A 72,089-nucleotide genomic window follows, 5' to 3' on the forward strand; every position below is an offset into this window, starting at 1 on the left:
GACGCTTGATGATGATGCTGATATGACAGCTAGACGGCCATTAAACAAGAAGGGAGAGCTAAATGACACAAAACAGAGATCTCGTCCAAAACATCTGCAAATGAAGGAAGATTGTACAAGATAGGAGATGGATTTTCAAGAGTTCCTACAAATTGTCACTCATTACCCTGTCTTCAGGCGCACCTGAACTACAGCAATTTGAACACAGTCCAAGTCTATATTTTAATATAGAATAGTTAACCTTTTATTAACTTTCTCTGATCATTTGTGTTAAGACTAATCGCATGCTCTTTTCAGCCTCTGCTGAGACTTTAAACGTGAACAGAACAAAAATACAGATAAGAGAGATTCTTTTGCGGTGTGTTTTTCCTGGGTGTGAACCAGAGGACGTGAAGGATCCCCTGTCTCTTTATTGCTCTAGGGCAGGGGGCGGGCAAATATAAAGCGAACATAAAATATGAGCTGGCCGGTTTTCAAAATAAACGTTTTTTTTAAAATAAAATGGCTTTCGGACTCGGATAATACATAAAATGGAAATTGTTGTGTCCTTTCTAAATGTTAAAATGGCTTCAATCCAGATTGACACCAAATGAGTGTAACTCTTCTCTAATGCAGTTGTTAGTGCTACATCTCACACTTATTTATGTATATTGTAAAACTGTAATGAAAAGAAAATACACCAAAGGCTGTCAGTGTCTCTCTCTTTAATATCAAGCATCGCTATAACTCAGTTACTCAGGTAAGTCCTATACGCAAGGACTATATATCTTACAAAAATGTACACAAATTTGATTAAATCGATCATATAACTGAATTACAAACGCTGTTCGTTTCAATACAACATGTTAATTAGATGCAAACGGTTCTTACGAATGTAAAACCTTTGCATATGCTAACTTAGACCAAAGGGAAATACCTGGCCCAAACAAAAACGTTAATTAGCTAAACGCATATAAGGCAGCCCGATTTAAAAAGCTAACTATAGCTAGCATGTTATCCACAGTCACAAGTTGTTGGATCAACAAAGCAAACTCGTTTTGGGCATTTCATCATAAACGACAACATTCTCATAAACAACCAGATTTCACAGAGAGACTGAACAATGTGTGTGTCACTGACAGTGACCGTCCTTCCTCACAAAAAATGTAATATTAACTGTTAAAGGCTAAACTAAATCAGTTCCAAAACATCGTTATTTCGGGTGTGGCCCGGTGCCAGTTGATCCATGGAACGGTACCAGGCCGCGCACTGGCAGTTGGGGACCTCTGCCCTAGAGAACAAACCTCTGACAGACCCTAGACCCTAGGGATTGTCTCAAAGAGGGCGAGTGCCATTTCATTTGTTTGGGAAAGAGCTTCCTCTGACCTCAGCTGAACTATGCAAGAATAAAATCTAATTCCAACCAACATGGCTGACTCAAGGGTGTCTTCATTTCCCATCTCCAATCTGCCTTGCGGCAGCTCTGGAGCACCGTTGGGACTGACACACCTCACTGAGGAAAATTACACTACACCAGGAAATACGGCAGTGCCATTGTCATCATTAATTTCTTCTTGCCTTCGAAAAAAAATGTTATTGAATGTGGTTTTCAAACCCTTACTGGGCACAGCGGCCGCTTTCGGCTGACAGTCTAAACAGGTAAAGATGGCCTTCGTTAGGCACACGTTTTTCTATTTTTAAGTCCTAAACTAGCTAGAATTCTCAGGATTTTAGAGAAATGTATCTGTACATTAGAATTTAAGCAATGGCTATTACGGACGCTTTCGGCCATTTTGCCTGTTTAGACTAATAGCTGAAAGCTGTTAATATGAGCATGTCATATAATATAGCTAATAATGATAATATAGTTAATATAGCATGTCAATATGAGCAACCTTGTTCAACTGTAAACACACAAAAGAAACAGGTAGGTTCATTCCCCATCTACCAATCCCAATCTCAATATTGATCCATATAGAAGGCACACCGGATTATAAGGCGCACTATCAGCTTTTTAAAAAAATGAGGGCTTTTAGGTGCGCCTTATAGTGCGTAAAATACTGTACTTTGTAAAAATGAAGGCCGGCAGAAGATATTGACTTTTTTTGGCAGATTCCAATATTTAGAAGAATCAAACTCCAATAATAATTGAAGCCTATTTTCGTTTAAATCAGAGGTTCTCAAACTGGGTTCGCAGACCCCTGGGGTTATTTTATATTAAATCGTGAAAGTACTCATGATTCTTCAATAAAGCAATCAATTCAAGTAGTTCAATATGCTTTTTAAAATGTAATAATTTTTGAAATTTGTCAAAATGTGTTTTGTGTCTACAATTGCTTGCTAACGAGGCAATGAAGCCAGAAAATGCTAAAGCAGCTTTTTATTTTTAATACTGTTTTTGAAAAAATAATTGGGGGAAATTGACCCAGTTTGTTATAAGCAGGCATGCTATTTGCAATTTTTATTTTCTATTTGCATGCATGTTGTGGAACATGCGTTCCATGAATAATATTATTTAAAACGTGATGTTTCTTCCATCCATTTTAGAGACGCAGAATGAAACAAATAATACCCAAAAACAGAAAGACACATAAATTCCTTTTGAACTGTTTCATTTGAGGATTGGATGATTTAACAATTGAATTGTGGGATCTAAAATGTCCTCCAATTGTGGAATGACCCATAATTTGAGTTTTACAACAGAGGAGGAAAATTGGCCACTGGCAATCTGCAATTTTTGAAGTAATTGCATTTATTGCTGATGTAGGTTGCTGTTCAAAAGGGGGAAGCAACCATCTTAAGAAAAAAAATCTGTCATGTTTTGCTCTTTTTAAGAGAGCTGATATCACCTGAGCAATTCAGCGTGCACGCCCACAAACGTAAAAACAAATCAAACGTTAAGATGTATAGAAAATATTATATAACCAGTAGTGCCTGGCCTAGTGTGAATTTTAAAATCATTCAGTAGATTGACATCCACATTTATAAAAGTTTATAGTTACCTTTCGATGCCAGCAATGCATTATTATAGTCTGAATGATACACCTCAAGTCAATTTAACATATTTTTGACACCAAGTTACTGCCATTATTTGTCAATATCAAACCCGACATTTCAAAAGTTCCTTGACATAAAGGTGTCGCAAGACAGCAGCAGAGCATTATTTTTAGATTAAATTCAATCTCAGTTTCTTGAAACCAAAGCAGCACAATTCGAATAAACGGTTTAAAGAAGTATCCAAATATTGGGTAACAACAAGTACTTAACTTATTAAACATTTACATTGTTTGTCCAAAATTAGGCACATACGTTTGTATTTAAAAGTTCCTAAAACTTGAATGAATCGTGTACTATGCAATATAGAGCTTGGTTTACCACGTTCCTCTGGTTTTACTTCTTTTCACATCATTAGAAGTTCATTTTACCGCTGGTGTCGTGAAATTTGCAACAAAATGATAGCATCTGAGTTTATTTATTCAATTACAGGGGCAGCAAATGTTTGTTTTGACGATTAAAATGGAATTCTCTGATCTGAAATCAGCCAACCTGATTGAGCTCACCTGTTCATTTACTCGTGGGGTAACACTGCCCCCAAGCGACGAAAAGTGAGATGGCCTAAACCATGACGTCAGACTAAACCGTCCACAATTAAAACACATGCGCTCAAAATGTTAACGTCATTTGTGCTTTATTGACAAAAACAAAATTGATTCTACAGTTGGTTGCGAGAGCAGCGTTTCATTTCCACAGTGCAAAAAGTAAATGTATTTTTGGTGGCAAAAGGGTCTGGATAACTTTGTAATCCACGTCCAACAAAAAGCACACAAGTCGCAATCAAAAATCAGCCTAAAAATATAAGTGGATGAAGACGGCAAGCCATATTGCGCATGCATACCCATTCCGCAGCCATTTTGGAAAGGTATCTGTGGTACGATTTTGGAAACAAAACTTAATTTTATTAATTTTAAGAAGTAGCGAACTAAAAAAAAATAGTATTAAAAACATTGCATATTCTTCTAACTCTGCGTTTATTTCAATATAAGTTTTTTTTTCACTTTAATTTGTTCCTTGAGCAGTTACCATCTTTTCATTTATCGCTGATTTTTACTTTGTAGTTATTTTAAATTAATGTTAAGCTTCCTGTTTGAGTGTGCAGTTGGTGTGCTTCAAAAGGCATTTAACCCTTTAATTACCCCACCAAGGGGGGAAATAATGGATTTCTCCTTGCCCTGGGATGAGTTACAAGCAGAATTTTTATTTTTATTTTACCCCCAAAGCGTATATTGACTTCGAAATTTCATTTAAAGGTTAATGTTTGACAGTGCTTCTCAATTATATTTTGAGAGAACTTTTCACGACGCCACCATTCGACATGAATATAAATAAGATTATCTCTAAATATTGTAATGCTAAACCTGTATCCTTCTTAACATAAACAAAAGAAAAAATCAATATAAATCAACTTTATTTATTATCCTCAAGATTTTTTGTGTTTATATGGTTTACAGCTTAGTCTAAAACAGAAAAAAAAAAGATAACCAAGTGCATCGAAGTGCCTGAAACTAAAAAGAAAAAAAATTAAATAAATAAAATGATGAGAGTTCTTATTTTATTACAATGACACTCCACATGACAAAAACTAATCTTTTTCCTTGGGGTCATTCGCACCCCCCCAGAGGGGCCCGCACTGATGTATGACATTTCATACAAATATCATAAAAAGTAGATAAAAATGTGTAGACTGCCAATTTAGGAAGAAGTGCAACAAAAATATCTCAGGCACTGGATCGTGCCACAAAATAATGAATATGTTAATTTCAACAAGGAAAATATTGTGTCAAGCTAGATAAATACCGCAAATTGTAAATGTTACATTTTGGGTGCGCAAACTCTGCACAGACCCAAAACTCATGAAAACGTCACAAAATACAACTATGATTTTGCATAGTGTTGTCACACATTCGGATCCCAGAAGTAGCATCTGTTGTTGTTCACCTAGAGCAGTGTTTCTCAATTATTTTTTGCAAAGGCCCCCGAGAAAATAGAACCCCACCCCCCACACACTCAATGCGGTGACTATAAATAAGATAATCTTCTACCAGAATTGTATTTGTTCAACTTAAATTGTATCCTTTTAAGAAAAAAAGCCTTTTCAACCAAGCCTGAAAATAAAACATCAATCCTTGTTCAAACTAGAAACATTTTTGACCGCTTGATGCTGAAAAAAAAATAGACGAGGAACATGAACAATATCTTAAATATTTTATCCCGAATAAAAAATATATATATAAAACATTGTGCTGATTTTGTTTTCTAATCCTTGCACTTTGACAATAAGCGCCACAGCACCACCTGGCGGCGTAGATGGGCAGTTACACTGCACCGCGCAAACACTAAGTCCGTCCCTAGCTTCATGCTTCCAGATTCTTCTTGCGCTTTTTATTGGGCCAGAAGGTGAAACTCCTCAGGAGATTCCTCGGTCGACTTCAAGGAAACTTTTTGTGAGGTGCATTTGCATTTTCTTCTTACGAGGTGGCTGTGTAGATGATCAGCTTGCATCAAGCTAGGAGACGCTTCTTCATCAGGGGATTCAAAAGAACTATCACCAGTAAAAGTGCGACCTGATAATCAAGATCCTTTATTTATTGCGGTCATCAACACTGCCCCTCGGGTTTGCTTTGAGTCTTGAGGATTTTCTGGTATCATGGTTGTAAATTGTGAAATTTTGAGTTGATTTTTTTTTTAACCAAAATTAATCATTTTAAATCAGAGAGCTTTTGTTTTAGATTATTCATAAACTAGGATGGATGAAGATTTATCATTTCAACAGTTTCATCCAGAATGCCCCATTGGGTTGATTTTATGGCAGATAAGCAGTTTCAATTTAATTTTTCTAATGTTGCTGCACATATAATACATTGACAAATCAACTATTTGGTCCAGCACCGTTTTAAGGAATGATTAGAAAAGAATCATTTTTTTTTTTTTGTTCATTAAGGCCTCTATCAGAGATACCACATATAAACAGTCCTATTAAATTTTTGGAAAAAAAAAAAGATGCTTTCGAGTTGATGGGGTGAAAGTGATCAAGCATTTAATGCCACAGTGCCACCTGGTGGATTTTTTTAGCTTTACATTGTGAGAGAGGGCCAACAAAGTTTGATTCAAGTTAGACACTCTTCTTAAAATACAGAGACTCAAATGTGTTAAACAATTTAGACAAGGGGGCAGTTCACGGGTTAAAAAAAAATGTCAACATCAATAAGGAAAATGGTGAAAATAGTAAACTCATGCTCTTCTACTTAGATTGAATTTTAATTGAAATTCGCGTTCTTGTGGCCCGTAGTTTGTTCGAGTGGGGTTGCTGCAAATCAACATGAGGGCAAATTTGGAGTCGCCGTGACAGTGCACTTTGTGAGTGCGGTTGTTGGACAACGACTTCATCGAAGTCATAAAAGAAAGAGGCAGCCGACCAGAAGTCCTGCGCGGCTGCATCTGGCCGCTAGGAGGACATAAGAAGATAACGCCTACGTAAAAGTATTTGGTGCCATTTCATTTTCAAACATATCAGGCGGAAACGGCTCAAAAACCTAAATTAAACACTCCCGAGGAAGATGATTACAAAATTTCTGTACGAAGACGAAGGGGGAGGCGGCAACCCACCGCAACGACGGCGCTAGGCCAGTCAAGTGAGAGTGCGCATAAGTTCCGAGCGCGATGGCTCAAAAAATGTAGTCACGCGTCATCTTGAGGGACGGCATGGCCTCGTTGACGTTCTGGTCCAGCCGGTGGTACTCGACCATGTTGCGGGAGCACAGGCTCTCCTTCCAGCGGCGGCTCTGAGCCAGCAGGAGGATCTGACAACAAGGACATCACCACGATTAAGAACCAAATATTGTTAAATAAACTTTTGAAACAAACCTAATTGTTTTTGTAGTTGTGATTGTATTTTATATAACAAACACAAAAAATAAATTAGACAAACATTTCTGGAGAAACAGAGTGGCAAGGCTAACATAAGTGATTGAATGGGGTGAACATTTAGAATTTGCAATGGAAATGGTATGAACCTGTTTTGAACTACATGTCATTGAGAATGAATGAGTATTTTTTGTGGGAGGTTCATTTGGGAAAATAATGAATGTTTGGTAAATCAGAATTTTTGGCATGCAGATTGAAAGAAATAAGCATTTTTATACAGTGTTACCTACATTCGAACGCGTCTTGTTACAGAAAATTTAGCTTACGAAACACCTCGGTGGAAAAATATTGTCTGTGGTATTTTTTTCGTAAGAGAAATCTCCACATACAAAAGGCGACAATGTTGGCATATAATATGAGACACAAGACACCAGCGCTCGCGCCAACATGACTGTAATGTAATATCTTATCACAACTACCGTATGTTAGTGTGTGATACATTTCTATCATTTATTAATATGCCGGCTTGCCCACAAACGAGACATTTTTTGTAAATTTAAACCCAGCAATACTTTGTTTTACCTGTAGTGTATGTGACATATGAAATTTAGACAAATAATAATGAAACCGTCTTTAGGGCAGGCAGTTATAAATGAGAATCAACATTCATTTCAGTGTCATGTAAAGTATGATAATACCACCCAGTGGACATGATTGCTAATTGCGCTCTTGTCCCCTGCATTCCTCAGATGTGGGATAATAAACATGGTGGTTTATGATATCTTAAGGTTAAACCCCTTAACTGGCTTTGTTTCCATGTTACACTTATATTACTATGTTGTGTTTCGATTGAAGTGTAACTGTAGAGTCACAGACCTGGCGTTAACTTCAAGTGTAAGTGCTAAAACTGAGAAAAGAATTACGGTGAGTGCAGACAGGAGTAGTCCAGCACCTGACGAATGACAGACCAGTAAAAAAAGGCAAATGTCGCCCTCTAGTTGTGGCGGAAGGTTGGGCAAAAACACACTGACAGACTGACGAACCGTCAATTACAATTTCGTCTGGCTTGAGAAAATGACAGACCGACAATAACGGAAAGGGGGAGGGGCTCTGACGAATGTGGGACCAGCAAAACAATGTAAGTTGGCCAACTCTGGGTATTATAATGGCAAAACTGTAGAAGTGTCATAAACGTGTCATGCTGAAGCCGCGGTTGAAATGAATGATAAACAACCTTGGGGGAAATTCTGCCCCTGCCAATGAATGGGGAATTTTGGGCTGAAAAATACAGCTTTTTGGGAAACTCAAATATTTGAAATGAGAAAAACACTAGCCCTCACGGCTTGAACTTCTGAAATATGGTACGGTACAGTAAAACGTCAGTGAAATTCTTTTGTTTTGTAGCGCCCCGAATCAGTGATTGAACGTATGGTAATTTCACAACTGACAATCAGCGCATCGTCCTGTGTTTTCTGTTGCACTTCTGGTAGAACAAGCTAAAAGGACAAAACAGATCCAGTAGTTAAATAAAGCAAAAATAAAGTGACAACATGCTTTGTGTGTCCGTGCATATGGACTTTGCAAGTTGCCCTGTTTTCATCCAACCTTGGGAGTTTGTGACGCAAGGTGCTATGTGCCATAGCTACTACTGTGTCATTACGCAAGTTGCGGCACTACGTTATACGTCCCGGCTGATATCGAATAAACAATCATTAGCAAAAAACTGCAAACAATACCAAAGCAATCACACTGATTTTCGATGCCCATCTTAACCTGACATCATTAAAGGCTGGTGTAATCTTGCCAAGGACCAACGAACTGTTATTAAAAGGCGAGCCACAGACATGTATTCACACGGCTTGTGCCGTGGACAATAGTCATTCGTCAATGTCTCCCATCCCCGACTTATCAAACCAGTTTGACACTCATGACCATAGCGCAGTGGCATCCGCGCATGAGGCGCCGATGGTGTAATATCGAGCGCTTGATAGGCCCTCATGTGTGCAGATTTTAAGATATGATTCTATAAATACCAATCATGATTTGATGTAAATGCAACGCAGAGGGAAGATGCCACTGACCTTCCTTTTGTTGTGGTAGGTGATGTAGATGATGGCCACCAGGAAAGCGAGGATGACCAGGTGGAAGAAGAAGTGAGAGTCCTCATCTTCAGCGTTGTAGACACCTGGCATCTTGTAGTTGACATCCTGCTTGACGCCGGGCGTCTCCAGTCGAATAACCATCTGGTCCTGGTTCTTAGCCTCATCCTCGTTGGTGTCCAAAGGATACATGGCCTCGGCGTATACGCCCTGGTCGTCGTCTTCATCGCCATCGTAGTCGTCGTCTGGGTCAAGATGAGCTTCCATATCTTTGTCAGCGGGCTGCAGCTGGTCTGCTTCTAATTCCTGCATGCCGGTCGTGGTCTGCACCTCGGAGGGTTTTAGGTCGAAAATGGTGGTCTCCTCCGCAGGGGGGTCGGTGGGTTTGGGGGCTTTGTCGGCAGTGGGCACCAACACTGCAGGCCTTTTAGAAACGGCAGGTGGCATCGTTGCGTTTGCCGCCTGGAGCACGGTACCTTTTGTATCATCTGCCGTTTGCTCGGTATCCGAGGAACCGATGATCACCGCTGAGTTGTCATCTTTCTGCTCTGCCTTGGGTTGACCAGTTTTTGGCTGGCTGCCATCAGAGATATTGGGTTGGATGGGGTTGATCTCTGGCACCTCAGTTTGAACCGGTGGCGTGCTAGGAATCTTGGGAAGGCTGGATGGTACAGTTTCGTTTTGCGTCGACACCACTTTTTTATCTGTCTGAGTAGTGCTTTTGCTAAGTGTGGTCTGGGGAGGACTCTGTGTCAAGTTTATTATGGCGGCCTCACCTACAAACATAAAGATAAAAAATAACTACCATGTAATAACGCCTGACTGATACTAGTGCAGGTATTCACGTTTTGAATACTCACTGATAAAGTAACTGTAGTTTTGATATTTAAAATTTCAATTTAGCACAATGACAAAACATGTGAACACCTTTTTTCATAACACATAAAAAATGTTGCAAATGTGTCAAACTGCCGCACTGTTGAGCCAGCTATTGCAGAGGTGGACCTACTTGAATTTGTTTTTAACCTTAAGTTTTGGTTGCTGGTATCGCCAGCCTCCAAAAGATATACCTCATATCTTAAAATAAAGCCGCTATGGGCTGAATACTGTTGCCTGATATCAGCACATTTATCCCCAAAGTTTGTTTTAAGTGAACTCATTCACTGCCAGACATTTCAGAGAAATTTGACATTTTCAAAGCCCACGCAAAAGTGTTCAATGACCACACCGAATCTACCAAATGAAAGCATCTCTCTTCAGGCTTGTTCTGCAGTAAAAAACGGTATGTTTACAACATCCATGCATTTCTCCCAGGGGACATTCTGTGTTGATCTCATATCTTGAAAATTTCTGTGGGATTTCCTCCCACATTCACAAAAACATACATGGTAGATAGGTATGCTGGACACTTCAAATTCCCTTTAGTAGGTGTGTTTTGGAGTGTGATTGGTTGATGGTCTATGTGTGCCCTTCGATTGGATGGCAACCATTTCTCGGTGTACACCGCATATTGCTCAAAGACAGATGTGTTAAGGCTGCAGCACACTTGGAACCGTAGTGAGGATAAGAAAATGGATGAATCGACCGATTGACAGTGTTGCGCCATCACCATCAAAATAAAAATCCGCTTGGTTAAACTCAACGGGAGATATGGTATGGATTTACCGCAAATTTTAGTAGTTTTGATCGGTTGTGCAATTCTTGCTTAAGTACTTATAAAATCGTTATAATGTCTGATACAATTCATGATCATGGTGGTGGGGGCTACACATTTTTCATGTACTGTATATGTTTATGATCACAAACGTCCATTCAGAACAAATAGTGTGTGACTGCTACCACGGTTTTAGCTTGTAAATGAATATCATTCCATTAAGAGGTGTTGCCCAGCAGAAAAGTATTCACTGTGGATTTGAAGTAAAAAGGATCTATTCATACACAGACAGCATATAAACAGTCAGTGAAATGGAGGGCTTTGCGGGATGATGAAACCTCATGACTGCACGCATTCACAAGCTTAGAATACACACATAGCACAATTATACACGGTTTGGGGCTACTGCAAAAGCACATTTTCTTTTCCTTGGAGATAATATCAGCAGACCCTTTCAAAAGTTAAAAATTTACAAACCTTTCAACAGCTTGATTAAAATTACATAAACATTATCATATTAGTGACAATGAGGATGTCAACAACGATAACAATGTTTTCTAAAAGATTCAACAAGTTTAATAGACCGTGGAAAATAACTAACAAGCGGTTTATAATTGTTTAGAATTTATTTGTTTCTGAGTTAATGCTTGTTTTTTGTGCTTACTTTTTTCACGCTCAACTTCTTATTTAAAAACATTTTCTGCTTGTTTTATACTTTTCAGGCGTTTACGTTTCTCACATATATTTTCATTTACATGTTTTATAATTTCACTTGTTTTGAATATTTGTTTTGATGTAAACTCTATTGATGTCAGTAAATGAAGACATTTTCCAAATCTATGTTGTTGAGGAAATAAAAGTCTGAAATAATGGGAATAGTAACACTGGTTAATAGTAATCTGGTTAATTTGATTCGAACAGTTAAACGAAAGGTTAACAAAATGGGAAAGTCTTTCTAGTGAGATTCTATTGCAATGTATTTGACTAGAGAAAAGCAGAACAGTGACAATAATTAAAATGAGTGAGGGGAAAAAACAAAAACAAAATCCGCCCCGTAGCAGTGGAATAAATAAACTTTTCATAAATTACGTCGAGCGAGAAGATCTCGCGACGTCACGTCCATACAGGAGACGGTTGAGGTCTAATTGTTAACACATCGCCCTAGAATTGTATTTTATTTTTTTTTTACAAAGTAACAATTATTAGCAAATCACCCGACCGTGAGCAATCAATCACCTCAGCTAACTAGCTCGTCGCGCTAGCAGCGCTCAGCTAGCAACGTAACATTACGTGATGTTCAGTTCAACTTGGAAAAAAAAAGCCGTCACATGACGAAAATTCAATTTTACCTTTCGAAGTGGAATTTGTCGTCGGGGCTGAAAAGACGCCGCCGAAAAGCAGTAGCTGAAAGGAGACACCAAGCAAACAGAGAGAGTAACTCTTCCTGCTTCTTTCTATCGTCGCCATGTTGGTTTATGGCTGAGGGCGTGAGAAGAGACAGGGGCGTGTCTTAGGTTATGTCGCGATAATACGCATATCTCACGTCATTGTGTGTGCCAAATAATGATTAGAAAATACTGTATTTGATTTACAAGAATAGAATACTTGAGATCTTGATTGAGATACCACCCTATGTGCTACGTCATTATAGTGATATAGTGTCATTAAAGTAATTTTTGCTGTTATTATGAAACTCACTAGATACAGCCACATTAATAGATAACATATTTACTAATCAAATTGAACATAGATTAGAATGTGGACACCTCACAAATGATGTAAATCAATTTTACAAAATTATAATGATGCAAAATTTAAGTAAATAAACTATACATCACAATTAAGAAAAAGAACACAATGTGCCGTCGCTGCCCATAAACTGGAACAACAAAAGCAAAACTGGTGTGACATATATTCAAAAGAAAAGCCGAACCTTGCATGCCAATTATTTTTGTCAACTGTAATTTCACTATACAATAAACATTGTCCAATAAGAGCCATTATTAGGAAGATTTTAAAAAAAAAATCCATTGATGACAGCAAATGCACATAAAAAGAAAAACTTGTTGAATAAAAATTTTCTAAAACCTAGAACCAAAGATCCATCCATTTTCGCATATCCACATTTGGGTTGCAGCAAATCTCAGCTGTCTATGGGAACCCTGAACAAATTGCCAGCCAGCCAATCACAAGGCACACAGTGACAAACAACCATTCACCTTCTCAAACACATCTAAGGGTAATTTGGAATTTGTGCCACCCCTAGAACCAAAGCATATCAGCTAAATTATAAGAAATATAGAATTAAACTTAGTGAATACAAAAATAGCTAAGAGAAGATTATTGTGAACTTCTACAACAGAACAGGAGTATGCCGTAAACGAAAAATAACTTTTAAACTTTGCCAAAAAAGTATAAAATAAAACGTCCACAGACTGTTTTAACATTGATGTGACATTAACAAAAGATTTTCCTGAAAATGTATTGCAACTCAACACATATATATGTAACCAGTCCTTTAAAACTGGCATTTTATCGTCAGAAATGAAAACCACAAAAGTCATTTTGAGCTGATAAACATCTAGTGACAAATTGCAGGCCAATGCCATTGCTTGCACAAATCTAATATATTCTAGAAAAACTGTTTTCTCAAAGACTTTATGAAGAAACATAATCTCTCAAGCGATAATAAAAATTGTGCCCATAAACCCATGAAAAGATTTATACAAATTAGCTGCTCCAAATATGCAGAACCGACCAACCCATTATTTATCAAATTAATTATTCTCAAATTCTAAATCTTAATCTTATCCAAAATGGCTCAATGAATGTATAAAGCATACATTTGTAACGGTATTCAGAAGCTGTTCAAAATCAGAAAGGGCTGCTGTCATAATTTAAGGGACATAAGTGACTAAAAAAATCTAAAATAAAAACAAACATGAAGCAAAAATGATATTACATTTATTTCACATCACAGATCACAGATAGATAGATAGATAGATAGATAGATAGATAGATAGATAGATAGATAGATAGATAGATAGATAGATAGATAGATAGATAGATACTTTATTCATCCCTTGCAGAAAATTAAGAACAATCAATAACAGATGTTTCCACGGGAATAAACAACTTGGTAAAATGTTCTCATATATGTGTATAAGTGCAGGGCTGCTAACATGCCCCCACATAAGAGGGGCATCTCTTGTTTTTGTTTTAAGATATGAATAGCTAACTTCTGTGTTGACACCAAATGAGTTAAAGATAGGAAACAAGAAGTAGGACTTTTGTACTTCTACTTCCTTTGAACATGTAAACTGGGGACTAAACTGTAATAATTGATTTTTTATTTTTGGTTTGCTTTTTCATTCTATTATGCTCTTACAGTAAATCTTCCACTGGTTAAACGTTCAATAGAATCTAGACCTTCTACCCGCAAAAAAGAATTTATATGAAGAAAACAGTGCCTATTTCAAATAGACATTCTGACAATCAAATGGCACAGAAAGCCAAAGGGGGTCTAATTTACATAAACCCTCATTCCTATAGCACATTTAATCCTTTTACCATCTTTTTTTATTTTTCTCTTTGTTATTCTATTTTTGTTTTTTTTTAAGATGTTTAGCTGGATCTAGATTTTTTTTAGATTTCCTATTTTGTTGCATAGCCACGGTAAAAGCAGGAAACACACACTTGCTGGTTGGAGATGTTTTATTTATTCAGCAAACGATAATACTGTCAGGAAGACAATGAAGCATCCACGACAGACTACCACTTCCTGTTTTGCTCCAGTATCTTTCATCCGCAAGTGTCCAGTTTGATCAAGCAGGTCTTATGAAAATGTCACAGGTGGATTTATGCTACAAGGTCATAAAATATTTTTTTGTTACGCTATATGTGACAGGACAAGACAAAAAAATGTACACACTGGGGGGTAGTATGTATGGGTGTGCTCATACATCTTGTTCTCATGAGTGAATAATTTTATTCTATCTGCACAGCTAAATAATGGACACACACACGACTGAAAACTGAGATGTGCTTCAAGGCTACTCGATCCCTTGCAAGCCACAAGCTTCAAATGTCCTGTTTTTGTTCTCAGTCGTTTCAAAATGTGAACTATTCCCTTAAACGCATTCCTTCAAATGAGGGAGGCAGTCACCTCTCTGGGCTGGGGGCCCATCGGCTTGCCACCGGCTGTGAGACATCTAGAGGTAGAGACATAGGAGGGGTTGGGGTCGTGGGGGTTAAATTATTTTTCATTTCAATTGGGCTATGCTGGAAGCGGACTGGAAGGGGCGTTGACCAAGGCTGCACGCCGACTCTATGCCTGGAACTCCAAGCCGAGGCCCAGCTTGTGGCCGCCGGCGTTGATGTTCTTGCCATCCAGGAGTGCGGACAGTGTCAGTTTGATGCCTGAAGGAGAATGCACAAACTCAGGACGATGGCATTCGTCACTATGACCGCAATAAATCGGGAACACAGTTTCACACAGTTTCACACTCGGGAACACACAGTTTCAAAACAGTTCCAGGTTCCCATGACATGAAAAGAAATGAGAGGGGGGCAGTTTTGTTCTGCGGACCAAAACGACAGTCATCACATTCAGCAGCTACCATAATATTCATATCTTAAGGCATCATTGTATTTTCTTTTTTAATTTTCTGCAAATTATATTGAATGTTTAAGTGTGTTATGTATGTGAACAAAAGGGGAACTCACCTGGCTTGAGAGTCTGAGTGTATCCTAAGCCAATGAGGCTGGAATTATTCACCTTGGCCTGCCAAAGATGACAAATGCATTAATCAAGTATGTCAAAGAAGTAACACATTTCTCTGTGTACAAGTCGAGTTTTTTTTCTTTCATTTTCAAGCCCCATATTGGGAGGGGGGTCGACTTATACCTGCATAACTCAAAAACAGACCAATTTTCCCCACATATCTGTGTTTGAATCAAATTAATTAATTAATGCCTGCATGTTTAGTCCCAACATATTTATAGAAAATGGATGTATGGATGGATGTTAGTTAAAAAAATCGAAATCAATACTTTAACAGCATCTTTTTTTACATCCTTTTGTTTGATGGTTTATTTTCGTGAACATAACACATTCTACATAATCCATATACAATCATAAATACATAAATAAAATCACATATGCTGTGTACTGTATATAAAATTTACACATCACAAATTTAACCAAAATAGTATACATTCTCTTATTAAATTTAGACATATATATTTCTTTAATAGTATATTGTTTTAACTCTTTTTGAGCACAGCCATTAATTCACATCTTTTCACTTCTGTTCGATAGTTGTTCCATAAATTGACACCTCGAACAGATACCCACATTTGCTTGCTGGTGGCTAGCAGAAAATAAAAAAAATTAAAAAATAAAACCCACAGATAATCCGCACTGGACGAAAACCCGCAGGGCTCATAACATGAGGAAAAAGTCGCGGTTTATAGTCCAAAAAATACGGTATCTAATTTGATATACATACTATATCAAATTTTAGAGCGTTTGCAGTTTCAAATGCACTTTCGTCAAGCACCACCCTTATTGCCTCTTATTCCTCTAAATGGAAGGAGCTATTTGGCGTGTCAGATAGTGATAAACTCTATAGGACAAGTTTGCCTTAAAGGACCCTGTAATCTTAAAAAAATTCTGCTTTGAGCCAAAGTGACATCCGGTGGCATTCCTGCCATGACTTCAAGCTTTTTAAGTGAAAATTTCATTGCCTTCTATTTGTGCAGGTGTAAAGACAATGAAGTTATCTAGCTATCTTCTTGAGAATTTTTTTTCGAGTCTACTTGCTAAGTGAAACTGGCTTCAGGGGTTGAATTAAGAAAAGAAGAAAAAAAAAGAAAATGAAGAAAAAAGAAGAAAAAAAAAGGAAGAAAAAAAGGAAGAAAAAAAAAAGAAAAATCAATGAGGTGTGGTACTTAGGTCACTCACGGAGAAGGACGCGTCAGGATCAATCTGATACTTGGCGGCAATGCCAAAGCGAGTGTTGCTGTTGCCGGCGGTCCAGGCCAAATTGACGGCTGTCTCCAGCTGCTCGTTCACCTTCTGGTAGATGGAGCCGCCGAACTCTGTGCCATCATTTCTTTACGGGTGCGAGAAAAAACAAACAAACAGAATTCAAAATCAAAATCCTGAGTGCAATATTGCTTGGTGGCAGGCAGTTATACAACGTCGATACACTACATTTGATCACATCCAGACGCAAAGCTTGGCTGTGAGTTTAGAAGAGGAGGGGCGGAGAGACTCCCTGCCTACTTGGCCATAACCTTCCCCAACTCCACATACTGTGTGAGCAGCATTAAGTGCTTCGCACTTCCAATCAAGGGGCTTTTGCACGGGTGACTAGCCTGAGCTCACCTACAGCATGTTAAATCCCATCCCCCAAGTAAAAATAACTCTGGTACAAGGCACAGTAACTTAAAACTACTCCCATGTCTGACTGAAATAAACAGCATTAAAGTACCATCAAGTCAAATGTTAAATATTGAGGCGGCAATGCTGTGATTTCTTCACAGTGTTGAACTTTTTGGAGTCCTGTTTTTGCGGGTTTTGAGCTGAAAACCAAAATTTTGTACTGATTATAAACTATGAAAGTTTGACTCTTTGAATGGAACGTTAGCAATAACTGAACTTTTCTAAGACATTCTATGTCTTGGAAAAGGGCCTGTTATATGAAGGTTTATGGCTGTTCAAGCTTACACGTTGGTATGCAGCTGGAACTCGTCCGTCTTGTAGCCAACGGCAAAGTTGCTCTGGGTGATGCGATTGCGGCCGGCCTCGAAGGTCATCTGGTAGCCGGCCAGCCAGCCCTCGAAGCCCACCACGCCGGCACCGTGCACGGCTGTGCCATTGATGTCGTAGTTGATGTCGCAGCCCAGGTTGATGTGCTCGCACTTGTAGCCTGTCTTCAGCTTCCCACCCTTTTTGCTGCAAGGAGTAGAGTTTAAAATTAATATAAAAGCAAAAAAAAAAAAAAAAAAAAAAAAAACTGAAATGCATTAAATATATTAAAATATTATGCCAAATAAACACAATCCTAATTTTTTTTTTTTTTGCTGAAACCTACCCGGTGTTTGGTGAGAAGGAGGAGTCCAACGTCAGCTTCAGACCCTTGGCCAACTGCATCACAAAAATAACAAAAACAAAACATAAGCTCATCTGGACACAACAACAAACCTCAGGTCCAGACTGCCCATCACCCCCTCTGCACCGACCTGGTCCTCTGTGGTGATTTCAACACCCAACGTATTGTCGGTATTCCACTTCTCCGTGAAGGTCAGGCCGTGCTCGACCCACTTGTACTTGGTCTCCAGAGAGCCGGCCACTTTGCTGGTTTCTGTATTGGCCGAACCCGTGCTAGTGAATTCCTGCACATTAGGAAACATTTGATAATCTCAATTTGTCAACTAATGGAATTGGCACCCTGCCTTTGAACATTTAAGTTCACTCATCTTATGCTGGCGGCGCAAGATAATCTAATCAGGAGTACCGAGGTCTTACCAGTCCATTCTCAGACTTTGTTTTTAAATCCAGCTTGATGAGCCCGAAGCCTATGGAAAAGACAATAAGTTAATATCACTCTCTGCTTCAAACTCAGTGCATTATTTTGCGCCAGACCCTTGCTGCTCACCGTATCCCTTGGTGAAAACATCCCGGGCAGACTTTCCCAGGTCAGCGTAGGTTGGAGGTACGGCCATAATCTGCAACCAAAGCGTGGGACGACTTGTAAGAACAGCACACGATACATTGATTTTGTAGTCATTTCAAAAAGATTTTGCAGCATAGTACCAACAAACAGTTGCGGGTTCAATTCATTTAAGCCCAACCAGTGTGCTGCCTCTCAGGGACTCAAAACATGCCATTAGAAACAAGAGCTACAACGATCAAATATTATTTTATATTAATTGGATAAAAAAAAATGCTTTAACATGATTTAACACAAAATTGTACATACATGTGCAGCCATTTCGGTCCACTTGGGGTCACTATAATCAAGTTCTACTCAACTTTAAATGTTGCCTGCATCTGGTGTGTGTCATGGGAGTCAGTAACAGATCAATTTTCCAGTTTTCAAAATGCTTTCTTTTCACTGAGCCAGAATCCCAACAAAATAACGATTTAGGGTGCAAATGTGAATATAAAAAGCAAGCTGGGCTCAATTTTCAGCTTCAGATGAGATTTTTTCTGATACTGAATAGTTTAACAAAATGCATACAGCTCCTGTTACTGCAATGTATAGCCTATTTGTTAGTTGTTGTTTTTTTCCAGTACAGTATTTACAAACCGTATTTGTCCTATTAATATAAATAACTTACCTGCCATTCCTTGTAAAACCAAAATATCACCACAGGTGATTTGAAAATATTTGGAGCACACTGTAAAATGGTAGGATACAATAAATTTGCGTAGGTCTTACTATTCCCGTGTCCCAATCTTAAACACCTATTGACTGTTCTGGATGGCCGCCATCACACCAGTGCATTTCTCAATTAAATTTGAAGATACATGGGTCTACTGTAATTCTGAGCCGTAACCTTTCTGCATCACCTTTTCAAATCAAAAGTTGTCAAATGGTGCTTTCTTAACATAAAATTTATGTAACCATGGAAAAATCTGCATGACTTCAGATTTCTGCAACATGTCTAGTTTGCGCAAACTCTTTCACCATTAGATTTTAAGAGTTACAACAGCACTACTGTTGTCCCACTTCAACGTGATAAGAATAGTGTGCATTTTGATAGTGGGTATTTGGACAATGTGGCGAATAGTTCCCCATGAATATTAACATTGGATAAGGGGAAGCTTACTGTTCAAACCTCTGCCTGTCACGTTTGAACATCTTCAGTCAACAGCTGCACCCTTTCCCTTCAGTTATTGCCGAACCGACATGGATGAAATCAACTTTGGACTTCCTCATACAATAATGCATTTGATCTCCGTCTAATTTGTCGGACCAAATTCCAAGTGTGTCAAAAGACCTTGAGGGGCAATGACAATCTGTTGTAATAGGGGGAAAAAAAATCCAAAGGACCTCAGTGGAAGACAGATGCAAGCAACGGATCCAAATAGCCCAAAGCATCTCAAATGTTATTTGACATTTTTCTACTACTATTACTACCTTCAAAACGTGTATCTAGTATCGAAAGTGTTGTTGATTTAAGTATGACAAGACAAATGACCCACACAAAGGTGATGACTTATTCTATTAGCATAAACTACTAGCCTCCTAGGTGGACAAAGGGAAAACGCCCCCTAACCTTGACTTTATTATAACAGATATTTATGAAATAGATGTTTGATAACAAGATACAAGGTGATGTCCCAAACGAAGTATGCTTGTTGTTTCTATGTAGCGGGATACGTGCGACCTGAAAATGACAAACGAATGTCAAGCTATACTCGGGCCTAGCCTCGTAGCACCATTTACCTCTACGGCTTACAATGCTAAAGCTAGCAGTTAAACACCTATGACAGTCGGTAAAGAAACACATCCCCTACATAAAGAATTACCGGGAACTTTGGACTTTCGATCCGTACCTCAGTGTGTGGTTTCCCGTCCGGATCGAGTGGACAGTCGGAGAGAAATTGTAGGAGAAAGGATGAAGCAGAAGGAGGCGGCTCCACTTAGACTGAGCACGTTACGTCGTCAAAGATACAACAGTGGACCAGTAGTGGGGCAAGATGATACCCCGAGGTGGGAGTTGTTTGGTCACGAAGAAGAAAGCCTTCTTCGTCTGTCACTTTTCGGCAGTGTAAACGCTTCGTGCTGTTTTACTGCCCTCCTTAGCTATCAAAGTATATGTGCACCCCATAAGAGGTGAGAAAAAAAATCTCAACCTACTTTAAATTCTCGAATAAAGCTTTGAATCATTGAGAACCACGACGGCATTTTAGTCACCTAGAGGGAAAAAAGACGGATATGAGTTTTATAAGGCATCGTGCCGAGATGTTCGGGTCAGCTAAAGTGACCTAAAACGTAAAAACGCAAAACGTAAACATCACCTAAAACGCAGTTAGAGTAAACCGCTCTTAATGTTGTCATTATTATAATAATTTTAAGAGAAACCCCAAAATAAGCAATCACCTGTAAAGACTCTGTTAACAGTCTTTTGATTTGGAACAAACATCAAAAGATGTCCCAACAATACAAAAGTTTTCTTCATTCCTTTTTTATTATTACTGCTTAATTTGCGGTGTAAACTCAAAGAGTCTTAAGACAGGCACGCCATAAGTCATAAGGATGTGGGACTCATAAACACATCACATCCCTAAATGCTTGTTTCAAATGTGATTAAACCAATATAAAGAGCATGTTTTGATAGTGAAGAGAAACCAGATGTAAACTTTCAACTTTTTGGCTGAAATGCCCAAATTCCTCCTGATGATAACAGAGACAGAGAGTGAGAGGAAAAAAAAGGAGTGGGGGGGTTGAGGTTTTGATAAATCGGGGGTATTTGCGGAAGACATAAACATGTGTCTCTGAAGGCATTTCCCCTAGAAGAGAGGAAAGGAGGAGGTGGGTTTGTGAAGGGAAAGGGGGTGGGGGGGGGGGGGGGGGCTGCAGGATGTTCTCACAGGATGCTGGAACAAGTAGTTCGAGTCGAGCGGCATGAAGAGGAAGAAGGAAAAAGAGTCAGCTAAGAAGAGTGTTGGGGATTCCAGTGGACGCGCGGTCTCTGACGATCTTCTTTTGGCGTCAGAAGGTAGAGTGCGCACACAAGACTCTGAGGATGTGAAATCAACGTGGCCTGAAAACGCCGCAAAGACTCACCGTCTTTTAGGAGTCAGGTAACTTGTACTTTCTGCATTGTGTGGCAGTATTTTTCATTCATCGATAACTTAATCACAGACAGATCAATCATTGCTCACATCTAAGAAAAAGATACTTAGAGCTCAGTTACTCAGAGTTCACTGAGTGATATTGACATTTTTGAGAACTGATTATGAAATCCGCTTCAAAGTTTTGACTTGAATTCAAAGTTTGGAGAATATTGATTTGTACCCTGACTAAAAAATGTGATCTTTGATTGAAATTAAGTCAAATCCCTCATACCCAGTCTTGAGTAAGTTAATTAAAAACTGTAATGCATTCTTTACCACTGTCATTCCAAAGTAATTAGTTACATTATAATAATACTGTACTTGAAATGTAAGGCATTACACAATTATTGCATTACTTTTACATTACTCTCATCAACATTCATGGAAATATGAAGTTGCCATTCTAAATGCAGCTCATTACACCCATTACACATCCTGTGGAATGACCTTAAAATAAACTTAATTAAACTTACATGCTCAAAAAATGCCCTAGATATTATTGCTTTCTTGAAATAATGCCTACATCGCTGACAATGCAAAAATAAAAATGTACAAATAAAACGACAAACCTCTCTGCATATCAACGATACACCAGCGCCATCTCAAGGCAATCAAATTAACTGCATTCATGTTATCACTGCTTCAATTGAAACTTGAACAACCTTGATTCTGTCTATAGTGTAGGTGAAAAATATTGCCGAAACATGTCGGGTCAAACCTCTCAGAATTTTTAAGATTTAAAAGTTTTTATTTTGGAATTTTTTCAATTTTAAGTCATTCACTGACTGATAAAGTGAAAACCAACAGTTGCTTCAATTAATATTATAAATTTAAAGGGATTAGGAGCGTTTATTTTGGGCTACATATTATAATGCATTGTAACGTACATTACTGTCATTTGTATCGAGTAAAATATTATTAGTTTTTTGTGTGTATTGCTCAATGCTGGCAGCAATGCATTTAAAAAGTAATGTAATTACTATAATGTATTACTTTTTGCTGTAACGCGGTAGTGTAATGTACTACACACACAAAATAGTAACATATTACTCGGTACAAATGAGAGGAACACAATGCATTACAGTGCATTTTTAGCTTGAAAGTTTCGTCAAAAACACAGCAAAATCGAAGGTGAAAAGTCTGGGGCAAAATGTTTACCTGCTATTATTAGAGATGAACATATGGACAATACGTGCACAAGATGGACATATGCCCATGACTTTCAGTTTGTCAGCGATAAAGACAAGAAGAATATAATAGTTACCTGTACACCTAAAGAGCTGTCCATTACACTGAATAGCACCAGTAATTTGACAAACCATTTAGAGTGGAGCCATAGTAACCCTCACCTTAACCTTTGCCAGCATTTCAAAACTAGCAATAATGACAAGGAAAGCTAACTAATTTTCACCGTACAATTGCTATAGTCTATAATAGTTGTGGTCAATGCATATCAAGATGAAGCAAACAAAAACTCATGTTAAACAGTTAAACACAGAAATGATGATGTAGGCTAGCTGCTGTTAGCCCCACAGAAACCATCTATTTTGAAATGTCTGTCCCTAACGTCACCGACCGTAATTGAATTTCAATATTAACAGTGAAATAATGGAATGCACTAACCGTTTATTGCCTACAGCATAAACAATGCATCACTATGCTGTGAAGCTAAGTAGCGAAGGGATTAAAATGGATCTTGTCTTTTACAATACAATACAGATGAAATGATTTGCACTGTTTTCAGGCTTGAGCTAACCTTCCATCGGATGTATAGTGAGCGTAATGAACTACATTTAAAATGCCAAATCCATATTAACAGGTATGTTAGTGGGAGTAATATAAACGTAATGCAATAGTAATATAATGCCTTACATTTGAAATACGTCTTTATTGTAATGTAACTGATTATTTTGAAATGACATTGTTAAATAATGCATTAGAGTTTTGAAGTAACTGGCCCAACACTGCTATTTTATGGAAACGTTTGAAGTTGAAGCTTGAGCTTGATGTGAAAAGTTCAAAAAATGAAAAATGATGGCATATTCAACTCTGGTTTGCCCAAAGTAAAACGTTTAGTTTTTCATACTTGATTTTAGCAGTTTTAGTTTCATTTTTGTCTACATGGGCAAGTCATGCCTACGGGCATGGGCTGCGAGTGCAGAGTAATGAATCCCACATTGACAAAGTAGAACCTGTTTCCTGGCATATTTTATTCATTTTCCTCTGAGTCACACATAGTATAATCTTTCAAAACAAGAAATTCAAAGTAAAAATCAGGACGTCACAATGCTCTTTAGTTCTCTTTGCAAAGTCACTGTCTTTCTTTATGAAAAGAAAACCAAATAAAAAAATCCCCTGCTCTTTGTGGAGCAAAATAGCTCAGTCATAGGTCAGCGCAGGTCTACTTCCTCTTAGTTTGCTCTGCAAAGGCCCTGTTGTTTCCAACATGCATCCAAGCGCACACATCCACCGATGATGTCCTTATCCCTCAGCAGCATGGCCGCCTTCCTGCTGCTCTTCCAGCTTCTGGTCGGCTGCGTGGTGGGGGCGGTCCGTCCTCCTCGCCATCGCCCTTCGTGCCACATCGTAAGTAAAAGTTACTCCCTTTTTGCGTTTGCTCAGTGGAAGTGCATTCCTTACGTTTTAATATAAATAAATAAGGAGGGTGTGTTTATTTGGACGCGTTGCACATGGCGATAGGGATGAGATTCCTAATCTGCTTGAGCTGTTTCATTTATTTGACTTCACTCTGAAAATATTTCGAGTGAATCACGTTTGACCCTTTGGTCCAAGTTTCCCAGTTCATATACACCCCTTAGAATACTGACATCGGTGTTGTAACTGGGTGACAAATTGGAAATGTAAGTCACCCCTCTTCCTGTTTTATGAATGTTCTCAGAAATTACTCTGAAGAGTCTTCTCTAAATGATAAGAATTTGAATCACACAAGGCGTCAGATGTGAAAGATGTTAAGTGACTGAGTCATTGTTCGGCAAAAATGAAATGGTAAAAATGGTCAAAAAGGGTGAAAATTGGGGTATAAGTTTGGATTGGTACCTGCAAAGAACACAAAGCCAAATTCAAGGCGGGGGATCCTGAACATATACCCTAAATCATAACGTGATTTTGAATTTTTTTTTGAAAAAAATCAATTAAGCAATCAATTCAACCAGTTTAATATATTTAAAAAAATTAATAATTTAGAAATGTGTCAATTAGACCCATGTAATTCATGTCATCATCAGAGAGTTTGATTATTTAGACACTAAATATGTTGTAATCATCAGTATGGCTGAAAAGTAACAAATATACTTGTCAAATTGAATATGCTGGTGAATAAAAAGTGCACTTATTTTTGGTTTAGATGATTTTTTTTTCCCGCAAACATTTTCAGTGGGGTTCTTTGGAAAATTTGCTTTCCAAAAAGTGGTCCCCGTTGTAGATCAATTTACATTTATCATTATATGTATTGATTTTTTTCCAGCATTAAATGGTTCAGTTGGTCAAAAAGGTTTCTAGTTTAAAAAAGGACTGACAAATGTTTTATTTCAACAGGTGCAATGTTTATTTTCTGTTTCAGACGAGCATGTAACCTGTATAAACCCTTTAAATAGTAAAGTTGAAAGATTATTCATGTTGCTAATCGTTTAAAAGGAATCAACAGTGGGTATATCTTGACAATTTTTCTAGATAATGATCTTATCTATAGTCACTGTCGTGAGCGTGAATCTTTTTGTCTTTCCAACAAGGCGCTTGGCAATAAATAATTAAGAAGCGCTGCACTAAAGCGATGCCAATTTTCAATCCTAACCCGCTAAACTCTAAACCAGGGGTCTCAAACTCATTTTAGCTGCATAGAGGAAAATCTATTCCCAAGTGGACCGGACAAATAAAATCACGGTATCTATCTCTATAACTTTAAAATAACAACTCCAGAGAAAGAAAAAACACGAAGATTAGATTGGATTAGATTCAACTTTATTGTCATTGCACATGTCTGAATACAGGTAACGAAATGTAGTTTGGTATCTAATCAGAAGTGAAAGGAGCAGCAAATGCGATATGTACATTATATACAGCATAGACAGGCTGATTGATTTGAATGTGTACAAATAAATTGTAAACATGTATACAGTAGAGCTATTTGAATATATAATGTGCTATGAACAGTATACAGGTGTGAACAGTATACAGGTAGGCTATCAGTATGCTGTCAGTGTAATAGAATATGGTATGGGCGTACTATTAGTATGTAAATAAATGAATATTATATGTATTAACAATATGTACAAGATATGTGCCTACAATATGTACAAGACATGTAACAGATGGACTATAACATGTATTCGTGATATACAGAGGGTATGAGCACTATGTACAAAGTATATACCGACACTGTACAAGTTATGTACCGGGTGAACTATAACACGAATGCGTAATATACATAGGATATTTAGTATGCACAGTATGATAATATACATAAATACAGGATGACAATATGCACATATGGGTTGTGTGCCAGTGGATGATGAGATTAGGTAGAGATCACTGCAATAGCAGAGATTTCTATAAATTCAGCTCATTTTTATTCTTTACATTACAAAATTATGTCGTCGGCCGAATTACACCCGTTTGCGGCCACACAGGCCGTATGTTTGACACCACTACTCTAAACCTAACCCGATCCTAAGCAAAATCAACTAAACATGATTCCTAACACTAAATCCAACCCTCAACCTCAAACTTAACCTTTCCTCTCATGTCCAGTTTGAGACCCGTTTTTTTTTATTTTTCCCGACCCTCCAAAAACCATGTAAAATGGGCACCTACCTGAACCATTCATTACTTTCACTTTGAACTAAAATACAATCAGTGCCTGGTCTTAAAAGATATAGAAAAGAAAATGAATGGCTGGATGCAAGAACATGCTAACATAATCCATGTAACATTCTTAAATCCTTTAGGTGTCCTCTTGGGTTCACTAAAAAGCAGGGAAGACATTTTATACGGTAGGTCATCTTCGTTTGTCTGCCGTAAGCAACGAGCAGCTTTTCATCAAAACCGCAAGTATGCTGAGAATCTGAAAGGCCTTAGTGAGAAATTGGAGCTGGAGACAGTTTTATGGGCTGTTTTTGGACCGGAGGGGGGCGAAGGGTGGGTGGTGCTGAGTGCCGGATGGTGGGGGTCCTCTGGCCATATGTTTTCAATTATTAACTCAATAGGGCCAATATAGATATTGTGCCAAGGGAGAGAAAGCTACCAGCAAAAAGGTACCTTTTAACTACAGGTATTAAAGGTACTTTTTTTTTTTTGTTTTTGGTTGGTGATACGTCTTTCTGGAATTTCCCTCGTGATTTATCTTAAAGATCTTGGCCGAAGCAGCATTGGTAGGGTGTTATGTCTCTAAACAGAAAAAAACAACGGCTTGACCAAGAATTGAGGTTTTTATTGGACTGATGAACGGTCATAAACCTCTTCACATCACAGGCAACGTAAATCAAAAGCACACATTGAACATGTTTTGGTATTTCCTCCACATCTTCCCACCAGCACGCCGTATATGTTTTTCTGTACCGGCAGGTGGGTACGAGCGTGGCCTGCAGTGATTTGAGCCTCACCAGGACTCCCGCCGACCTGCCGTCGGGCGTCCAAGCGCTGGACCTTTCACGCAACCAGCTGCAGAATCTCAGCCGCGATACCCTCGCCGGCCACACGGGTCTACATTACTTGGACCTGCACTCCAACAAGATCCACTTCATTCAGCCAGGACTTTTTGAGGCTATGCCTGACCTCAAAGTTTTGGATCTGTCCGGGAATCGTCTCAACGTGTTTGCTCTGGCCAAAATTCGAATCGGAACACTTGCATCCGTTCAGTCCTTGGATCTTTCCAGGAACGGCTTGTACACAGGGATGTCGGATTTTTTTCTCGGCGATTCTCCTTCGCTGTTGGATCTTTCGCTGAGCAGCAACAGCATCACTAAGATCGCACAAAGCACTTTCAGCGGTGCGTTGTCCCTGAAAAGGATTAGCCTTCACAACAACATCATTTTGGAGATTGAAGACGGCGCCTTCGACTGCCTTGATGGCCTCAGCGAACTGGACTTGTCCAGGAACTCTATCACTTGCATCACAGATTTCAATCTGAGCCACCTAAGAGCGTTGAACCTCAGCAGCAACAGCCTGGAGCTCTTCCAGACCACGAGATCAAACGAGCTGTACCGCCTCACCATTCTGGATCTGAGCAAAAATAAATTCACGTATTTTCCACTTCTGCCCATGAACAACTCAATCCAGCATCTGGACCTGTCGCACAACCGCCTGCAGAGCGTCGATGTTACGGAAATGGCGGTGACAAAGATGCCTGGGATGGTTTTGAAGCACCTGAGACACTTAGACTTAAGTTACAACCAGCTCACAGGTTTGCCGCAGTCCTTCTTTCTCACCATGGTTTCACTTGAGATCTTGAACGTGAGCAACAACTGTGTCACCTTGTTTTCGGTCACTGACAAAAACCTCCTTCCCGCCACCAAGATTGTCAACCTTAGCTACAATTCCCTACGGACACTTTCTTTCAGTGAAGGTGTCCTCCAGGCGTTAGAGGAGCTCTTTCTGCAAGCTAACGACCTTAGCACCCTTGCACATCAAACTTTCCAGAAACTTCCAAGTCTGAACCTCTTACAGCTCCAGGAGAACAAACTACAAGTGTGCCCCCCGGAGACAAACCCAGATAAAAAGCTTTCAAGTTGCGTCTGGTTCTCCTCTGTTCCAAAGCTGAAGTTCCTTTACCTTTCTCAGAACAATCTAAAGACTTTGCCCCACAGAGCATTTGCCAACACCCCTCTCAGCCTGCTAGACTTGTCCCTGAATCCCGGTCTGGAGATGCACCAAGACTCCCTGGCCGGCCTAGAGCACTCCCTGGTCCAGCTCTTTCTGAGGGAGAACAACATTTCCCATCTGAACGCAGACATGTCGTCGCTGAGGAGCCTGAAACTGGTTGACCTGTCTACCAACCACCTGACCAGCCTCCCCGTGTGGAACCAAGAGTTGTCCATCGAGACGCTCAACTTGCAGAACAACAGCCTGGTCACCCTGGAGCACACCACTATGGCAGCGTTGGAACACTCGCTGAAGACGCTCTACGTGGGTGACAATCCGCTCAGCTGCTGCGGAAACCAGGCCTTAGTGCGCCTGTTGCAGCACTCGGCCGTCGTGGTGCCCGACATCGAAGCCGCGACATGCGTTCTTCGGGAGGGTTCGGAACCGGTCAACATCGAGAAGGTGACTCAAGACATGTGTCGAGTGCAGAAGAGAACCAATGACATCATCGTCGTTGCTGTGATTATGTTCTTGGCGATGATTGCTTTGGGACTGCTGGTGAAATATTGCAAGTCCAAGAAGGGGAAGCATATCAGAAGATTCAGCGCATGAAGGATAATTTACTTTGAAGGAAATGAGTAATACATACCAATCTTAATATGGATTAGAATCGCTGTCAATGAGACACGATTTGTATGAGTGCCACTCGAAATTGCGACTCATTTGAATCGTTTTTGTATGAGTACGACTCTAAATTGTGTTGTTTACGAATTGAAAACATGTCTTTGCATTAATCTCACCTTTGGAATCGTCGATCTGTATGGCGTTATATTTGTGCCACAATTACGAGCGCGCGAAAAAAAAATTCAGCGGAGAAAATCAAACTGAGGGAGCAAAAACAGATTTTGAGAGCAAGAAAAAAACTATTGAGCGCGTAATGATAAGAGTTTGAGCGCATGCCGATGGAGTTTGAACAGAAAAAGAAATCGCTCGCTCAAAATTCCTTTTTGATCGCTCGGGATAGCCCTCTCTCGCTCAACATCTCGCTCTCGCTCTCGCTCGCGATACTCCTCCCTGAATTAGGCCAATTCAGCGTTCGTGTGTGTACAGTAATCATAAGGAAAGTTTTTTCCAAATCAACGGCAGTGTTTGTTTCTGCCAGCAGAGGTCACTAGAAGTTACAGAAGCTCCCAAAACGTAGACCAATTTCCAATAAATTGGCCCTAAATGGCCGCAAATGGCCTACAAAAACATAATTTGAGCATTACTAAAAATGCGCATTTATTATCCCTAAGATTAAAGCCTGATGAGCTGTCGAAAGCTTCCATCTGGCGTTCAGTTCGCGATTAATTCGGCCATTTTTTCTGCTTTACGCATGCGCAACGTGAAAGACTCGCAGATCGACCGACTTTTCTCAGCAACTTAGCGTAACATTTTGATTTGCATAAACAGAGCTACGAATGCAAAAGATCAGATCCGCAATTCCAAAGGAGAGATTCGAGAATCCAAAAGAGAGATTCATGCAAAAACGTGAAGTTGTGTCTTGCGTGAGTCGTACTCATATGAATGGTGAAACACACGTACATCTTTTTGACAGTGATCTGACTCCATATCTTAAGATTTGATTTTTTAATTTAAGAGTGTGTTGAGCTCAAATGTAAGGATTTGCAGTCGTAAATAGTTCAAACATTTTGTCGAGGTAATCTTAGCGATATCAAATAAGTAGGCTTGAGCCAATATTGATCGGAAATGTGTGTGTGAGGACGTCATGGGGAACATTAAAATTGCGTGTGCCCTATTCCAGTTATGACAAAAATCAAATTAGAAGGTTGTTTTTTAAAAAAAGTCCCAAATACTGTCAATCTTCTGGCAGTTATCTTGGAACAAAGCTGGAAAAGTAAGAAATGAGCAGGACGCAAATTGAGGTCAATTTAATGCATGAAGGAACTTATTTTGGGATTAAAGCAAACTTTGACCGTTTTTTTTGTTTGTTTGTTTGTTTTTTTACCGGCCTCTGATTCCAAAATTAGCTCAGTGTTTGACGAACTTGAAAATGTATTTGACTTCACAGTCATTCCGGCCCTCCGACAGAAAATATAACTACAACATGGCCCACGATAAAAAAGGGTTTGACACCCTTGACTTAGCTTGTACAGACACCAATTTGAAAACAAAGCTAACACTACAAAATGGTCAAAAAAATACATAATGGGTGAAGTATGACATCATAATCTTAAAACTCTACAAGTAGTTTTGCACTTTACGCTTCCTCTTATTATTTTGTGAACACTAATGACAAACTGTAAAAAAAGTCATATAATTTATTTTTATATTCGCCGAGATTGACATTTTAAAACTGTTGACTGAGCACTCGCAATAATACTGTAAGAACTGTGACACTGTTTTGCTATAATGGAACACTTTTTGTACTAAAAATGAAGGGAATTTCATAAAATGATATACACTGACAATATGTGTGATTAAACATAAACCTGTGATCAATGTAGGCTATTCTTCACTTTCTGTTTGCTTGGGTTGTACTAGAAAGCTCAGCGCTTGCGTTAGCTCAAGTTTGTGCTTGCGTGTCGTGTTTTCTACGAAGGTAAACAAATTCAAAGCGTTTCTCACACACATTGCCCCTCTCTTTGAATAATGAGACTAGCGTGGCTGCTAACTGATTTAATTACCGTTGAGTAAAAAGAAGTGACTAAGCGCTACGCTAACATCAAACAGGCGTGTTGAAGGCTCTGCTTTGTCACAGGAAACCCAAGATGGAATCTGATCCAAGCTGTAACAAACGCAAACACATTTTGTTTATGTCTCGCTCACAAGAGGTCTTGATCTGTACATTTGATCGAGAGTAAACACAAACTTGTCGTCTTTAACGACGCAATAAACAACTGCTGTTACAGTATTGACGACGTTAATAATCAGGAACATATGAGTGAAACTCTAGCACTATATTTACAGGATAGTCAAAGAAGATTCCTGTTGACTTGATTTAAAACAGGGCTCACTCACGCATTTTCTTTGTGAGTTGTCGGTGAGTCACGATGATGCGCCGCAGTCCAATTAAAGGACCTGTATCATAATAGTTTAAACTTTCCACAGTTAAATATACTGAGTGCTCTCGTTTGCCTGCGCCCCAGACGCATCATTTTTTATAGGGGACGCATACTTTGAACTCAGCCCGCTTCAGTCGGACACATCATTTTTTGACATCAAAATGTGAATCATCATCCATCTATTCTTTTACGAAACAAAACTTGACGTCTTACAAACATATTTGACAACTTTGTCCACCGTGTTTGTTTCGATTTCCCGCATCAGCGATTATAACTTGTCATTATACATGAGGCTGTCAAAAATTAATAATAATTTAAAATAAGTATCCACATTACAAGTATCCAAATTACAATTTTTCAATTTTAATTACAAATTACAATTTTTCTTGACCTCTTCATGCTCTCTTTCGCTTCACACTGAGATATACAGATATACTCGGACTTTCCCAAACGTTTTGTAGCGCGTGTGCCAAACGCCGCTTTGGTGTCTCGTTGCAGCCTTTCTTAAACACTCTAAATTTGCAAATCCACTGTGGCTCCAAAATCCAAATTGATCCTTTGCAAACAAAAGGCATTCCCAGCAGAACTATTTGCCAGGGTATTTGCTATTTTATATTTGCTATTTGCCCTGGTAACGCAATCAGCCAAAGACAACACCACTTAGCTTGGTTGTTGAGCATTGCACCGCCTTCCTGTAGCGAGCATCCTCTCACGTCACGTCCAACGTGAGGTCTCTAGATGGCGATCTTATGACTCGATTGGCTATTACAGCTGTCTATTAAGTTATATGGGCCGCTCATATATCCATCTGGCCTTACCCAGAAGCCCGCACTTGTTGATGCGAATGCCCTAGCGCCTCTGAGGACAGGCAGATTACATACATACTGCACAAGTTAGCTGAATTCTAATTGGCTAAAAACTACAACACTAGAAGGAGCCTAACCAAATGGATATAATATGACATGAAAAAATATAACATAAACGTTGAATATGGAGAGCAATTTTACAAGTTAAAAAAAAAAAAAAATATATATATATATATATATATATATATATATATATATATATATATATATATATATATTCAGTAAAAATGAATTTAAAAAGATAATTGACTTTCATTATAGTATATATATACATATAGTATATATACAGTGTATATATACAGTGTATATATATATATATATATATATATATATATATATATATATATATATATATATATATATATATTCAGTAAAAATGAATTTAAAAAGATAATTGACTTTCATTATAGTATATATATATACATATAGTATATATACAGTGTATATATACAGTGTATATATATATATATATATATATATATATATATATATATATATATATATATATATATATATATATATATATTAGAGAGAGAGAACAGGTCTGACAAGAAATTGAGAAAAAGAAATTGACTTTCATTATAGTATATATATACATATAGTATATATACAGTGTAATATACAGTGTATATATATATATATATATATATATATATATATATATATATATATATATATATATATATATATATATATATATATATATATATATATATATATATATATATATATATATATTAGAGAGAGAGAACAGGTCTGACACATTATTTTTTGTGGAAAAATATTTATTAATAATTACGTTATTTCTTGTCGATAACAGGTTTCTTCGATTATCCGAAAGAGGACACTTTATGTTGATTTCTTTTTTTTTTTTTTTGTGGACAAATACAAATGAAGTTTTGAAGGGTCCAAAGCAGGCGTAGGGAACTCCAGTTCCTCAAGAGCCACATCCTGCCTGTTTTTGATATCTCATTTTTGTCACACCTGATTGAAGTGATCAGGATTGTTCTCCGGCTTCCATAGGGCTTGCTGATGAGCTGATTATTTGAACCAGGTGTGAAAGGCAAGGGAGACATCAAAAATAGACAGGATATAGCTCTCAGGGACCCGGAGTTCCTTACCCCTAGTCTCAAGCTGAATAAATCACTGATGGGATGTTTTTCTTTTAACCCAAAAATGCTTTGCACTGGTTAAGGGATACTTGGCTGAAAAGATATTTCAAAGGGGGTACATCACTGAAAGAAGGTTGAGAACCACTGGTTTAGATAAACTTGTTATTGGTCAGTAATAACCATGATTCCACTAGGTGGCGTTGGGTTGCATTCTAACATTGTAACAAGCAATTGAGAAACTTGTCCTGGATTTCCCGCCAGATAGCGTCCAGACATCATTGAGTATTTTTAGCCAAACTAAGCAGATCTGCAACAACTTGAATGACTTCAATTTCACACTGACAGCTTTTTGACATTCAGCGCAATTACACACGCCCACACACGCACACACAAACACACACGCTCTTAATTGGTTTTACAGGACGTCTATTCACTACAAAACAATGGACTTAACGCCACAAGGATAATCATTTCTATGACTACCAATGTAGCAATATTGTAGTACTGTACTTGTATCTCTTATTTAGGTTTGCTGGTTTTCCATTTTCACCACGTCCATCTTGAAAAATGATCTGTACTGTGAGTATGTGACAATACTGTATACACGTTTAACAGAGTGCTGCAAAAGCATCCCGTGATGATGACGAGATAACAATCAGAAGATTAATTGTGTGAAGAAGCACAAAGCAGCACGTTATCGCAGCATGTGTGTGCTTGTGTGTTTGTGTGTGTGAATGTGTGCAGACCACCCATTGAAGGTGACTTTAGTTTCCCTTGCTTTTCTGGGCTTCTCTTAAAATCATCGAAAACTCTTCCACCACATAATGGTGAAAATAATATGGTCCAGTGTCAAACTGCCACAGCCACAATTGGAATACATATATAATTGTAGGGTAAAGTCTAAGTCTTTTTTTTAATACTATATACAGTTTTTTTTGTTTTTGTTTTTCTTTTCACTATATACTATATAGCCCTTAATCACAAGAGTCTTAGAGTCTAAAGCCGAACTACGGCATGCGTGCTCGATATGGCCTTCCTACACAATTTGGACGACCCCTGAACAATACCAGAGATGCATTATGAGTTTTTTTTTTTCAATATAGCCACGTGATTGAAACTTACACATGCATGGATGCAAAAATCTTATTATGACTATGAAATAGGTAAGCTTAATTTTAGGAATATGAACAAATTAGGCCTGCATGATTATGACTAAAAGAATCATCACGGTTGTTTTGGTCAATATTGAACTCCCGAATAATAATCACGATTATTCATATAAAGTATTATGTTTGGTCAAATATGTCTTCTTCATGCCCTTTTTTAAATACAAAAACAATGTTTCAAGGCTTGATACTTACAAATAATAATAATAAACTAAAAGAAAGTAAATAATGATTAACACAAACATACAGGGCAATACAGCTACATAGCCTACATAGAACCAAGTACATCATTTACTTTAAAGCAAATTTTAATCAATTAGCAGTCAAAATGTCATTTTTGGTCATTTCAAACTGAATTTATTCAAATTTTTTGCCAATTAGATTTCTCAAAATGGGTCTCAATTGACAGCTAGCACTGAATATATTAGGAATCAGGTGAGAAATGCTGAGGATCAGCGTAATTAATCGTGGCAGCCAAAGTCGCGATTAAAATGTGATTAATTGTGCAACCCTAGAACAAATATTATCACAATGACATCTAGTGGGGTATAATTCATTGTACAACTATACTAGTATTGAAATATATTGTTGTATCATATTGCTTTCATAGTGACGTTGACATGGGAAATCTGCAACTAGTGGTGTCCACCAGAATGTTATTGTTCCATGTTTTTTTTTTTTAAGGAAAAACCTAAAAAGGTTATTTAGTCATTATTTATTCCATAAATAGTGTTTTATTTCCTTACTTGTGGGATTAATCATTGTCAGATTTTTTTTCCTGTTAAGAAGCAAGGAAGGATTAATAATACTGTATTTGATATGAATTTCTTACAAACTGACCCTGGCTGCATCAGAGAAGGGAAAAGTTAGTTGTCCCTCACGAGAACATTTTTGGGGACCCTGACTCTAAGGGCTTTGTAAGCAAAAGAATCACAGAGAGCATTATAAATGCACAAAGACATCCCCTAAACAAGGTTCCCAAAAGGACAAGGAAAAAACTCAAAATTATATTCAGGTAAAAATAGGAAACCTTGAAAAGGGACCACAAGTGGGAGGAGCCTGCTTTCGGGTTCAACATGCTGCAATAGATGCAGAGTACTAAACTATACTAAACAAGTATGTTAGCTGTATTGCCCTGTATACCATTTGTTTTAATTTTTTACATATTTATTTTAGTTTATTATTATTATTTGTAAGTACGAAGCCTTGTTTATATTCTGCTTGTTTAAAAAAAAGGGCAATAAACGAACGTGTGAGAGCAAACATGAGTAATAAATGTAATTATAATCATGATTTCAAAATTATCATTATTTTGGCCATAATCGTGCAGCCCTAGTAACTATTTTGCCCATTTGGTGCATGTACTTTGTTGTTATTTCTTTCTTCACGCTGTGTTTTTGTTGTTGTTGTTATTAAAGCTTTTTTTTTTCTCACGACCTGAGAGCCTTCAGTCTGTTTGGGATCCCATCTTTTTTCGCACTCTGAGGTATATTCCTGACAAATCGTGCGTATCAAAAGTACTAGTGTGGTATTGGTGACTACTGAATAGTTGATTACTTGTACTGGTATCAGTCTGAAAAGTGACTGAACATTCTCAAAGTTCAAATATCACAACGTAAAACGTGTGTCTGGATGAGTGTGGTGCAGAAGAAGGAGAGTCCAGGCGTCATTGGAGTACACAGAAAGAAAGCACTGCTTTTATTGGACTACGCTGGACTGGATCGGGTGGGATGCCACTGGGAAAAAAAGGGGGTTGTGGGATAACTATGAGGGGGATTGGGGGGAATGAGAGGAGATTAGCAGCCATGGTTAAGGCAACACACAAAAAAAGCATGCAGAAATACAGTCACAGAGGAAGGACATCATCGTATTGCTTGTCAAAATCTCGCGCCAAACATCCAAATTGTACAAAAAGGAAGAAAATAGGCTTCTCGGACTAAGGAAAAATACACGTTTGTTTTTAAAGTTGTCCCTCCCTCCTACAAAGAATATTCTAATACAAGAAAATAAATATAGCAGAAAAAATGCCAGAGAAAAATAAAAAATAATTTAAAATAGCTCTTTTTCTTTTCTTATATGTTCAATAATTCTCTTTGCTATTCACAAATGGCACAACATTCTTTCAAAACACCAAAAATAAAATAAGGGCAAAACCCCTGTGACATTCATATTCACGTATTGAACAAAAGAAGCTTTTGATGCAGCAGAGGACTGATTTTTTTTTTTTTTTTTTTTAAGATTCATATTCTGATCCAGATTCACACTCAGTCTAAACACAATCTGGACTAAATCTGGTGCTGGTGAAGATGATACATGACCAGAAACAAAAACAATTTAAGTGCTTTGAAAACATATTAAAACCCTCCTGTTATGTTCTGTGTCAAATTGATTTTAAAGTGTGACAAATACAACCAAAAAGGTACTTTGTTGTGGTTCAAAATGAAGGTAAAAAGATTTTCTAAAAAAAAAAAAAAAAAAAAGCTAGCAATTGTTTCCATGTTTCATTTCTGACCATTTTGAATCATTAAAAAATTGTCTGGGTCAAAATGACCTATTAAAAAAAAATTAAATGAAATACATTTTAAACAAGGAATGTTGGAATTTTCACTTCTGTTTCAGACGCTTTGGATCAGTGGTGTCAAAGATACGGCCTGCGGGCTGGTTGTGGCCCGCAAACTGGTTTTATCTGGCCCGTGAGATGATTTTGTAATGTGAAGTATGAAAAACTAACAATGTTTTATGATTAATAGTCATGTTAATGTTTTCTTTATAGTAATGGTGGACTATTTTGGAAATGATTAAAAGTTAAAAGTTGCTGTTTTAAAGTTATATAAATATATACTATGATTTTACTGGCCTGGCCCACTTGGGACTAGATTATCCTCCACATGGCCCGGAAGTTTAAACGAGTTCGACACCCCTGCTTTGGATTGTCAAAATTGGCTTGAGTCAAAATGACCCCTAAAAGAAAAACAACCTTTTGAAGTTAAAACACTATAAAGTCTATTATTCTTTTTCTTATTTTTTAATCGTTTAAGAAATAGTGGGTGTGAATTACCAATTTAGGGAAAAAAAAAACAATTAAAGTTCAAATTAGCCTTTAAACAATGTTTACTGAAGTTGTATTCATTTCAAAGACTTTGGAGCATGAAATATGGCCTGGGTCAAAATGGCCCATTATATAGTTGTGAATAAAAATAAATAAATAAATAGAGAAAACATTTGCTTTTAAAAACAAAATGTGTTGTTTTTTTTTTTTAAATAAAAATTATTTTCTTAACACTTAACAAAGCATTAAACATGACCAAAGTCAAACTGACTCAGGAACAGTAGCATCGCTGTTCCTGAGAAAAGAAGAGTTGCTTATAGCGTTTTGTTGAGGTGCTTTCAATTTGCTTGTAATTGGCCTCTTCTGGTCAGAATCAATTGGTGGGTTTGAAAACTTGGTTCATGAGGATTCAGAATGTACCATTATGAATCATGATCATGATGAATCGCTCTTTTCTGATTGGTCACGAGAGTGGCTTTTTTGTGGACAAGCTATGGTGGGCTAAATTACGCAAGCAAATAGCCATATTTGCATTATCCTCTTTCCCTAGCAGAAAATATGACACCAGTATGACGGCATGCTAAATGCTAAAATGCTAAACCTAAGATGTGCTTTTTCAGTCTAATGTCTAGTTTATGTGCTAGCTGCTATCGCGATCACTAATTTTGCTAATCCGGAATGAATTAAAGCAAACTAAAATGCGCAAGATTAATGAGTCACCCACTTGAGACCAGTTAGCTTGAAATCAAGCATTTCAACCAGGGAGCAGGGCTTTGTTTTGAAACGCGATTGACTATAAAATGAAATTGATATTGTATATTTAATCATGCAACGTATAGTGGTCTCCTCTTTTTCACTGTTGTCATGTGTGTGCCAATTGTGACTTTCTTTAGGGTACCTATTGATTGTGGTCTAATGCAGAGGTCCCCAACCACAGGTCCGTGACCCAGTACTGGTCCGTAGATCAACTGGTACTGGTCCGCATGTGCCGCACTCGAAATGTTTTGGAACTGATTTAGTTTATCCTTTACCAGTTCATTCATTTGTGCTTTGTTTGGATTGATTTTGTTTTTTTGGCACCGCCTCTGGCTGGTGTTAATATTACATTTTGTAGTGAGGAAGGACGCTGTGGCTTCAGTTGAGAGCAGTCCCTGTATGTGACACAAACGATGTTCTATGTGTGAAATCTAGTCCTTGAGTGTCTGTAAGTTGTACTTTCTTTGTAAGAATGTTTTCATTTATGATATGCCCGAATTGTGTTTGTTTGTTGATCCAATAACTTGTAACTGTGGATAACATGCTAGCTAATGTTCTTATCTTCAGCATGTTATATAGTGCTACCTCATTAGCATTTTCAGTTGGGCCAGGTATTTCCCTTTCCTAAATGTTAGCATATGCAAAGGTTTTGCATTTTAAAGTACAAATTTGCATCTAATTAACATTTTGGACAAAAATGAATAGCATTTGTAATTCAGTTATATGACTGATTTGATCAATGTAATTAGTGTACATTTTTGTACATTTTACAAGTATTTTTGAGACTCAAGCAAGTCATTGTTTATTGTTGATGGTGAACTCAATTTATATCCAAATTGGCTCCTCTCCCGGGTCCACAATAAAAATCTCAAGCTTTGACTGGTCTGTGGTGATCGAAAGGTTAGTGACCCCTGGTCTAAGATGTTCTTGAAAAAAATAGGCGACCAGAATTGTAAAAATACGTAAAAAATAAAGAAAAAAGATCAGAATATGATCTAAACTTCAAAGCCAACAGCAAGTTCAAAGTAGCGCACAACACTTAGCTTAGCATCTACTCAACACAGGGGGCAAAAACCCCCTGTATACATTTGGCTAGGAAGCTAGGATACTAGGAAGGAGAGGGCGTGCTCGCCACACTGTAAATATTGTATAATAGCAGTTTGTGTACAGTAAGAAGAGGCTACGGTAGGTAAATCACGAGTCGATCAACCGCCTACGGCACCGCGTCGCTTTACTACTATGTGCTACGATCTTTGCAGTCTACTTGGAAGAAACACAGAAAACGTCAACGGTTGCCGTTCTCATCGGTAGCAGTAATAATAATAAGAAAAGCCTCCTATTGGAAGAAGCTCATATGGGAGAGTTAGGTACACATACGGGAACACCAGCAAAGCACACAAGCGCTTGAGTAAAGGAGCATAAGGAACGCATACAGGTGTGTTGCACTCATATAAGTGTGCAACAGGAACGCATTCAAGAGCGTCAGGAATGCATTCAGGAGCTTCAGGAACGCAACTGAAGCCTGGAAGCATCCGGAAAGCATACACTGTACCGTTGACGCCTGTCAAATAATCCAACCCTGTTTCACCAAACCTGCACTAAGTGTGATCAGTTCAGCAGCTACGCGGCCATTACAGCGGGCGGGGGGGGGAATACAGGAAGTAAAAATTGGCGCCATGCAGCTGATTGGTCTCGGCATTATGGTCATGTGACCAAACCGAGAGCTCAGTAGTCATCCAGATGTGAAAGTTTCTTGACATACACACATCATTTTATATATATATATATATATATATATATATATATATATATATATATATATATATATATATATATATATATATATATATATAAAATACACACACAGATAGATAGATATAGATTGATTGATTAGCGATTCATAGTTGAATTTTTCTATTAAATTAATTCATTCATCTAATTTCTACACAAAATAATAAAACATTGGTTATTCAGACAATTTTAACATTTTTTTTAACCCCTGAGACAAGTACATACGTCCTTCAGTACAAAGACAGCAAAGTCTTTTTTGAAACGCACAAATTGTTGAAACTTTGCCGACGTTAAGTGGGAATTTAGCCTCACTAGCTTAGCCACGTCTGTAGGCTAAAGGAATTGGAACGGGAAGTCATACTTGCTAAATGCTGCCGTCTAGAGGCTGTTAGCTGGCACTGAACAATGCTGAAAACACCTTTTTGATGCTAGGGTGTGAAAAAATGGCTAAACGTTGTCCGTACATCCTTCGTTCAGGCACTCTAAAAATGATTAAGGTGACACATTCGCATTGATTGTTATAAATCGGATTGGGCGATGGCTGATTGGTTGGTGATTGTTTGGCTTGGTAGGGTCTTTGAGGGTATGGGGGTGCGACAGAAGGCACAGAGTTTATTCGAGGCAAACGGAATTTTGAAAATCGGAAGAATGTTTGCAGACTTTTTTTTTTAAACTCCAACTGCGGAAACTGTGTCTTTTTTTCCCCGTAAACCAGCCAGTGCTCAGCTACTTGCTCGCTAGTTGTGCTTTCCAACACCACCTGCTGAATGAGTAAGACCCTGAAACCAGCCTATGTGAAGATATTTAGAAGAATGTCGCCAAGACTACAACGACAGATTTTAAATTGGATACAAAAACGAACTCCTGTTTCCTACTTCCGTTTGGAACTTAGCGGTGAGCCTAGTGAGGAGGCTAGTGGCTACATTCAAAGAACTCTGAGGGCACAGGTGGGCTCGCGAGAGTGCTAGCATGTATGCGGCGCTTTCAGGGTCCTTAGGACGCCATGACGCTCCGCCTCAGCAGGTCCTCTTTGCCGGAATGCAACTGCGCCAGTCGAAGTTTGCGTGCACCCCCGGGGCGAGTGTCCATGTCTCTCTGCTCACCGTCGGAAAAGTAACCATCGCTGTGGAGCAAGCGCTGGTCGTTCGCCTCGGACGTTGCCCCGGCGCCACCTCGGTCTCGTGATTTGACTTGGCGGGAAATGCGTAACCGGGGGGACGGCACGGCAGGCAGGAGCCTCGACGCGACGCCGTTGCTGTCCCATGGCCCGGCGTCCTCCGAAATGTGACAGGAGTCCATTTTGGATATGGGTGGCTGCAGGTCGGATTTTTGAGTGCGGTGACGGTGGAGGCGGTGGTGGTGGAGGACTCTGGAAGACCCTCGCGAACCCTTACGGGCGCCGTGCTTTTTCGTTGCCCTGCCGCCAGCCCAGGTGCCCTTGAAGGCGTAGGTACCTGACCCTGAGCCCGTTGACAGAAGCGTCTGCGGCGGTGGCTTGGTGCCAGAGGCTGGCGTGTGACCACGGGCCCGGGGCTTGCATCTGCCTCGGAATTTGCGACCCAGCTGGGGCGTCTTCCACGTGGACTCCACAGAGTTTTCCATCATCAGATTAAGCAAGCTCTCCTCGCCCTGCAGGAGCTACAGGACAACCAGGTAAAAAAAATATTAACAGATGCGAGGGGTCTTTTCTGGCAGGAGTTCTTGAGACTTTTTGGTGGGTCTACTCGAAATGACATACTCGTATAGAAAACTGGCTTTGGAATCTGAAAGGTAATTTTGATTTGGTTGAACTTCTTTTTAATCCGTGTGCAGTATTTTGACCATTTCGGGGTTATTTTCTTCCACATCATTCTCACGGTAGTTTAACCAAGGGATTGCACACCCCTGCTAGAGTGATAACTAAGTGGTCATGACATGTTCAACTTTGATAAGTTGTCACCATCTCTATGAACTTCCATCTCCCTAGTGTCTTCTTTCAATTCTTTCCCTTTGATGTGAAATGCTTTGGATGTAAAGATCTGACAAAATACCACGCAAGGACTAAAGCTACTTTTGGAGTGTTACCTGGTCGGAGAGCAGGCTGCCACTCTTGTCCCGTTCCTGTGAACCCAAAGCCCACTTGCTGAGCATGTCGTTGGCCGTGATCTGCACAGACTGAGCCAGCCAGCTGTCGAACAACGAGTTGTCCAATGGGAAGGACTTGGACAAGCCTGCGGGGATAAAACACCAAGGACCAGATTCACTAAAGGATCGAGCGGCTTTTGGGTGGTGCGAACAGGTAAAAACAGAGCAAATGAAAAGTGTCTCATTCTCTAACTGCGTGGCTATGCAGAATGCTTTTCAGGCAGTTAGTTTAGTGAAAGCGATTAACTCCAGCCCATAGATGGTGTGAAAATACACAGTTCTTCTGTGGAACCTCACATTTAGCAAGAGGACATCCTAAATGTAAAATAGAGAGCGCCATTTGTTCATATCCGAAAACAACCACCAATCATTACAGACATACAAATGCAAATCACTATGTATGACTACATCAATATATATATATATATATATATATATATATATATATATATATATATATATATATATATATATATATATATATATCAAATTCACATCAACATTTTGGCGTAATGGCTGTAATGAATACAGTGATCCCGCGCTACTTTGTGCCTCCCCTATGCACCTACTCAGTGCATTGCAGCTTATTTTTTTCATTAAAAAAAAAAAAAGAAAGCTATACTGCGGAGAGATGCATGGTGAAGGTTTCCTGAATGCCAGACAGACGCTGCAGGGCTGCTCTCTCCTGTTCTCTATTTAAATCTACCTAACAAACGTGTGTGACTTTCATGAGGGAGACGGGCACTCTTACAAGACACGTGATTGTCTCCTGGCGCGACCATCAACCAATGAGTACAAATCCTGGGCGGGAGTGGACTAGAACTCCTGCCCTCATTGGTCAATGGACGCACCAGGAGCATCTCACATGTCTTGTAGGAGTGCCTGGGATAACAGTATAGTTAAAGATTTAATCATTTATTATCTAAGTAAGTATGTGTGCTGCAGTAATATTTGTCAAATATGTACAGTATAAATACTTTTCACTTAAAAAAAAAAAAATCAGGTACCCACACACATGCATGACATTATCCATGACATTATCCATGAAAAACGAGGTATTACTGTATAATATCATTTTACTCTCTGGAGCATTCATAACAGATTAATGTCCCTCATTGAGGAAAAGGAACAGGTCTTTTAAATCCAAAATATGACCTCCATTTTGGCATGAGATGCCCATGTGAATTTTGGTACCAATTAGTTGAGTCTCATTTGCACCTTCAATCAGAAAACAATGCTTTCATCAAACTATAAAAACAGCAATAATAATTACAACAAAAATAATAATGATAATAACAATAATAATGATGACAATGAAAGCTATTTAAAGTTGTATTTCTTGGCACTGAACAGCATACAATCAATATCTAACATTACTTTAAATAAAACGACAATAAAAAAGTGGGATTAAATAAATAGAAAAAAAAAAGTGGGAGAGCAAAATTAACATGTGGTTGAATAGGCATGTTTTACACAGGCAAATTGAGACCCTTATTAAGTGCCACGATTTTCAAGGCGCAAAGCAAACATTTTACTTTGCCTTGTGAAGTATCCAGGGGGAAACTGAGCGTGCGTGTGTGTGCGTTTGCACTGGCATCTCATTAGCGGAATATCCTTTGTGAATAGGTCGTTGAAATGGAGCAAACTGGGGGCGAAAATGAAGTGCAATTAAAAGGTGCAAACTTGGGCCGCAGATTTTGGTTTGTGGGTTCGGCACACAGTTTCCTATCCAAAGCGTCTGGGCTGTGCCTAACTTTAGGGATGATGTGGCAAAGAGGACAGCAGGAGGTGCTGTTTGGGAGCCTATGACACTGCTGAGTCTTAACACAAACGCATGCACATTAACGCACACATTTGTTTCCATGACGTAGCATGCCTCTGCAGGAAAAGCGAGGGAGGCAGAAAAATAAGCAGGAAGGTAAACACGCCACAGTGGAAATGATGTGACGCATGTTTTAACACAATGTTAACCACAAGAAATGAATAAAAAAAAAAAAAAGACAGAATGTGACATGTTTTTGTGCCCAGGCCTGTTTAGGATTATTACCCACCCAAGATGGGCCATAGGTGTGACACTCATGCTTCCCTAGACCCCACAAAGCCTAGTTCTTTTTGAAATATAATAAATATGTTAATCGATTACTCGGCTGGGGCCTGCGGGTGCCCTCCGATGACAAGTCATGTGCACCATTCGGCCGGTGTGGTGGAAAATTTTGTTACAATAACAAACATTGACCATGCTAAATTAAAATAAATATGTAAATAAAATCAAAATAAACCTTTCCTTTGCTCACCAACAAATCTATACACTGAATTATGGGAACTACTTTAAAAGATGTACAAATGCACACTATTAAAACGAGATGAATCCGTTCCACGGTTGGGATCGTAACATGAATTCGCCGTAAGGCGGGCGATCCAAACCTTTGTTAATTAGCTAATCTGTGTAAAACCCCAGATAAAAACATAAAAATTGTCTACACATATAAATTGCTATCAAAATAGTATAGTAAGTGCTACTTATATATAACATACATGCATAAAATAAAATAACATCTTAAATAAAAAATAAGGGATTTATTTTCCTTTGAGTGACGCTTGTTATGCCCATATTCCCTAGAACAGGTAGCCTAGGCTAGGCTATCTTAGCCTTCTTCGTATGTCTTGATTATCTCCAGCTTCGTTTCCATATAAATTATCTTCTTACTGCTCTCTTTAACATCACGAGCAATCTTGGGACTCATGCATAACCAATTCAAGTTTGAATTAAGCACTAAAATGCATAATAATTGCAATATTGAAAGCACTTGCACACAAGATCAAGTCTTTAGGCAGCCATCTTTGTGACCCCGTGTGCCAACCAATAGCTGACCAGCATCTTCGTGACCACATTACGCTGACCAATGGTAGACCAGTATATTAGGGAGTCGAGACGCCGACAAATAGCATACCAGCATTGAAGTGACGCGTTGCAGCGGAGGCAGTTTGACGCCAACAGAAAAAAAGAGCAACTACCTAAAAACGCCTCAAGAGGAAGGCAAAACAAACAACCAACACCACAGGTCAGAAAGAGGGGAGAAAAATGTGAAAAAAAAAAAAAAAACGTAAGCCAGGGACGCCGTAACCCGGGGGTCCATTGTATCATTGTCTAACGGTAGTTCTTTCAAATCAATAATTCAACTAGTGTGTGTATTAATTACTAGTACAATGTGGAGTCTGTCATTTCATGATTTCATGTTCACAAGAGTATATTTCCAACACATACACTCACACAATCAGGCGCTCTCCGTCTCTCTCTCTCATTATCTGTGGTAGTTAGCTGCAGCAGCTAAATTATAATGATGCTAAAGACCACAAAGCAGAAAATGGGCAATTTGATTGGCTCCCGATATATTTGGATGGTGTAAATGACCGTGACTTTCAAAATCACAATACATTACCAATACAGTGATAGACCCATGCCTAATGTATTTATTAGCCCTGTGAGGATAAACTGTTAACTTAATGGATGAATGGATAGACTGTGCAGCCGTAGAGTGTACCTAGCTCTTTAAACAGCGAGTCACTGTCTGACTTCCATCTCTCCTTTCTCTTGTCAGGACAACTCTTCCGCCTGCCCTCCTTCCTCTTTCCTCCTTTCTGGTTTCTATCTGTGGAAAGACGCATTTAGATATGGTTTTAGATATTTAGAGTTATTCTCTACGAGTTAGTCGTAATAGTTTATGAAGTTGTGTTCAGCATCCACAGGGTAACACGCGTCATCTAGGAACACTTTTTTGGGACCTCTGATCTAAACGCGCAATTGCTGACATGAATCAATGTACGATAATAACCACAAGACAAATGCTGCTATTGCAAGATATTATTTTTGTTTTGGTTGAGAGAGCTAATTAGCTGAAGAAGCAAGGGAAGAGTTTGACGAGCACAGTTGGACACACTCAAACTAAACTAGACACTGACACGATGGACACGAATACATGATATAATACAAAAATAAAAAATAAAAATAAAGGACAAATACCAGACGTCCCCAAAAACAAGTCTAAACAAGTAGGATGGGCAGGAGTTGGAAAAGAAAAAAACACAAGGGCGGCCACAGGATGTGCACCACTGGATTAGGTACAGAGGGTGTCCAGAGGACGTGGAAAGTCAAAACGTGGTCAGAAGGCGGTAGCAGGTCTTGTGCCTCGGAACAAGAATGGAGTGCAGCAGCTGCACATACGCTGCCATAACAGGGTCAAACGGCATGCACCGCAGGGACAGGGATAGAGGGCGACCGCAGGGCTTGAGCTGAGGAACCAGGATGTAGGATGGGCGCAGGACATGCACCGCCGAAACACGAATGGCAGGTAGGAACAGGACACGTGCCGCTGGAACAGGAAGGGAGGCAGCCGCAGGAGGTGCGCTCTTGGAACAAGAACAAAGAGGATGTCCACTGCCGGAACGTGACAGAGGACGGCTGTAGCACTGTGTGCTATCAGGACAGGAAGAGAGGATAGCTGCAGCACCTTGTGCTTCCCCGGAACAGGAATAGTGGACAGCTGCAGGACATACTCTGCCAGAACATGGATGGAAGGTGACTGCAAGAACTGTGCCACCGGAACAAGGAGGGAGGCCTGGTGCTGACACGAAGCAGTAACTAGGGCACTGATGCGGAGCAAGAACGAGGACCTCTAGTTATGAAGGCAAAGGTAGAAGTGACCTCCATCTGCTGAGGCATTGGAATTTGGAGAGGGGCTTCCAGACGCTCAGGTGTGGGAACAGGCACAGGGGCCTCTAGCCGCTGAGGGTTGGGTTCAGGGACAGGGAACTCTGGCAGCCAAGGCAAAGGGTCAGGGGCCTCCATCAGACAAGGCACAGGGACAGTGGTCTTCGATCGCTGGAATGCAGGGAGAGGGGCCTCCAGCCGCCGAATTGCGGGAATGTGAGACTGATCCTCATCAGCCTTCAGCCATAAAGTTTGGCCAACACAGGAAACACGAGGAACCAAGACTATAGGAACTTGAGACCATGTACGTAAAAAATACTTGTGGACAAAACAAATTGAGGAAGAAAAGAGACTTGGGAACAGTGTCAGGGGGATGTGACTTAGAAAACTGAGGACTGAGACAGACCAGAACCTTTACTTAGGCGCCCACATTTGCCGCCCTGCGGAGGTCCTCGGTAGATGGCCAACCAGGCACCCAAATAAATGTCTGAGGGAAAAATGTTAAGGGATCGAATTAGAGGGATCATAGGGAAAATGTAGCAAAAACTAAGAAGGGCTTGATAAAACAACTGGGGAAAGGACTTGGATTACCAACAAGTGTGTAAAGAGAATCTGAAAAAGGTTTAACATATCGTGACGTCTTTACCATCTGAGAAATCTGAATTTAAGAAAACATGTGGAGGCAAAATGGTCGGGGAAATTGAAACAAAAGGACAAACGGAAGACACAACTAAAAGTGACAGAGAAAAAGACAAGGCTCGAAATAAACTGGTTCGCGTCTCTGTTTGCAGCGTAAATTTTGGACTTTGCGACTCATTAGAACACATGGAATAGCTAGACCGAGAACCAGTAGCCCACAGACGGGTCCCAAATGTTTTTTGAACAAGTTACAACAATCTGCCAAACGCCGGAGCGGATTCCCACTCTCATTGTCTCGCCCATCCGCCCGCCCAGCTTGTTTGCGTGCGCACCATAAGCATAGCAGTGCTGATTGGGGTATTCGAAGGCGCAGGCAGGCCAAGGACCAGCTCTACGTCTGGTGAGCCTTGTCATGAAGTCGCTTGGCCCAATGTGGCATTTGACTGGGGCACCATTGACAGCCACAGAGAAGAGGAGGAAAACGAGGAAACAAAAACAAAAATGTTGAAAACGGGGCTTATGTCTTCTTGGTTTTGTTGTTGTTGTTAAAATGCCAACAAAGCAACATTTTGAGCTAGGCTTCACAAGACATTTTGAACTAACTTCCGGCGCCGTCGCGAGTGGTAGCCTTTCCAGCAGCTCCGTGTTATTTTGTGTTACTTTTCGTTCTTTTTCTATGGATATGGACTTTAATTCTATGGATATGGACTTTAACGCACAGAAACGCGTTTACACGAGAAAGCAACTCCTTGCCCTGAAAAAGTCCCGTGCCGGTGAGATCCCACATTTACCTGACGAGGTAAGGAGACCTTATCGTGGCTGCAGAGCTGGAGCCAAGCTAAAGGCTAAGCGGCTAGCGGCGAAGTGGCGATACAAGCCTTCTGTCCCGTCTGTGATCATGGGAAATGTGAACTCACTACCAAACAAGACCGACGAACTGGCTGCGCTGGTGAAAAATATCAGAGCCTACAGGGAGTGCAGTTTGCTGTGCTTTACTGAAACGTGGCTCACGGCTAGCATCCCGGACGCCAACGTGGAGCTACCCGGCTTCAGCACAGTTAGGGCAGACAGAGACACAAAAGCCTGCGGGAAACGGAAAGGAGGCGGACTCGCTATGTACGTGAATACAAGATGGTGTAATCCCGGACATATAAATACAAAGATTTCCACCTGCTGCAGGGACATCGAACTTTTGGCCGTAAGTTTGCGTCCCTATTACTTGCCTAGAGAGTTCGGAACCGCCATTGTGGTCATTGTTTACATCCCACCGCGCGCCAACGCGGACGTAGCGTGTGACGTCATCCACTCCGCTGTGGCTAAACTACAAACACAGCACCCCGAGGCCATTCTGTTAATCACTGGGGACTTCAATCATGTGACTCTGGACAAAACATTACCTGCTTACTTCCAGTATGTGGACTGTAACACCAGGGGAAATAGGACCATTGACCTGCTGTATGCAAACATTAAGGATGCATACAGTGCTACTCCACTGCCTGCACTGGGGAAAGCAGACCATAACCTCATTCTGCTTCAGCCCCACTACAAACCAAAAGTGAGGAGGCTACCAGCAACCACACGCTCATTCAGGAAGTGGTCTACTGAGGCAGAGCAGGCTCTGAGAGACTGCTTTGAATCTACAGACTGGGATGTACTGCAGGGGTCACATGGGGGAGACATTGAGGAGGTGGCAAACTGCACTACAGACTACATCAACTTCTGCATGGACACTGTTGTTCCTGTAAGAACTGTTCGCTGCTATGCTAACAATAAGCCCTGGATCACTAGCGACATCAAAGGCCTTCTGAACCAGAAGAAGAGGGCCTTTAAAGACGGTGATCAGCAGGAGCTAAAGCGGGTGCAGAGGGAGCTCAGAGTCCAGCTCCGGGAGGCGAAGGAGCAGTACAGGAGGAAATTGGAGCGGAAGCTGCAGAACAACAGCATAAAGGAGGTGTGGGATGGAATGAAGACTATCACCGGCTGCAGCACAAAGCGGGGTGCTGCCATGGAAGGAGATAGGGGGAGAGTCAACCAGCTGAATAACTTTTTCAACAGGTTTGACCACCCCCACTCGTTCCCACCCCGGAGTACTGCAGCTTCCCTCCTAGCTCATCCTCCCCCCCTAGACACCAGCACAGAGGAGGACATCTCCCCCCCACCCAAGATCACTGCAGCCCAGGTGTGTGGAGAGCTGAGGAGGCTGCGACCCAACAAGGCAGCAGGTCCAGATGGAGTATCCCCGCGACTGCTGAAGGCTTGTGCGTTGGAGCTGGGAGACCCTCTACAGCGCATCTTCAACCTGAGCCTGCAACGGGGGAGGGTCCCCCAGCTGTGGAAGACATCCTGCATTATCCCAGTCCCAAAGAAACCACGACCGGAGGAGCTCAACGACTTCAGGCCGGTCGCCCTGACATCACACGTGATGAAGACCATGGAGCGGTTGCTGCTACACCACCTGAGGCCACAGGTCCGCCATGCCACTGACCCCCTGCAGTTTGCCTACCAGGAGAAGGTAGGAGTGGAGGACGCTATAATCTATATGCTACACCGATCCCTCTCTCACCTGGACAGTGGCAGTGGTGCAGTGAGGATTACTTTTTTGGACTTCTCCAGCGCCTTCAACACCATACAGCCTCTGCTGCTCAGTGGTAAACTGACAGAGATGGGAGTAGGCTCACACCTTGTGGCATGGATTACGGACTACCTGACAGGCAGACCCCAGTACGTGAGACTGGGGGGCTGTACGTCCGACACTGTTGTCAGCAGCACAGGAGCGCCACAGGGGACCGTGCTGTCTCCTGTCCTGTTCACCCTGTATACGTCAGACTTCCAGTACAACTCTGAGTCCTGCCACGTGCAGAAGTTTGCAGACGACACTGCTATCGTGGGATGTATCAGGAGTGGGCAGGAGGGGGAGTACAGGAAACTGATCCAGGACTTTGTCTCATGGAGCGACGCTAACCATCTGCACCTGAACACCACCAAGACCAGGGAGATGGTGGTGGACTTCAGGAGGCCTAAACCCCATCCGGAACCAGTAACCATCAAAGGAGAATGTGTAGAGTTTGTCCAGACCTACAAATACCTGGGTGTGCAGCTGGACAATAAACTGGATTGGACTACCAACACAGAAGCTCTGTGCAGGAAAGGACAGAGCCGACTGTACTTCCTCAGAAGGCTGGCGTCCTTCAACATCTGCAAAAAGCTCCTGCAGATGTTCTACCAGACTGTTGTGGCGAGCGCCCTCCTCTATGCAGTAGTGTGCTGGGGAGGCAGCACCAAGAAGAAGGACGCCTCGCGTCTGGATAAACTGGTGAGGAAGGCGGGCTCGGTTGTGGGCACAGAGCTGGACAGTCTGACAACTGTGGCTGAGCGACGAGCGCTAAACAAGCTGCTATCAATCATGGACAATCCAACACATCCACTACACAGCATCATCCACAGACAGAGGAGCTGCTTCAGTGACAGATTGCTGTCACTGTCCTGCTCCACGGACAGGCTGAGGAGATCATTCCTCCCCCATGCCATGAGGCTCTTCAACTCCACCCGGGGCAGTAAAAGCTCACATTAAACTCAAAACCTCATACTCTGCACTGCACTATTCACTTTATACAAGCACCTTAATTATACTTGCACTAGACTCCAACGATTCACACTATTCTGTTTACACTGTTAACAAGCACCTTAAGTATACTTCTGTACTGGACTTATGTGTATCTTGTGTATTTTATTTCTCATATTTTATATCTCGACTTGAGGATACTGCTGGAAATGTGAATTTCCCTACGGGGATGAATAAAGTATCTATCTATCTATCTATCTATCTATCTGAAACGTTATGTGATCATTTAGAAAAGGGCTTTCAATACATGGATACTCCTTCCTTGGCCTGTGTTTTTTTTCCCTATTTGCCTTTTTCTTACATATTTGAAACGAAACAAACAAAAAAAACGAAATAGAGCAAAAATAAGTAACTAAAATATACCCAACCTAAACATACAGGCTATTCCGAATATAAAGTAGTCATACTTTCCTTACTGGGAACTTGGCAACATATATCTGTTTGATGATAATATTTTACATTTAGCCACCGGACGCCGATATGAAAGATGTTTCAAACGGTCAAAAAGATCGATTGACTTTCTGAATCGATTGTTCCAAATGATTAGGTTGTTCCATTGTTTCATTTCTTTTCCAGCAGAAAACTCGACTTGACAAGGACTACGCGAGAAACCAACTGAGATCAATGATTCGAGAACAACTGAAAGAAAGCAAGGAACAAAATACAAGCCGAACTGACAAGAACAAAGGACGCCTGGACAATTGGTTGAGCGAGCTGATTGGTTGACAGTTTGACGAGCATAGGTAGACACGATCAAACTAAACTGGACATCGTCACTATGACAGAATCTAATCTGCCTCAATCAAATTTTGTCAATACGTTCCCCTTTGTCTTTTACTTTGACTAATCAGATTTTTTGTTCTCTTTGGGGTGCATTGCTGCTCAACAGGAGCAGAAAGAAAGAAAAAGACATGTTTTATGGTTTTCAAGGACAAGAGCCGACACCCCCCCGTAATCTGTGCACAAATCCAACTACATCAGCAGTGCTTTAAAACACCATTTTACGAGCTTTTATGTGCATTATTTAAGGCTTGTGAAAACGGTGCAACGATCCTCTAGCTTGGAACGTAAGTCACAATTTTGAGGGCTTTTCTACGCGCAAAAATTTGCAGGCGTGTTCATCTTGGTGAAATTGTACATCCTGTGTGTGACCGCCGATAATTGTGCCCCTGGGCTGCTTTGAAAATACAGAGCCCAAAATCGGTGTCACTCAGAAGCATAAAATTTGGTAGTCAAGTCTATCATGAGTAGAGCGATAAAAAAGTCCCAAGAAACCATGCCAAAGGGACAAGAAATCTGACATTTTGGTCAGAAGTAAACTTTTTCAGCTTATATTCAGGGCAATGACGATCAGTTGTCAAATCCATTTTTCAAAGTAACACGACACAAAATTTGGTAGGCACGTCCATCATAAGAAAAAGCAGTCTCAAGAAGTAACCCTCGGTCCACAAGCAAAACAGACAAAGTTTGAAACTTTGGCATGAATCAGCCATTTCATGATCATTTTAGCCATTTTCATTGATGCACACACACCCCCCCCCCCCCCCCCCCACACACACACACACACACACACCTCTGACCGTTTTTTTTTTTCCAAGGTGTTTACTCGCAGCAGCTTTAAATCTTATTATTTATGCTCTAAGGACCTCTCACCTCCCTCTTGCAATGCAGGAGATTCATGTTTTGCAGCGTGATTAATGGCCGCGCTTTCCAGATGCACTCAACTGCAGGATAGGTGTGTGTATATGTGTGTATGTCCTACTTCTTACCTGAGCTCATTAGCTTTTCTTCTTCCCTCCCTCCCTCCCACCCTTCTCCTTGCCTGGCTCCCTCTCTTATCTTTACTCAGACTGCCATCCCATAAACCTTCCCACCCCTCTTCCTAATTTCGCCTGCCTTTGTCATCGTCAGACACACACACACACACACACACACTCACGCACACGCTCACACACAGCAAGAGCAGATCAGAGAGGCCAAAACTAACCACTGTCAGCTCACCACAGTTGGAATGTAAATGTGCTGCACTCCCTGCATGACAATACACAAGAACTGCAAGAACTTGCACATTCCCTTCAAGCTGAAAAAATCAGTTGTCATACTAGTATTTAAGGGAGGATGTCATGGCTCAATGTGCAATTATCTGCCAATATCCATTTGAACAACATTGTGCAGAGGTCTACAGGAGAATTTGGTTGCATCGCAATGGAACATTTAGACGCTTCTTCACCTTCATCAGTTTAGATTCAGACCAGGTTATTCCATTGAAGTAGCAAATTACTGTTTTGTCAAATAAACCCTGGACGGGGAAATTCTGGTACGGATTATTCCTGGACCTAAAAGTTTTGAGCTATTCAGTGATGACCTACTTTTTTCCAAATTACAAACTTTGACTATATCCAAGAGGACAATATGTTGGTTTGTATCAGTTCTTCAGGCTGTCCAGTGTAGTCCAGTGTATCAAAATTCAAGCTGAACCTCAATTTCTAACTATAGAAATGGACATTCCGCAAGGCTCAATACTCAAACCTTTGCTGTTCGGTCTCTATATAAATGTCATGCCCTCAATCTGTGCTGAAAATCTGTCTGTTGCTCGTTGTAACCAGATGATGCAGTTGTCAATGCACCCGCTAAGACAACACAGCAAGCTGCTGTTGCTCCCTCAATATCAAGGTCAGGCAGTGGCTCAATAAAAATCTGTTGGTGCTTCATCTTTCAAAAACAGTGTCAATGGGTTTCTTTATTTCAAAAATTAACTCAGAACAGAGCTCAGAAGCTCCCTGCTCTTAGAGTTGTACACTGCCATCAGAAATAAATCTATCTTGGACATTAAAATGCTCATTTCCAAAACAAATACCTGACTAAAGAAAAAAACAAAACTGTACTCATTTATAATTAGCGTTGCAATACTGAAGCTTGTGATGTTAATTTCTTTAAAATAATTCAATATTTGACTCTTAACACTGCTACAGAGCGAAACTTTTATTGACTAATGGACTATTAATCTTTGAAATGTGTAATTTTTGTTATTGACTTTTGTAATTAATGTATACTTTGGGGAAGAGCTCAACTAGGGAACGAAGTTGACAATTAGTATTTGCTATAACCCCGACATGCATCGTAGCAGCTGCAAGCCTGCAACTATGTCTAAGTGCATCAAGTAAAACTTCATTCCTCCATTCATACTTTCACACGTGTGTGTCATAGAAAACTGTGTCGATTGATAGTGGCCATTACGTGTCAGATATAACGCTTAAAAAAATATTTTAAAAAATCAGTAAGGGTTTAATATGGGGCTGCATAGAATAGACAAAGCGAAAATGCTAAGTGAATGAAAATGCAGAGGACTCAAAAGCCAACCCTGGGGTACACCACAAAGATAGATGCTTGAATGTGTGAGTCATGTAGGATGTTTACCTCCGGCCATGTCCTCTTCTAGCAGCTGCATCTGTAGATGGAAGATTTTCTCCTGGAGGTCGCACAGGCTGTGCTTCATCTTCTCTCGCCGTGTCACCATGTAGCAAAGGTTACGAACCTGGAAGTAGAGACCCCCCCCCCAAAAAAAGTGAATTTTTATATTGCGTATTGCTAGACATGAGCAAGTGGCAACATATGTGACAGTGACTTTGAATAAGTAAACACTTTGCCATTTTAGTAGCCATGAATTAGTGGACGGACAACAGCATGCGTTAGCCATAAAAATGTTTTATATAAACGGTGATAGTTTGACAGATGCGCAGAGGGTGTTCCAACGTTTTTACAACTTAGAACGTAATGGTGCTGTTCCGTTAAAACACACAACAAAATGCAATAAGAATAAAATAAAAAATGCAAGAAAATGTTGTATTTATAACTGAAGAGACTAGATCTGCCAAAAAGAAAAAACCAAAAGGGCGACCAAGAAGTGCTCGTACTCCACAAAACATTGATGTTAAATGGGAGTTTGTCTTACAGAGCACATAGTGTTCAATTAGTAAGTTTAAAATTTTTAAAAGAAAAATTTTAAAATTTGAAGTTTCATTTTCGCCAGCAGATTTCGAGAATGCATTCATACAAGAGGACAGCATCTACAGGACGTAATTTAAAAAAAAATGGAAAGGTTGAAATTGTTTGGGGGAAAAAGCAAGCGCTTTTTGCCCTCACCCTCTCTCTGATTTCAAAACTAGGTGGAAATGTGACAAATACACCCAAAATGTATTTTATCACAGTCATCTCGGCCCTCTGACAGAAACTGTAACTGCAACGTGGCCCTCGATAAGAATGAGTTTGACACCCCCGATATATATATATATATATATATATATATATATATATATATATATATATATATATATATATATATATATATATATATATATATATATAAAAGTATAAAAGTTTTGGCTCAATAAAGATTGTGAAACACTTCCGAATTAGCTTTGGAATGGTAGAATTTGAGCACTGAATTTGTCCATTTTAAGCACTGGTTGGAGCCCAGAATAGTTGCTGCGAGCACACCAAAAACTGGACAGCGGCCAGCTGGGTTGTACAACACTAACTCGATTATTATGTGTCTCTGACTACATCTCTGTGTTTGTGCGTATGCGGGGGTTGGCTACAGGCTGACTGTTTATCTGTTGATCTTGATTGATTGGTCTGCTCGGACTATCAGGCCCGTTCCAGCCCCGTGAGCAAGTGCTGCAGATAAAAATAGCTTCTCAACCGGGACACAATGTGCGGAACCTGCAGTTGATTAGGCTGCTAATGTGTATGTGTGTGTATGTTTGTGTGAATGTGTGTGTTTCATTTAGCAAAACAGGATACAAAACAGAGGGGTTGGGCATGGGGCAATCATCTGTTTACTTTCCAACTTCCTCCTCAGTCATTCTCTGCATATCAGACAGTCATTTTTTTTTAATTCAGCCCCTCAGGTCAGTCTCCCTTAGGAACCTTAAATTTAACAAACATGTTTTTCATAAGTAGACCAGCAAAAAAGACCTGAAAAGACTGAAAATGTCTTCCACTTGAGTGTGAAGCTGGCATTTCAGCTGTTTCCATGGGCCCTTCAAAGACAGTGTTGTGTTTAAGACATTTTTGATAATCCAGCCCCTGAAGACAGGATCTTAGGCACATGAAATTTAATACACAAAAAACCCACAAAAAGTCTCAAGAAGCAAACAAAACGCCATTGAAAGTCACATTTTTGGCTTGAAAGCAGCCATTTTCAAACTTTTCGATAAGGTTATGGCCAGACTGGACACTGAAAAGACACAGTAAGTCTACCATTTTTATCCAAAGCTGCCATTTTAGAGGTATCTCAGCCATTTCTGAGGGTCCTTCTGATATAAACTTTTCCTACAGATTACAGAACCTGGCATACGACATTTGTGTGAAACTCAACCTTGGACCCAATCAATTGTGCTGGCCCTGAACCATCTAAATATCACTGCTATTGATATCTAATTGCCCCGCTAACACCCTGTGGCCAGCCGACATTGAAAACAAAGATGGAATGCTCCCAAAGGACAGTGAGGCTAGCATGAAAATCAACAAGTCATTTATCACTTGTTGAATCAGCCATTAGACACAAGAGTAAATGTCAAAGGCACACATAATTACATCAATGCCTTTAAAAAAAAAAAAAATCTGCATGTAAATCCAGCTCATAAAAGCCAGACAAACAGACTCAAGGACAGCTTTTTTCCGCAGCTATTAATGCCCTGAGCGACAACAAAATAAGAAACCACTGCAGACATCAATGATTGCACTCCTGTGACATTATCGTTTTTATTGAATTGTATTTACTGTACTGTATTTTTTAAACCAAATTTATTTGATGAGCACCAATCAGGGGAGATTCTATTCTATTCTAAATGAGGTAAACATAGAAAACATCTTTTTGGAAATGACTCTGCTCACTTCTCAAAAGGGTAGTTAGTTGAAAGTTTTTTTGTTTGTTTTGGGTGGCATTTGTGCAGCAAAGTGAATTAAATTGAGTGATGCAGCACAGCGTGACAGTGCCGGCATCCACAAGGCTTTTATTGAAATAACAATTTGGCAGCCGATGCTGTTGTTTTGACATGTTCTTTTTTTTTCATGTTGTTTTGTTGTGGGAAAGACAAGGACAAAAAGAAAGGGCGAGAACAGTAAGTTGCTGTCTATTCTAGTGACTGATGTGCATTTTGACATAATTGATGAAGACAAAGACACTTCAAAACATAGATGTATACATAAAGAATACACAACTTAGCTATTGTAGTTAGCAAACACTTAGGAAGTCCAAGTATTTAATATTAGAATTGAAAAAATTATAGCATAAAATAAAAACAAAATTGCTTTAAAAACAAAATGAAAAATAACCTGATTTTAAAGCTACTTTATATACAGTGGTACTTCTATTCATGAAATTAATTTGTTCCGGAAGTAAGTTTGCAATATGAATCTTTCATAAGTACAGCGGCTTTTTACATGTAAATAGCCTAATCCGTTCCAAGCCCACTAAAATGCTCCTAAACCCTTTAAATGAATATTATTAAATAATAAAAATGCATACAAAATGGTAACAAATATATATTAGAAATACATTAGTGCACAGTAACCAAAACATATAATGGTAAGAATAATTTAAAAAAAAAAAAAAAAAAAAAAAAAAAGGTTCCTAAACCCTTTAAATCTGGGTCGCCAACCTTTTTGAAACCAAGCGCTACAGTACTTTTTTGGTACTGGTATGACGAAGGTCTGCCAGTTTATGCAAAGACCCTGATCATGTTATTGATTTCTTACAATAATTAAGAAACAGCTGTAGTAAATATGTAAATCTTGTGTAATATGTAATATACTGTATATGTCATATATGCATAATCGCTAGTAAGACCCCTAGAAAATCACAATGTTCTATCACTTGTAAACTATTTACAGAAGAGGTCTCATGTGATCCTCGGGGGCTACCCAGTGCCCGTGGGCACCACGTTGGTGACCCCCTGCTCTGAATGCATCATATTATTTGTAGCAGTTGACGATATGAATGCAGTTCACTTGTTTGCCCTGAGATGGTAATGGTGAGTTGGTGGAGTGCACAGAAAAAGAAAGAAAGAAAGAAAGAAAGAAAGAAAGAAAGAAAGAAAGAAAGAAAGAAAGAAAGAAAGAAAGAAAGAAAGAAAGAAAGAAAGAAAGAGACACACACACACACACACACACACACATTTTTCGGATGTTTAATCTGTACATTTTTTACATATCCAATGATCCAGGAAACAATTACAAGTCCACAGGAGCAGTATATTTATTTGGGTGATTATTTTGAGCATGTAAGTTTACTTAAGTTTAGTTTGGGGTCATGCGAAGTGCTTCCTGTGTAATGTCATTGTTAAAGTGCAAACGACATGCCAGCCCAAAGTGGTATCTTACATATGTGTTTTTATGTAAAAAGTACAATGTTAGATGGAGCTAATGTCAATTTTTTTGTTTGTTAGTTCTACGGTGTAAATTGCTGGTGGGAAGTGTGGATGAAACAAGTCAAGATTAAAAGTGAAAGACCAAAGTAAACATCAATTAAAAAAACTATTGTCTCTTAAAAAATGATAGAAATGCATCGAAAACTGCAACAAATAGGGTAGACAACACGGGCTGTGAAAAGATATGTACATTAAAGTTACAGTATGTTAGCACTAATGCTGTTGTCTCGTATCATGTGTCAGTCGCCTTTCGTATCTTGAATTTTCTCTCGTTACTAAAGACAATGAATATACTGTATATCCGCCGAGGTGTTTTGAAGCTGAATTTTTCGTAACAGGAAGCGTTAGCAAAAATGTGCTGTTTTCATCTTTGTATACAAGCTTTCAGGGCATAATTTAAATGTATTTAATTTATAATTGCTGTCCATCTGTAGCCTATAGAACAAAGACGGTCAAACATTTGAGAATTGAAGTTTACTTTATTACACAATTAATAGTGACTGTTTTTTTTTTATCTTGCACTAAACAAATGCGCCTTAAAAACTCAACTCAAGCCTACCTAAAAACTAGTAGATTTGCTCTATAACCAGTTAAAACTAACTGAATGAAAACAGAAAAAGTCCAAACAAAATAAAAACTATGAATCAATCAACCAGCAGATCAAAGCAGATTGGCAACCATCAAAGCAGAATTGTTGTCCATTGTCAAGACAGACACACATTTTGGGGTCCAAAAAATAGCTTTTGCTTATCTGTCACTGCCTTTTGGAATTTTCAACACTTCTGGGACAACACTCAAGGCTGCAGGTTCGACTGTGCACATTTCATCCCATGCATGTTTACACGCGGCCGTAGCGTAGTGACACACTATACATATCAAACCTGTGCCTTGTGTGTATATGTGCCCCCTACCCCATTGTCTTATCAAAGCCGTGAGAATTTAGGGTTTGACTGGCCCTGAATTATTTATCCCCGCCGAGGCCGTGGAAACACACAAGCGGCAATAAATATTTATGCGCAGCCTCATATTTATTTCATTGCGATATCAGAGGGGCAGCTCGCGGGATGGCATCAGGGAAGGAGGAGGAGGTAGAAATAAAAACAGGTGAAAGAAATTGATGAGGGTTACCATTACAGTACAGCGTAGCCATGTTGCAGTACAACATGTGGGAAGTAGGACCGAGGGAAGAAAAGTCGAATAAAAGATGTTATATGAGCTCTACAGGCACACCTTAAAAACATACTGTACTACAGTTTAACATGCCTAAGGACCTATAACTAAAATTAAGGGGAGAATGTAATTTCCTGAGGCATTTTGCATGTGAATGCTGAAGAGTCGAAGAGTTCACTGGCACAGAAAATAACTTGTTTTAAATGATAGAAAAGTTTTTTGTTTTTTTTAAATCCATTCGTTTGTTGGATTCATCATGGAAAACAGGGAATACTCTTGTCAGATTTGGAGAATTTGGAAAATGCATTTAAAAAAAAGTGAATCTGCATTTCAATGGAACTTAAAACTAAGGTTACGGCGGTTTAAGTTTGTTGTAAATGGTCGTAATTGACAGCACATTTTAGAATATATATATATATATATATATATATATATATATATATATACACACACACATATATACATATATATGGGTTAGGGTTAGGGTTGGTCCATGGAACAATATCAGAATCCGACAATATGATAACCTTGAGCAAAAATATCGCAGGATTGATATCGCAGTATTGAAATTACAGCTCTAAGATATATGACTCTAAAATCTTTTTTGGTAAACAGAAACTTTTTCTAAATTACATTAAAAAGTTTTATTTTTTAAACAAAATATATAATACAGCATTTGTTACAATAACAAACATTTACCATGCACAATAATATTAAAAAAATATATATAAATGCACAATATTATGAAAAATAATTGATTTGAAATCAACTACCGTCGAGTGACAGTTTATTTCAAATCAATCATTCAACTACTATGTGTACTAGTTACAGTAAGAGTACAATATGGATTTCATCATTTCATGTAAACAAGGGTTAGCTTTCTTGACCCACACTTTAGCTCGATCGACTGCTCGCGTCCAACCTCGAGCGATATCCGTAAAAGTAGCATAAGCATGTTAGCCACATTAGCCAAGGAAGTTAGCTGCAGTAGCTAACTTACAGTGGTACTGAAGACGACAAACCAGGAAAAGGACGTGATTGGCTGGGCAGCCAAAGAGTACGAGTCCCATCGAGAGGAGGCTTCAGCTTCAGGCTGAAATTGCCTGTTAAGGCAGACAATGCCCTTTCTTCCATTAATAATTGGAAATATTGTCAATTTTGGACATAGTGAAAACCTGATGTTTTATCATGCATTTTCCCGATTCAAGCTTTTATCCTTTCAACGGCAATTCGCTAACAGGGTGAAATATAAATTTTTGTGTTGGGACGCAAAAACCACCAGTGTGTGCTAGCGGGTAATTTATTGCAAGCCTTTCAATGACTTAATTGAGTGGCTTAGCCTGGACTCCCATAATGCAAAGTTCTTGCTACGTGGGACTTCCCAAAAGGCTTCCATCCAAGAGTTAAATGTCAGGAAAGCTTTTATTTTGCTGCAGGGAAGTGTTTTATTTCATGCAACGCATAACATTATATCTGCATATTCCCATCTAAGAAATCTGTAGCATTGAATAGCTGTTCATGTTTTCGTTTTGTTTTTTTGTCAAAAAAGGAAAATTCAGCCTTGGAATATATATTTGTCAATATACCTATGTATGGCTAGAGCTGATGCCACAAAATATTTTGAGTTGTGTTATATTTATATTATATATATATATATATATATATATATATATATATATATATATATATATATATATATATATATATATATATATATATATATATATATATATATATATATATCATAGCAATGATAGTTCATCATCAGCACTTGCTTAAGAATACCACGCTGAACCTAGAAAACTGTATTATTTCCCAAAGTAGTTCTGCAAAAAATCTCGGCGTGATATTCGACTCCACTCTCTCCTTTCGAACACATATTAATAACATGACAAGAACGGCGTTTTTTCACCTCCGCAAAATAGCTAAAATTCGCCCTATTCTTTCTCTTAGCGATGCAGAAACATTAATTCATGCATTTGTTACGTCGCGCCTAGACTATTGCAACATTTTGTTTTCTGGACTTCCCATGTCCAACATTAAAAGCCTGCAGTGTGTACAGAATGCAGCAGCGAGACTATTGACAAGGACGAGAAAGTTTGATCATATTACTCCGATTCTAGCTGACCTGCATTGGCTTCCAATACACGTAAGATGTGATTTTAAGGTGCTGTTAATTACTTATAAAATTCTACACGGTTTAGCTCCTTCCTATCTCGTCGACTTAGTATCACATTATGTTCCGCCCCGACAACTTCGATCGCAAAATGCCGGTTTGCTATCGACCCCACGGGCTAAAAAGAAGTCTGCGGGATCAAGGGCATTTTCCATTCGCGCGCCAGTACTATGGAATGCCCTACCTATGGAAGTTCGCGCAGCCACCTCAGTAGAAATCTTTAAATCCCGACTAAAAACACATTTATATTCAAAAGCATTTAGTTAATTTAGCCTGTCTGTAGCCTTCTTCCTTTTTCTTTTTTCCTGCCCCCCTCTTCCGGCTGGGGGAGGGGGCTAGCTAGATGGTGAGGGTTGACTTGACCGCCTCCATTGGGTCCTGCGTTGGTCGACCATCATGGGTTAGGAGTTCGGCCGTCTGCAGTCCACCTGGCTGGAATGTGGGATGGTTCCTGCCCAATGGCCTTGCCTGCTGTCAAGACATCACTGCACTATATAGCACATTATGTTTTCTGTAATTTATGTTGTTTCTGTGTCTGGTATATGCAGCATCCACTTCAACCTGTGGGCCTGGAAGGGGGCTCCTCCCACCTGTGGTCCCTTCTGGAGGTTTCTGATTTTCCCCTAATTTGGGGTTTTTGAGTTTTTCCTTCCCCTTCTGGGAGCTTTGACAGGGGATGCTGTTGTGTACCCTATACTGAAAAGATGTCTCTGTACGACCTCTTTTCATTCTGTGAAGCCCTTTGAGACTTCGGTGATTTAGGGCTATATAAATAAAATTTGATTGATTGATTGATATATATATATATATATATATATATATATATATATATATACACATATATATATATATACACATATATATATATATATATATATATATATATATATATATACATATATATATATATACACATATATATATATATATATATATATATATATATATATATATATATATATATATATATATATATATATATATATATATATATATATATCTGATGATGTTATGAGCCTTTCAAAATCAGCCCAAGTTGGGTGATAATAAGGCCAGGTTAGTGAAAAATCCCGGGACACCTAGGGATAAAAGTAATACATAAAAGTGTGATTTAACGCTAAACCCAGTGTTTCTGAGTAAAACATGGATGTTTTAAAATAGAGTAAAAAAAATAAAAAATAAAAAAGAACATAAACCAGGCAGTCTTTTGAACAGTTTATGAACTGATGGCTACCTTTAAAAAAATCAAGTTGCGACACAATTTGTGTGTACTAGCTTGATGCTAACATTAGCGCTGGTGTCCAAGAGTAAAGCAGGGAAAGTTTCAAATCAGAAACCTTTCTTGTGAAGGAAAAAAAATCTATCAATTACCCAAACCTCTTATCATTAACCTAAAATTAAATTTTCAGTTACTAAATTTAACTAGCCTCAGTAGTGCTACAAACCCAACATTGTTGCATCAGAAAGGATAAACAGCGTGAAAGGCGTCAATAATGGGCAGAGGGGGCTGGAAAGAGTTCCACATCGCGAGTCCAGCAGTGAATCGATCTCACTCTGACTTGTGGGCCACGTCGCTGTGATGAACCCAAGCGGAGTTAATCTTTGTGACGGCATGAAAGGAATCACTGGAGAGCACTTGTTGAAGCCTCACCACATTGAGCACCTTATCATCATAACAGGTAAGAAAGTGTTCCAGAAAAGATCAATAACCACTGTAAATAAGCACTTCTTAAGTTACCCGGCTGAGGCTAATTTTTCACTGCTTGTTGAAGATGCATTTTTTTGCCTTTTTTTCTCCCAAACACCAAAGTGTTCCATTTCAGCAAGTTCTTTCTGAAAGTCGCAGACAAGTAAATGGCGGCTCTATCATGAAGCCAATCTCTTTTACGAGATATATTGTTGCCTCTTGGAATTAAGCGTTTTTATTTTCACTCACCCTCTCCAAGTCCTGTCGGAGGTGCGTGAACAGCTTGAGTCGTCGATAAAGAACATCCTGTTCCTGCTGGGCCAGGTTGTCCACCTCGTCTCGTTTTAGGGTCACCAGAGGCTGGTTGAAGTTGGCCTTCCTTTTCAATTTCCAGAACTGGTACAGGAAGTCCACCTTAAGAGGAATGGTTTTATTGCATTTACGGCACTAATTGTTATAGACACACTTTTAAATGAATACAAAATTATGAAAAATAAAATACAGTGTATATATATATATATATATATATATATATATATATATATATATATATATATATATATATATATATAGTAAAAAATTAGTAAAAATACACTGAAAATAAATTGACTTTTATGACAGTTAATAATTATTATAATTATGATAATGTCAGGTTATATCAGGCCAACAGAGAAGGCCTTGCTGGCCCTGATGACCCACCACTTATATATATGAACAAAATAGAGTAAAATACTGAAAACACTATTTGAAATAGGCCATGACAAATATTGTACCCATCCAAAGTATTGAGCGACAATGCAAAAGGAAAAATAATACGTCTCTGGCATTAAGTTAATTGAGTTAATATGAAAAGAAAAACGTACTGTTTATCACGGCATTGAATAAAAACATCATAATAAATTCACTGATACTGACAGAAACTTGTAAAATATAGCGTCGCCCCTGAAGAGCTTTCACGTACCCTCATTTGAGAACCACTGCTTAATGTCAAATAAGTTTAAAAAGTCAAATTCTGGAAGTACCTGTGTGATGGGCAGTGCCATGTTCTCCGCCACCTCACCGGGGTCCACTAGTAGATAGAACTCGTCCTCCAGCTCCTGGAGCTTCTGCTTCCTTTGGCTCACCTTGTCCCGCTCCAGCTGGTCCCGCTCGGCCCTCTCTGACACAGAGTACGGTACCGATCTGGGCTCCGGGAGCTCCGGGGTCCACTCGGGTCGGGCCGCTCCGCCGCCGCTGTGCTCCAGACAGAAGGACTTGAAGCGGACCTCATCGTTCTCGGCCAGGATGGTCCTCATCTCCAGACCGTGGTCGAAGGCGCATGTCACGTGGAAGGCCACAATACACAAGGGCATTGAACACTTTCAGGATGGAAGAACCAGAAAAGAATCTCAGGTTATGTTGTCGACACGTATCACATCTATGAAACACATTATGATTGGTCGACTTCTGACCTTGAAGAGTTGACTTAAATGTTTTGTATTTTATGGCAAGTCACCCAATTTTGCCACGATGAAAACTAAAGTGGTTCACAGTTTAGTATCATCAATTCAGCTGTCTTGTAGACTGTAAATAGTTGAAATTTAGTAGCTATCATTCAAAATCTCAAGAGTAAGACAATTTATTCTAAAATGGACATGTTTTATGATGTATCAGGCCCTAAAATAGACATTTCACCAAACTTCCTGTGTCTTCCAGCACAACGTCTTGAGACTTTTATAGTTGGTCAAACAATGATAGATATGCCAACCATATTTCAAGTTGCCAAGAAACTGGCATCAGGTGAAGGATTTGTCGAAAAATGTTGAAAAACTTGTATGCACCTGTATGCATGTTCCGGTGTGCTCTCTACACAAGCTGCAGGACAGAGCCCATCGGCTGCCAGGAATGTGAGACACCTTGGTGATGGGCTCCATTTTTTCCGGACAACCGATGCTCACCTACAACACACATTTGGAGCATTGGAAACACATTTTTCAACACTTTGGAAACTCATTTTTCATCATAACTACGCACATGTGATGATGTAGACATAGTAGTAAGAAACCTCACCTCGGGTATCCATAAGGCACAGCTGACGTGGACCCACTTGGTTCCACTGCGGGTGGGCTTGAGGGCACCGCCTCGCTTGGGGCACAGCAGACACTTGGGCTGTACGCCCAGGGCACACGTTCGACAAAGCCAGTTGCCCTGCGGGACCTTCAGAATGCCGTAGCAGGCCTGCAAAACCGAGAAAAAATGTAAGTTGGCGAAGCTAATGAAGCTTCATTGCTCGGAAAACCTACAGTATTTCTCCCCCTTCCTGATTTGTGTGTGTGGTATTTTTTTTTTTCCATTTATCACTCGCAAAGGTTTCTTTTCATCAAACCAATGTTAACAGCACACTGAGTTAGCCCAAAAATATATGAAATGCAGTTACTAAATCATGATTTTTATTTACCAAGAGAGAAAAAAAAAATCTATCTAACCCTTTGTGAAAAAGTAATTGCCCTGGAAGCTGTTGGCGAGTTGTGGCAACTTTGGCAGCAATAATTGAAATCAAACATTTGCAATAATTGGTGATGAGTCTTTCATACCACACTAGAGGAATTTTAGACCACTTTTCTTAGCAGAATTGTTTCAACTCTGCTCTATTGGAAGATTTTTCAGCATGAACTGCCCATTTAAAGTCACACCACATGATCTCAATTGGATTTAAATCTGGACTTTGACTTGGCCATTACAAAATCTTAATTTAGTTCTTTTTTAGTCATTCTGAGATACATTTGCCGGTATGTTTCAGAACTTTGTCCTGCCGCATGATCTAAAATGTAGATAGCAGAATTTATTTTTCCATCAATCAGTACAATAGTGTATGTCCATTCGATGTCCTGGTCCTGAGGAAGCAAAGCAGCCCCAGACCATCCCACTGTCACACCATCAATTTGCATGTTCATTTTTTATCAAATGCTGTCATTTTTATAACAGATGTAACGGGTTACAACACCTTCCAAAAAGTTCACTTTTTGAAGTCGTGTCTTGTGATGTCACGATCAAGCGAATGAGAGTTCTATTCAAAATATCTTGCACACGCAAGTTTTCGATTCGTGAACGCAGCACAATTTAAAGTCGTTTTACATTTTAAGCGTCAAGCGTCCTCATTCACATCATTTTCTCTAGATTTTAACAATGATGGATGTTCACATCATTTAAAGGTATGGAATAATACGATATGAACGCAAAGACTTGAATGATATTATTGTAGTCACTATTAGGTCATCAAATCAGCGTCAATTCAGTCTGTCAAATGGGTAGCCTGCAGGGATTTTGAAAGTCCTGCAGGTGTCAGTATTTAGTGACACAACATGAACACAGTATCAACCTATCACTATTACTTTGTCTACTGCAAAGTCTTCAACATTGGTTTCTGGTGTTGTTCATATTAAATTACGTTTTTTTTGAGTGCACCTTGCCTCCGGTCTCCCTGCATTGAGGTCGACAATATTGCACCTTGCCAGGACATATTGAGTAGGAACCAGTTAAAACCCTAAGGCCACAAATGGGTGAAGCAGAGTTGTCCCCCTTGTGGGTGGGCGGCCATGGCAGAATAAGTGTAAGAACCATTTTGTGATAGCCTCCAGGTTTCACAGCTGTGTACCCATCTCTCTGCCATACATTAAACAGTTAAATGGATACCATGCAGTGTTCTCGTAATTACCATTAGCATCGCAAGCATTAAAGATAAACGAACCAGGCAAATGTTAGGTGTTGATGTTAGGTAAATACAAACATTATGCTATTAAATCTGGCGCAAGCAAACTTAGCAAGTTTTAGCGAACAAAACCAACTTAATCTAGGACCTGGTGCACGCAGACGTTGCACTTGTCGCAGAAGACCATCTCATTGCCATCCTCGCCCTCAGGCGAGCGGCAGACGTCGCAGACCACGTCCTCGTCGTACTCGATGCCCAGGCCTTCCTCTGCCTCGATGGCCTGCTGCATCTTCTCCTCGCATACACGCTCCAGCTCCACCAAGATGCACTCCATTGTCAGCTCGGCCAACTCAGGCAGCGCTGATAAGCAATGGGGTGGAACAGAGATGTAAGTGGCGAATGCTCATTTATTGGTTTAAAATTAGTGGTAAGAATAGTAGGCCACATTCCCCATTTCATCAAAGGAATTACATCCAAGTATTTAAACCCACAAAAAATCTGTGATATAGTGGAAACACAATTGGTGAACCATGATAAAGGGATCACATTGGCTACTAACAATGTCTAAAGCCAGCTCGTGTCAATAAGCGTCAATTTTTCAAATCGTGGCAAGATTTTGTTGTTCATTTGCCCCAACACAGTTTTGCCCCAACACAGTAATGCGATAATAAAGACAAATGCAAACAATCACCCATCTGCGCAAACTCTTGGTTGACAAGTTCCAGCCAAGCCACATCTGTGTCGTCCAGGTCATAGCAGCTGTACATTTGGCCGGGGAGAGGAAGCGGGTCCACGTCAACCTCATTGTATGTTTCACTTGTTGACTCTGGCAGTAACCTGAGTCAAAAAAAAAAAGAAAAAAAAAAGTTTGATTGAATGCTGACCAAAATGACCTTTGGGACTTTTGACCTAAGAATGACAAGGAAAATAAAACAAAGCAATCTCAAAAGGCCAACTCTGACCCTAAAGACTGAAAGTTTGCCAAAGTAAGCATTCACGCGGAGAATTTAAGGTACCAAGTTACTCTGAGCACTGTCTCCTATCCAGTGCTTCCAGATTAAACGTCTCCACCGTTAACAAGAGAGACAAATGGGGTCATGAACCCTGTGTGACCCGGTGGGAACAAGTCACTCACGACTGACATTAAAGTCCGGTGACACAACAATCACAACAAGTCAAATGCACAGTCATTCACTCACATTTTATTCATCCATGATATCCTCATGAGTTACTGCTTTACAAAGGACTAATGTCAAGATAACAGAATACAAAAATACCTACATTTATTTGCTCATAATCTTTGGAAGTGGTGTACTAGATGCATTTTCTCAGAAGGGGCTTTCAGAGAAAATCCTTGAGTACTTTGTGGGCATGGCTTTCTGGGACTTTTTTTGTACATCCACTCATGTTAGACAATTTATCTACAAAGTTTCTCAAACTGGCTTTGGGAGCTAATTTAAAAAAAAATGTTTCAAGACAGCCCTCCGGGGCAGTTTAAAATCACGCTAAAATGTGTGCTTCAAAACAAAATAGCTGAATTCCCAAGCCTCTTGAGACACAGCTTCATTAATTTTTTGGAGGTTTACCAGTACTTTTGATACATGTGCACAAAATTCTATGGTGCTAAAAAAAATGTTTCTTAAAAGACCCCTAGAAATGTCCAAGAAGAGGCAAAACATTTATACTTTAAACCAAAATGGCTGATTTCCTTCATTTGTTTTTCGGTCATGTCTTCTTGAGACTTTTTTTTGTGGGACTACTCATACTAGACAGCTACCAAATTTCGCTTTGAAAAGCAAAACTGCCTTCTGTGACTGAGTTTTGCTTGTGCTGCATCCTACAATATTTTTTTTCCGGTTCTGACAATAAGCAATAATGGTTGCATTTAAATATGCTTTTACAGCTTCTTTTATCATCTCATCTAAACAGACTGCTCCGATCTATTTCAGTATGGGATTATAATTAAATAACACGGCAAATGGATACCTCACTGTGGATATACACGCAAATACACACACACACAATGAGATGAGAGAATGGTGTTATGTAAGGTGCAAAGCATCTTGAATGTTTTTCTGTTCTTTTATAAGACATTTAAGAGCCCCACACTGTGAGGCTTTCTATTCATTTGTCGCTTTCATTGCTTTCATGATTCACCTCCTACTCAATCATCACCAAGGCCACACTTTTACATAAACACACAAGTCACACAAATGCACAACGCATTACATGCAAAGGTTCAGCGTATTTCTATTGTGCAAGGTGGCACTTGTGACGAACAACTGGAGAAAAGAGCCATTGCATTGACTATATGACACGTGTATTGCAGCGTATGTTATTTTGTGGATTATTTGTCGTCACTTCTGTTTTCCCCTTTGATGGATTCATTTATTTCTGCTGTACAAGGTGGCAATTACAATGGTCAATCAGCGAGGCGTGTCACTGCAAAAATTCCATGATTATATGTTCCAGGGCCTTAATAAGCATGAATTGGCCCATTTATAGATTATTTCTAATGCTTATGTTTATTTCTTTTGTGCAGTGTACATTACTTATGCATTAATCGTACATGACGGCCTTTTGTGATAGAACAGGTATCCAAGTATGAATTTGGGCCTTTTATGGATTATTTCTAGTTGTCATGTTTATTTCTACTGTTTTGTCATGGTGGTTATCATGACTAACTGGCGTGAGGCACAAGCTCAGTTTTTACCTCCTTGTGAAACAATCATCCTTTGTCAACATGCAAGTGTTGACATAAGACGGTTTCCCAGTGTGGGCTGAACTCGTCTGACCCCAAGAAGGTTTTTGACGCACACACAAGCTCCTAAAAGAGTGATGAAGTCTGATTTAAAAAAAAAAAAAGTGTGTATGCAACAGCAGAAAAGTGTGCAACAAGCTAGGAATAATATTAGGGGGTTAAGAGTATCAAGTGATTGATGTTGGACTGATGGATTAAATGCAAAAAATAAGAAATTTTACTCCTTCAGCAAAGCAGAAGCCACAAAGGCTCTTTTATGTGCTTATTAATTTATGGCTTCATTAAAAATGCAGTGCAGATACACACTGTAGCAAATAACCTTGCGTACCAGCAAATCACACAGTAAAAAAAAAATAGTATGGTAAGAAAAAAAGCGAGCAATTAGAAGATGTCTCCCCCAGATGCAGACGTGGCTTCAGCGGAAAGGAATGTGCAGAAACACAGAAAAATGTGAGGAACACACCGAAATAACAAAACATGGGTAAATGGCGACAATGAAAAATTGAGTTCTCAAGTACTTTTTTTTTGTCCTTCCAGCCAGAGAATGATTTAAAGTTTTATGGCTGAAAACAAAAGCGGGATTTATATCTTGAAAATGTGAGTTGGCCCAGTGTTGCACTGATGAATTAGGAACATTGCGGAAAAAGTGCTGCAATAATGAACTACAACCTACAGGACAAAATTGGAACTACATTTTCATTTCAACCAGTGTTCATTTGAAAGAAATCTCTTTTAAATGGTGTTCACCCATGCGATTTCTGTGTGGCTCAACAGCCTTATTCTTGAAATACAATGAGCCAAAAGTAGGAATTTTAATCAAATGTACAAATGTAATGTGTAAACATGTCAATTTTTGAAAACTAAAACAAACTTTTTGTTTTAAATCCCTGAATCAAGACTAGGGATAGGCAACCTTTAACATTCAAAGAGCCATTTTGACCTGGTTTCCATGGATAAAACAACACTGTGAGCCGCAAATAATTTATTACATCTGAAATGAAGATGTTAAAATAAATATATTCTTAGGATAATTATGGTAATGGGGCGAGTGGCGGGGTGGAAGCGGACGCAATCTGTTGGGTGTTAGCAGCCAGAGGTATTGCTTACAGTAGCTTTTTTAAATCATGGTTGTACCACAATATTTTCATTAAAAGAAGCAAGCTGACCGAACCGACGTCTGAATCCATCCGTGTTCACAAACAGGGTCATTAAGATGAGATTTATTCTGTGTTAAGAATTCTTCAAGCGCTCCAGTTTGTAATAAAAATATTTGCTTTTCATCCAGGAGCCCGCACTTTATTTCCATTCCCTGTTTAGCTTCACTGTTCGTCATTCAACTCTTGGCGGTGTTTGTATTAACCAAGGTTTTTACTTTCTTGTTTTCAATAAAAGAACTAGCAGACTGACCTAACGTTTGAATCTAACCCTGTTCCTATGCAGGGGCATTAAGATGACATTTATTCAGCGTTAGGAATTCTTTTAGCACTTCAGTTTTTAATGTTTGGTCAAATCTAACTGTCTGCTTTTAATGTAGAGGGCCGCGCTATATTTTCGTTTCATGTTTTTATTTTCCCGAAACTGATTGGCTATCTCGCATCATGTTTTGTGTCTGATCGCACCAAACACGTCCTATAAATTTCACCCCATTACCCAACCACGCAAACTTCTTTGACTACAATTTAAATGTGTTGCTTGCTACGCCGTCCTACGTAGTCGATCTAAACCAAACATTATTTATTTTCCCAAACCACGGAGAGCTGCAACATAAGGATGAAAGAGCCGAAGGTTGCTGACCCCCAAACCAGAATCACAAAATTCCGAGATACTCCGACTTCTTTTAATCCTTTTTAATCAGTTCCCGGAGAGTAATTAAAAAGAACCAAACCAGTAATAACTTTGGACACGGAAAATTGTCATGTTTGCACTGGAAAATATTTGATTAAAATCATAAA

At 39.4% G+C, this 72,089-nt stretch overlaps 4 protein-coding genes across 6 annotated transcripts in view; 1 reads left to right on the plus strand and 3 right to left on the minus strand.

The window, feature by feature from the left end:
• Positions 1-3,650: 3,650 nt before the first annotated feature.
• On the minus strand, positions 3,651-12,145 carry c18h5orf15 (chromosome 18 C5orf15 homolog). Its single transcript, XM_088441494.1, has 3 exons — positions 12,003-12,145; positions 8,982-9,775; positions 3,651-6,836 (listed from the first exon to the last, which is right to left on the minus strand). Exons 1-3 carry the CDS (start codon positions 12,118-12,120, stop codon positions 6,702-6,704), a joined length of 1,047 nt encoding a protein of 348 aa, XP_088297620.1. The 5' UTR covers positions 12,121-12,145; the 3' UTR covers positions 3,651-6,701.
• A 2,204-nt stretch (positions 12,146-14,349) lies between these two features.
• Positions 14,350-20,390, minus strand: vdac1 (voltage-dependent anion channel 1). Its single transcript, XM_088441277.1, has 9 exons — positions 20,225-20,390; positions 18,318-18,387; positions 18,188-18,237; positions 17,902-18,054; positions 17,754-17,806; positions 17,387-17,614; positions 16,619-16,769; positions 15,379-15,436; positions 14,350-15,072 (listed from the first exon to the last, which is right to left on the minus strand). The coding sequence occupies exons 2-9, from the start codon at positions 18,382-18,384 to the stop codon at positions 14,981-14,983; spliced, it is 852 nt and encodes a 283-aa protein (XP_088297403.1). The 5' UTR covers positions 18,385-18,387; positions 20,225-20,390; the 3' UTR covers positions 14,350-14,980.
• Positions 20,391-21,296: 906 nt separating this feature from the next.
• On the plus strand, positions 21,297-30,826 carry lrrc32 (leucine rich repeat containing 32). 2 transcript variants are annotated; one of them, XM_088441759.1, is made up of 3 exons: positions 21,297-21,475; positions 24,001-24,094; positions 27,089-30,826. In XM_088441759.1, the coding sequence occupies exons 1-3, from the start codon at positions 21,297-21,299 to the stop codon at positions 28,934-28,936; spliced, it is 2,121 nt and encodes a 706-aa protein (XP_088297885.1). In that variant the 3' UTR covers positions 28,937-30,826. The 2 variants fall into 2 exon arrangements, with proteins under 2 accessions (XP_088297885.1, XP_088297886.1); XM_088441760.1 differs by having other exon boundaries at positions 21,344-21,475; positions 24,004-24,094.
• Positions 30,827-40,206: 9,380 nt separating this feature from the next.
• The window catches only part of jade2 (jade family PHD finger 2), a 59,695-nt gene continuing 27,812 nt past the window's right edge, over positions 40,207-72,089 (minus strand). Inside the window, exons 5-14 of one of the 2 annotated variants that reach the window (XM_088440927.1) lie at positions 68,068-68,213; positions 67,525-67,736; positions 65,733-65,905; positions 65,509-65,620; positions 64,711-65,046; positions 63,938-64,102; positions 54,640-54,757; positions 45,796-45,903; positions 42,194-42,339; positions 40,207-41,767 (exon numbers count right to left, since the gene is read on the minus strand). In XM_088440927.1, coding sequence (XP_088297053.1) covers positions 41,123-41,767; positions 42,194-42,339; positions 45,796-45,903; positions 54,640-54,757; positions 63,938-64,102; positions 64,711-65,046; positions 65,509-65,620; positions 65,733-65,905; positions 67,525-67,736; positions 68,068-68,213 — 2,161 coding nt within the window. In that variant the 3' untranslated portion in view covers positions 40,207-41,122. The remainder of the gene's footprint in view (positions 41,768-42,193; positions 42,340-45,795; positions 45,904-54,639; positions 54,758-63,937; positions 64,103-64,710; positions 65,047-65,508; positions 65,621-65,732; positions 65,906-67,524; positions 67,737-68,067; positions 68,214-72,089) is intronic. The other variant, XM_088440928.1, reaches the window with a different exon arrangement.

This window comes from Hippichthys cyanospilos, chromosome 18, assembly GCF_059441005.1.
Source record: "Hippichthys cyanospilos isolate Australia breed blue-spotted pipefish chromosome 18, RoL_Hcya_1.0, whole genome shotgun sequence".
In the NCBI taxonomy this organism is placed as follows: Eukaryota; Metazoa; Chordata; class Actinopteri; order Syngnathiformes; family Syngnathidae; genus Hippichthys; species Hippichthys cyanospilos.

Bases quoted from the DNA above. Each gene is read 5' to 3' on its own strand.
- c18h5orf15 (XM_088441494.1), bottom strand. From the start codon at position 12,120: ATGGCGACGATAGAAAGAAGCAGGAAGAGTTACTCTCTCTGTTTGCTT. The intron at 9,776-12,002 runs GTAAAATTGAAT...TTATGTTTGTAG, and splicing joins GACAAATTCCACTTCGAAAG to GTGAGGCCGCCATAATAAAC. The intron at 6,837-8,981 runs GTCAGTGGCATC...CCTTGTTGTCAG, and splicing joins CCTACCACAACAAAAGGAAG to ATCCTCCTGCTGGCTCAGAG.
- vdac1 (XM_088441277.1), bottom strand. From the start codon at position 18,384: ATGGCCGTACCTCCAACCTACGCTGACCTGGGAAAGTCTGCCCGGGAT. The intron at 16,770-17,386 runs GTAAGCTTGAAC...GCACCCGTAAAG, and splicing joins TTCCAGCTGCATACCAACGT to AAATGATGGCACAGAGTTCG. The intron at 15,437-16,618 runs GTGAGTGACCTA...CATCTTTGGCAG, and splicing joins ATCCTGACGCGTCCTTCTCC to GCCAAGGTGAATAATTCCAG.
- lrrc32 (XM_088441759.1), top strand. From the start codon at position 21,297: ATGAAGAGGAAGAAGGAAAAAGAGTCAGCTAAGAAGAGTGTTGGGGAT. The intron at 21,476-24,000 runs GTAACTTGTACT...CTTATCCCTCAG, and splicing joins CACCGTCTTTTAGGAGTCAG to CAGCATGGCCGCCTTCCTGC. The intron at 24,095-27,088 runs GTAAGTAAAAGT...CTGTACCGGCAG, and splicing joins ATCGCCCTTCGTGCCACATC to GTGGGTACGAGCGTGGCCTG.